The 72,089-nt window shown below is 38.9% G+C and overlaps 2 protein-coding genes across 2 annotated transcripts; both read right to left on the bottom strand.

The window, feature by feature from the left end:
- Nucleotides 1–4,572: 4,572 nt before the first annotated feature.
- Nucleotides 4,573–13,107, bottom strand: cbx2.L (chromobox 2 L homeolog). Its single transcript, NM_001088431.2, is given in 5 exon segments — nt 4,573–7,922; nt 9,941–10,010; nt 11,402–11,467; nt 12,783–12,826; nt 12,916–13,107. Coding segments are annotated over 5 exon segments (1,416 nt in total). The 5' UTR covers nt 12,988–13,107; the 3' UTR covers nt 4,573–6,758.
- A 7,056-nt stretch (nt 13,108–20,163) lies between these two features.
- enpp7.L (ectonucleotide pyrophosphatase/phosphodiesterase 7 L homeolog) lies at nt 20,164–33,897 on the bottom strand. Its single transcript, XM_018235130.2, has 6 exons — nt 33,621–33,897; nt 29,685–29,830; nt 26,634–27,260; nt 23,867–24,086; nt 22,278–22,413; nt 20,164–20,496 (listed from the first exon to the last, which is right to left on the bottom strand). The coding sequence occupies exons 1-6, from the start codon at nt 33,862–33,864 to the stop codon at nt 20,451–20,453; spliced, it is 1,419 nt and encodes a 472-aa protein (XP_018090619.1). The 5' UTR covers nt 33,865–33,897; the 3' UTR covers nt 20,164–20,450.
- Nucleotides 33,898–72,089: the final 38,192 nt, after the last annotated feature.

A 72,089-nucleotide genomic window follows, 5' to 3' on the forward strand; every position in this document is an offset into this window, starting at 1 on the left:
ACAAGGAACGCTGGAACAAGGAACTCTTGAACAAGGAACGCTGGAACAAGGAACGCCGGAATAAGGTCAGCAGGTCACTCAGGGAGGAGAAAACTATAGACAGGGAGAACACCTGAAGATATAGCATAGGGAACAGGACCAGCCCTAAGAGCCTCCAGTGGCTCATGGTGTAAGTGCAGCACACAGGTAGCACACTTCAAGTCCCAGGCTGGTCCTGACAAAATTGCATCTCAAATTGAATCCTGTCCAAGGGTTTTCACGTGATAAAACTTTTTCTCACCTCCTAGTGAGTTTACCTTTCTTTCTCCTTGAAAGAACCAGTGAACAATGAACAACAATGAATTTATTTTTCTGGATCTCTGTTTAATTACATACACAAGATTTTTTTTTTTTACGGTAAACGGTCCCCCTTTAAACCAACAGGCCAAAAATATGCTCATCAAAGCACTATTAATTGAATGAGAAGGTGTGCTTCCTCAGCTTGCAAGAACCAATAGAAATACGTTTATTTCTTCTGTGTCCCTTCCATGTCAGATGGGCAGTATTGCCCCTCCCAGACAAGGAGGTAGGACCTATAACATAGCCAATCAAAATGAACCATGACCTATAAGAGCACCTGACTTCCTCTTCTCCTCTGGCTGAGACACAGTAGGTATTTGTGCTCTTTGTTACACAAGGTGCTTCCAGGACTGGCTGGGGGATTTACTTTTGAAGCAATATGGCGCATTCTTCCTTTTTTACAATGAAGCTGAACAAACATCCTTTCCAGAGGGATCTGACTGGAGTTTTCATCCTGCTGACAATCTGGTAAGGTGCATGTGTTCCTCTTGGATTGTTTGTATTGCTGTTTGATATATGAATTAACTTTTAGTTAGAGTTGCGCAGACACAGGAGGGCGGAATTTATAAAGGGTTGAAGTGAAATTTCGAGTTTTTCTATGGCCAAGCTGTCAAATTTGACTAGGGAATAATTAAAATTCGATTTTGAGTTTTTTTAATCATGATTTTATCGAGATTTATCATACACTGGCCCTTTTAGAACTCAAAATCGACTATTTGCCACCTAAAACCTGCCAAATTGCTGTTTTAGTCAATAGAAGATGTCCTGGGATCAATTTGTAGTTGTTTTCGGAGAAAAAACTCGAATCAAGTTTTTAAAACGAGTCTTCGAGGCGATCCTGTTCACCCGAGTTTTGAAAATTCTATTTTTTTAAGAAATTTCATTGGTGGAATTTCGAGTTTATGGGAGTTTTTGAAAACTTACATGAACTTGAAATTCAACCTTTGCTAAATGTGCCTCCCCATGTATGTGTTCTCTTAATTACACCAGGTGCTTTCAGGACTGGCTGGGGGTTTGCACTGCTGAAGCAGAATGGTACCTCCTTCCTTTCTTATAATGTTTCTACACGTTCTTATTTCTGTGGTGCAATTCTATGAGATATAGGTTTTGTTAGAGATTTCTTTCTTATCAAGTTGCTGGATGTCAGTGAGTCAATATTCTGGCTTCTGATGGGCTTATGATAGCAGCCCAGAAGGTTGTAGTTCAGCTACACCTCCTTAGTTTTGTTGGCTACATTGTCCTTGTCCTCTTGATTGGTCTGATGACAGGCATGGAGTCTAGTGTCTGATAGCACATTAACAGGATTTGAGCCAACATTGTTTGGCAGCAAGTTTTCCACTACAGTTTGGCAAATGATGCTGCCTTTGCCTGTGGCTCCTTGGGGGTTGTGGCTGCCGGCCTTTGACTGTGGCCTTTGGAAGGCGAGGCTGTTTGCTTTTGCTATGACCCTTGACAGGGATGACTGTTGTGGGCTTGTGGCAATCCTTGGCTTCTGGCTTTGGCTACGGCCCTTGCATGCATGGTGACTGGCATTGCATTAACATTTTGCTTGCTTGGTAGCTGGGTTGCTACACTGTAGGTTCATATGCCATCTGGCAGTTGCCTTGGGTTGCGAGGCAGCAGTTAATGTGCTGAATGTTATGCAGCAGCTTTTAATTGGGCCAGTGTTTGTTTTATATTTGATGTTTGCTTAAGTCTTTGGTGCATTGATTTTGGACTTGTATGCCACTACTACTGCAATTTGATTGTCTTGTGGTCCAGTGTGTTGCAGTAGTAAGTGGCTTGTGCATTTGTAGTTTTATGTGCATCAGGGGTTAGGTAGATGGCTTGTGTGCCAGAGGGTGGCATTCATGGAAGCGGACTTGTGTGCTATTGTTTATATTTGTGTGGTAACTGCCTTCCACTCCAATGGTTTGTGCAGCAGCTGACTTGGGCACCAGTGACGGCAGGCATGGCAGCTGGCTTGTGCCCCTATGGTGGTATCTATCAATTGATTGAATGCACGGTAACTGACTTGTGAGTTGTGTGTGAGGTTGCTACAAGTAGTTGCAGGCTAGTTACCTGCTATGAACATATTGCTTGTATAGTACCTGATCTGGGCACTGGCAATTTGCTCGTTTTAGCCCTTTGCCAGTAGTTCCATGTATGGAAACAGGATTTGAGTCAGCCTTGTAGATGCTAAAGCAGGCTTGGGTCCTTAGGTGTGTTGCACTTTAGTGAGTGGGCTTTGGTTGCTGCCATGTCTTTGAACTGCTTGGGTGCCATATGCTTTCATGTGCAGTACAGTGGCAGCATTGCATTTACCCAGTACGTGGCTACTATAGTAGCTGAGCCTTGTGCCATTTACTCATTTCTGGTCTTATGGGTTGGTTCCAGAGTTGGGGGTGCATTTGGTTTAACCTCTTCACTATGTGTTGCATCAGCACTTCTTCTGTTGATCTCTGGTTGCTGTTTGACTTCTGTCAACATTGGTGTGAGCTGTGGGGCTAGATGCTGATGAGTGTCAGACCTTTTTTTTTTAGGGCCACCGGCTAGTGTTGGGTAGTGGTACATAGCTCCGGTACTAATGGTATCAAAGTTGTTGCGAGATTCCAGTGAACAAGAATCTGGCGTGCTGGTGGTTGCACTAATAAGCTGGCTGGTACCAGGGTCTATTTGTGGCATCTATGCTTGTTTTTGGTATTTTCCAGTTGGAGTTTTATGTATTGGCAACAATATAACCAACAATAGGTAAATATAGCGACAGGCAGGCACCAATCTGGAACCTTAAATGTAGAATCCAGGAGGCTGTAGTTTTTTTACATTATAATTTAAAACAGCCTAATGTTGAAGGTCTGTGGCATGAGCACCCGGACCCACCGTTTAAAGCAGTAAGCCTATATTGTCCAGTGTCTTGCCCTTTTCATGTTTTTCACATAATCAAAACCATATAACCATAGACTGGAAGAAATAGAAATTTCGACTCAAAAGGTATGTGAAATTCTAATTTTTTTTTTTTCTGTTTTGTAACTGGACAATGGAGGCAAGGCATAGGTGTTTACATGGTATTTTAACTAGGGATGCCCCAAATCCTTAGTCACAGGATTTAAATTTGATTATGTAGTTAACTACATCAAAAAGTATCCCACAAATCAGATGATTGGCAACTTTCCTTCTGCTTTAGGACATTTTATTACATTTAAGGGAAGGGTTTGGACACTTACTAGAACACAGCAAGTGAAATTCTGAACTGAAACCTGTATTTGTTGCCTCCTAAATTATATAAAGGCTTTGCTTTTAAACTAACTTAGTATAATGTAGCGAGTGCGGTTCTGAACAGTTTGCAAATGGTCTTCATTCATTTGTGGGTTTTGAATTATTTTGCTTTTCCTTCAGCGGCTCAACAGTTTGGAATTTCTGCAGCTATTTGGTTGCTAGAATCCAACTTATCCTAGTAACCAGGCAGTGGTTTGAAAGAGACCGGAATATGAATAGAGGAGGGCTAAAATAGAAAAATAAGAAAATTAACAATTGCAGCCTCACAGAGCAATTGTTTGTGACTGCTGGGGTCAGGGACCCTCATTTGAAAGCCAGAAAGAGTCAGAAGAAGGTGGCAAATAATTAAAAAAATTAAAAAAATGAAGACCAATTAAAAAGTTGCTAAGAACAGGCCTGAAGACGAACCAACTCTTTATTCTAACATGAGCCTGAATATACCATGGTTGATCTCGCACATGATGTAGCACAAGATTTGACATTAAATAATGAGCACAGTTTGAAAGGGTTACAAAAATATTTATTGGTATGCTACACAATACAAAAAGAAACCATGTACAAAATTCTGTTTTATTTAGCAGTTTTCTAGTGTTTTATGCAAGTAATAAATTAAAAGCTGCCTAGACATCTATAAGCATATTATTCAAACCACAATAGGTGAGAAGTTATTCAAAATATTAAAATATAGATCAAATAACAAAGGTAAAAAAAAAAAAAAAGCAAAATGCACGGTCGGCACCATCAGAGGTGTTTAAAAGCACTGTAAAAAAATATATTTTCTTCTATTTATTGATATAAAGTTCCATCTATTACTAACACGACTGAAACTAGAGTTTTTTTCCCCCTATGTCATATTACATATAAATGGGTAGACATGGACAGCCTACTTCCCTGCTGGTAGAAAAAAAAAAGCAAAGTTCAGTGCTGAAAACAGCAGATTTTGCTTATAGAATCAAAATTTTGCACTGTAAAATCAAAGTGGTATTGATAAAGCTGTTGTTCTTCTTACTGATGATTTAGGGCCGTCCATTACGATGTTTACATTACTTTACACCACCTCAGACGTGTCTGCTAGTCAATGGGACAAAGGCAAAGAAGACATTCTTGTGGAAAAGGTCATTTAAGTAGGTTACATTTTTTTCCCCTAACTAATAATATGGATTTTACACAGCTGTACAAGTACATTTTGATTATAATGGGGTCTTATTCTATTCTAACCAGTTAAAATGCCTCCTTCTGTGACAATGTTAGATTGTGGAGTGCATCCGAGGGTTTCCTTCTATTTACTCTGTCGTTTGTATGCAATGAGAGAGAAACAAATGTAGTATAGGTTAATAGGCTGTTGCCTCTCCTACTGTTAGAAAACACCTAATTCTCTTGCTGAAACAACATTTAAAGGAGAACTAAACCCTAAAAATGAATGGCTAAAAATGCCATTTTATATACGGAACTTATTGCACCAGCCTAAAGTTTCAGCTTCTCAATAGCAGCAATGATCCAGGACTTCAAACTTGTCACACACTAGCAACACTCACCTACTCGGTGGACTCCGAACAGCTAAGCTTAGGGGTCATTGCAAATTATCAAGTAGAAAATGAGGTTATGCTGTAATATAAGATGATGCTACATGGCTGATTATTAAATTCTGATGCTAATTGCACTGGTTTCTGTGCTGCCATGTATTAATAACTAATCGGCCTTTTATTGTGACACTTCTATTCTATGTGTACTGTATTTTGTGAGTCATTCCCTAAGCTCAGTAAGGGACAGCAGCACAGAGCATGTGCAGTGAATCACCAGAAAATACTGGGGCATATGAGACACAGATCTTTACTGCTAAAGGACTGTGGTTGCCTTGGGCTGGTACAGAAGCACAAAACATAATGTACAACATTTCTAGCTACTTCTTTAGTTAAGCTTTAGTTCTCCTTTAAGTCATTTGGTCTGGCTTTGGACATGAGATTTGCAGCAGATTCTGGAACAGAACCTAGTATTTGGTACAATATATATACACAAAGGCTGAAAACACACACTTTCAAGACACTGTACAGAACCAGACACCTCATAGACTGCTGACAAATGGGGAAAGCTGCAGCAAAAGCATGAATATACTGAAAGCAAACTACTCAACTAGTAGTACACAAAATATTTCGTTTCGGCAGTTCTCAATAAGGAAAGGGGGGCTGGGGTGGGTTTCAGGTCTGTATTTAAATACTAAAAAGGTCACTTGTTTTTTGTGCAGGGGAAAGCAGTTTACCATACACAGTAAAATGGCGATCAGTATAGTCCCTGTCAGCCCAAAAACCATAACATTAAAGATTAAGTGTGCATAATTAGATTGCTTATCTGTTGGTATAAGGCACTGGACTAAAATTGAGGGAATCAAAAGTATTATTGCTTTTTAAAACAAAGGCTTGGGATGTTCCTTCCAACAGGCACCAGGGTCTGTCTGAAAACAACTGGTGTGTTGAAGTGCAAGGAATGCCTCATTTATGTTTCTGTTCCCACCCTCATCGCTGATTGTTTAGAGGACTGTAGCCTGTAACAGGTAGTTTGAAAGGCACATAACTATTTGGACTAACGCTGGCTTATCACACACCCTGAATATCATTGGCTTTAGTTGCCCAACATATCAACATGACTTTCTTTAATGCTAACGTGGAATTTTTTAAGGCATTGTCACTTAAACTTGTATCGATTGCCTAAAGATATTTTTTTTGTACTTTCCTAATATTTATGTCAACTAAAAGGAATGGAGAGAAATTCTTCCTTATCATATTTTCCCTATTCATTCAGTCAGTGCTAGGTGCTCAAGCAACCTATTCAGCATAGAACAAAACTCAAAGATCCACATGACGTGTGACCTGAACAGAATTTTAAAAAAAAATCCATACTCTCAATATTTTAAGAACAATACTTAAAATATAAACCAAAGGTAAATGCATACATGTAATTATATGATGCATAAAGAACCGTCCTATTCTTGTGAGACTTTGTTGTAAGGCCTCATGCTCTTTTAGGCACTGAAAATTATGCCGAGGTGATGACACACATACTGGAGATGATTGTTAATACAAATATAGATGTAGCTGAAGACAGGACAAATGGTTCAAGGCAGGTTTAGCATGAGTTGAGATGTACTTTGGGAATGCCACAAAATGACATCAGAAGTGTCGCATATTGAAAAAGCCAACACTAGTCGGAGACTCCTTGACTGTGACTGTGATGAGATTGGCAGTGACATCTGTCACAAAAACATGCTCCAGGAGGCTGCGGGCAGGCTTCCAGTCTTGGCTTGCTTGAACAGCCATGTCCTGACTAGAGAGGGAGGAGTCGTGGTCAGAGTCCAGGCTGCTATCATCACCTGTGCTCAGATCTGCCACATCCCTTTGCCCCTCTGTGGGTTGTGCTCTCTCTGTTGCAGGATGAGCCGTGGGCTCTGTAACTACTCCAGTCTTCTTGCCAATTTTATCTCCCTTGCAGCTAGTTGCTACTCCAACTGCATGAGAACCATTACTTTTCTGGGTGTTTTGACTAGTGGGGCTAGTCACAACAACAGCACGCATGCCCTGTGTTTTAGTTTGCACAGGAGCATTCTGGCTTGGATTCTCATTGCTGCCTGCTGCCACAGTAGGAGCCGGCTGTACTGTGTGGGAATGAGTTTGCTCCTCATTTTCATGAAGTTTAGATGTTTTTGGCATGGCTGGGCTTATCTCCGCTTCACTTCTTGGTTTGAAGAGGCTCTTTGCATCCAGACAACTCCTCTTTGCATTGAATGTGGAGCTTGCTGGTTTTCTTCCAGGCTGTGAACTGTTCTGATTTATACGGTTCATGTAATGCACAATAGAACTTTGCCAGCTAAGGCTTCGTGGTGAGCTTCCATTTGGCTGAGTGGGTGAATTCTTTGCAATACTGGAGAGTAACTCTGCAGATAGTCCTCCAGGCCTATTGTTACTGGACGCGTGCATGTCTTTGGAGTGGGTTTTAAGGGCTTGAAATCCTTGTATGTTGTGTCCTGGTTGTAGTTTGTTCATGGAACCCTTCGGCCCAGGCTTTGCCCCTTTTGCACGGCGGGGCAGCTTTTGTTCAGGAGGCAGAGGTTTCCGACCCCTTTTCTTCCGAACTGGTTCCTTCAGTTCTGTTCTTGCCAATACTGCTGGTGCTTTCTTCTGAGGGACAGGGTGAGAATCCCGAGGACGAGGGTTGCGCTGTTGTGTCTCGGCATCACTGTCATCAGACGAGGAGGAAGAGGAAGATGATGAGGATGATGAACTGGAGGAAGAAGAAGAGGAGCTGCTGGATTTTGCCTTTAAAGGAATATCCGTTTCCTTGAGAAAAGAAGAATACAGCAAATTACTTTCTTTGCTTACATTTCATTTCTGTCAGGTTATCGGGTCACATTCTTTATCACTGCGGATAGGCCTGTAGTGTTTTCAATCTATACTAGCCCTTGTGAAGACAAGGTATTAAGATGCAGCGGTATGACCAGTCAATAAATCCATTTCCCCACGCTTAAAGTAGAATCAGAGCTCTAGCACACTGCTGGGCCACTAGTTATGGATTACAAGACAGATGGCCGATGAAGGGAATAATTTAGTAAAGCTGTAATTAAACAACAGATCAGGTTGCAGCTGTGTGCCCTGATGTATTTTGGTTACCCTGTAATAAGTAAGCCTGCAGAACTCCTCTGTATTACTTCAAGTTATATATGAAGACACAAAGTGATCTTATAACACTGCTTCGTTGATTATATCCTTTGTTACAGATATTATACTTCTGTTTTAAAATATGAAGCTATTGGAAAGCACCTTGGAGTTCTGTTCCCCTTACAGAAGCACGCTGCCTGTAGCTTTGTGCCTTTATATGGATGTACAGCTCCTTCATGCCCTCCAATACTTCCTGTATAAATGTCTCTTGTATGTTACATATACATAAATAAAACTAAACATATTGCTATGATAATTTTATCTAGAATGTTAGGATGCTGGATTTTGTCTAGAATGTTAGGATGCTGGTTCTTTTTTTTATAGGATCTGTAATCCAGTTTACTTGGGAGCTGGGGTTTTTCTGTAAATTGGATCTCCATAACTTAAGTCTGCTAAATTTCATTGAAACATTAAACCCAATAGGATTGTATTGCTACCAATATTGATTGACGCAGCTTAGTTGGGATTAAGTATAAGTACTATTTTATTCTTAAACCGGAAAAAAGTTTTTTTTTCTTTTGTTTAACGGTGCCCACTACTTATTTGGTGCTTTCTGGAGAACTGGTTTCCAGATAGGGGATCCCATACCTGCACCCACCTGGTCAGTGTCCATCACCCTCATTCCCAGACAGTGGGGTATCTGTTAAAGCAATGTACATTATGGCTGAACGGAATTATATAGATGTGACAATTTATGATCACATGTTTTTTTTAATGTACTCGGGAAGCAGGCTTACTGTTTAAAAGTACACGTCAAATATTTTTAAATGTAATAAACTTAGCTGTAGGCATTTGTCTAGAATGTTGTGGCCAGGATCAAACAATACACTAACACCAGACATATAGTACAACAAAAAATCAAAACTACTGTTCTTCATCAATGCATCCAGCACCATGCTGGGTCTTTTCATAAGAAAGCTCACACTCAAATTGGGGGAAACAATAGGGTTAGTAATTCGGAAGGAGCTCCTAATGTGGGTAGCCATGTTGGGGCACATAATGAGCAAGTGCCACAACTCACAAAAAAACAATTGTCAGGTGACAGGTGCCCTTTAACAATAATAATGATAATGTTGGTTCAATTCACCTAGTATTGCTTTGCTTATCTTGTCTTTTAATTTCTCTATCATTTAACATCTCTTTCCTTGAAACCATCAAAACATCTCTTAACCTTACTATGATTTATATGGTTGCAAAAGGATTTGGATTAATGCAAACATCTTTAGTAGAATTTATAGGGCACTAAACTACACCTACCTCACATGCAAAGCTGGTGTCAATTTGTACTTTCAGGCACAAGTTTTTCTCACTAATGCATAAAATATGCTTAAATGTCTTAGTTAAGAGTAAGGACAATTTGAAACTAAACATTTGTAATTAACAACCCCGACTTCTCATCTAAAGCTCATAAAGTTCCACTCTGAATAATGACTCTATAATTAAACATATTACATAAGATGCTAGAGAGACTCAAACTCTGCAGCCAGACACAATAGGTGCTATTAATCTGTTGCTCCTCCCTGCTAAGCCATAATTATTTTGTTTGCCTGTAAAAAGAAAAACATTCAGACTAGCAATAAATAATACATGAAAATATGAGCTGCTGCATTGCACAGCAGCAGCTGTAACTGGAAACTCACCACATTTTTCCGTGGCCTTCCCCTTGGTCTTTTACCTCTCTTTCTGTTCCGTAGCTCTTTCTCCTGCTCCCTATAAAAAAAGGGATATAAGAGAATAAAGTCATCACAGATGTCACTGGCATCATTTCTTGGCCAAAAACAGAAAAATCCCGGTGTGTGTGTGCAAAGGATAATGGCACACACAGGAATGTTGTGGGTGCATTGCATTATTAACTAATCAAAAAATGTGGCATTAAAGGAGAAGGAAAGTCATTTTTACTTGCAGGTGCCAAAAGTTAGTCACCCCCAAGTGATCGCATTTACTTACCCGACACTCCAGGCCGGTGCTCCGATCAGCAGAAAACTGCACTGGCTCAGGGTTAATCCAGCGAGCACCACGGAGCGATTATCTTCCTGCTTCATCTTTCTTCAAATTTCCCAGGGCAGATGCATGGGAAGTATAATGAAATATCCGACTTTTTGATTCAAGTTTGGATTTTTGCTCTACTGGGCATGCACACCCTCGAGAAGAAATTAGAAGCAGGAAGACGATCGCTCCTTGGTGCTCGCTGGAATAACCCAGGGCCATTGTTTTCTCATGATAGCTGCGGGTAAGTAAATGCGACCACTTGGGGGTGCCTTAACTTTTGGCACCCCAAGTGTAAAAGGGCTTTTCTTCTCCATTAAGAAAATATAATATTCTGAACTATCATACAGATGAGTGCCATGTAAGCCTATGGGGGGACTGTTCCCAATGCTTCCAGCATTACTAAGAAGACTAAAATACTCTACATTAAAGTTCCTAAAACAGCCTACCATAGACTAAACATTGCACTCATCTGTATGCTGGCACAGACAATTCCATTTCTGACAAGTACTCATACCAGAGCTAATCAGGCAATAGTTACCCGAACAACCATCCACTATCACCTGACCAGTGCTGGTACAATAGGCAAGATATGAGATAAGCACTATTAATATAGTGTATGTTCACAGATGTATGCATAGTTCTTCTTTAAAGGAGACATATAGGATAAATGAAAACCCTAATTGTGTAGGCAGTTATGAGTAATATATGGTGTTGCTATTACATGGTGTGAAAATTTTATATTGTCTTTAAAAATGACACCAGATATATGTTCACTGGTCCCTGTTTCAACTGAGAGGTGGGCATGTCCTAACTGTCCCTATCAGAAGCACAGTAGGAGGGAGACAGCCAATCACAACCCTGCAAAGACAGGCTTCAGTTCCCTATCAAGTCCTGCTAGCTGCTGATTGGTTCCTGTCCTACAATGCAGCCTGAAATACTACTTTTTAAATACAATTCTTCTATATCTAAATAAGTATAATTGGTACGTTCTTATTTTTTACACAAAATGTCTCCTTTAAGTGCTACAGGAGAGAATTCAGGAAAAGAAATAACATTTTCAAGAAATACAAGTTTTGTTATGAATTGTCTGCAGAAAACAAGTACAATTTTACCTTTTTTGGAATGCCACGAGAAGCCGTGGGTCTAAGATATTCTCCTCTGGTTCCCAACTGTTATGTCTAGGGGAATAAAAAAAAAAAATCCAAAATATTTTGCATGAAAATTACACACAGGGCAAAAAAACTTCATGGGTGAGAAGAGCTTGAAACAGCAAAAACTGCAGTACTGTACATGTGTGTTTACAGAAATGCAACTGGAGTTTACATCCGACTGTCTGCTAGTTTAAAGGCAGGCAATTGCGCAGTTTGGGGGGGGGGTGTTGTTGCAGCTTTTCAGCTAAACACAAATGCAAAGCATGGTCAAATATCAAATCCGTCTTCAACATAAGTTTCTTAATGCAATTCCTGTTAAGTGTCGGGGTCACTCAATAATCCCATTCAAAAGCCGATGGAGAATTTGTCTTCATTTGGTGATCATCAAAACTGCCCTCAGCTGCATATTAAAATGCGACAGGGACGGAAAATCTCCCACACGACCAACGGATTCCTGGTTCAGCACATGCGCAGTACCGAGTCCTTCAGCAAAAACCCTGATTCAGAGCCAAGAGAACATGCCTAGGTCCAGTATTTAGGCAGGCACAGGACCAAAATGCAGTCCTGATGGTGGAAACGCTTCAGATCAGAGTTGTATAAACCAGAGATCTGGCCTTCTAAAACCAATTTTTGACCTGCTTCTTTTTGATACCCGAGTTATTAAGTGGTTCGGAATTACACAGCTGGGTTCAAGCATTAAGACAGGGGGCACCACCCAAATAAATGTGTGAAATTTAGATTGTATGCCATGGCAAGGAATCAGCAAGGTGGTTAGCACCGCAGCCTAAGGCCCTTGGTTCAATTCCAGCCAGGACACTATCCGCCAGGAGTTTGCATGTTCTTTCCATTTGTGTGGCTTTCCTCCCACAATTTAAAAATATACATAAAGGTTCATTCATAATCATACTGGTCATAGTGAATGTGCTAGGGGACTTAGATTGTCAGCTCCACAGACGCAGGGACGTAGTATAATTCTACTGAATACGTCAGTGCTATAAAAAGACAATTATAATAATAACAAAAGCCAGTGGGTGCTCTTAAGCCAGGGGATGTCTGGGAAGTGGGTTTATTATGGAAATATGCAAATTAGCCATCAGTAGTAGGAAGAGACCAACAAGTGAGGGGTATAGGGGGAGCAGTCAAGTGACACACAGGCAGCTGACATTACTACACACAAAGGCAGAGGTATATGTTGGTGACATATAGAAGGGGCCTATAAAGTGGGAGGTGTCAGAGGTCAGAAAGTGGTGGGAGGAGAAAGAAACACAAGTGACAGCTACAAAAAATGACACGTGAATGTGACAAAGGACGCACAAGAGTTGTGTCTGGATGGGAGACTTACTTGGAGGACCAGCCTCTCCATTTGACCAGGTACTCAGCCGTGCCCTGCAGGGAGAGGGATAAATAAATGCGTTACAGTCACCGTGGAAGGAGGAGTCACTATAAAGAGCCACCGGGACCCCCCGCCAAATTACCTTCCGTAGCCTCTTGCTCAGGATACATTCCGCGGCAAACACCTGCTCCCCAACCGCGCTCAGCTCCTCCATGTCTGCCGCGGGCGGGCGTCTCCTTGTTTTCCGGGTCGCGGCCACAACACGAGTCTTCAACACACAAAGCCAAAGCGAGTGCGAGCGGGAGGCGCGCCCCCGAAATGCACCGCCCCCACTCCTAGTTCCAGGGAACCAATGAGAGAAAACCTAATGGTCGCGTTTCCGGAGCGGACGGCGCAGAGATGGGCGGGCAGAATGTCTGGCGTCAACCAACGCAATACGACCAGGTGGGCGTGGTTTGATTGTTGCTCTGTGGCGCGATAGCGAGCAGGGTGTTTGTTTGTCTATGGTTATCGAAAGTGAATTTTCAATGTTCTGTTACTGTAGTTACCAGCGATATGAAGCGATTGGCACCAGCTGGTTTGTTTTGGAGTAGCCGCTCTCACATATTTGCAAGCCAAAGTCCCTTTGGTAGAGTTTTAAAGCTGGAAAATCAGGCGTCTTAAAATGATTATCTTGCCTACTGGGAAATATCGTAATATAATATGTCTGTCTCTTCTGTGAGGCTTGTCGGAAGAGCTGTAACAAGACTACCCCACTACTTTATAGTGTACTGGGTGCTGGATGAAATATCTGTTGCTCAGTGACAAAAACACCAAACTAATGACACAACCCGAATGCAGAACTAAAAAAACACCCCAAAACTAGCCAAGAGGCACTTCAAAAGTAGAATAGGTGCAGTGAAAAAGTCTTGAAAAAAAATAAATGAATATATGGGAAAATAAGCCTTTTTCAAATTTTGACTGTTTTGCATATTTTTCCATGAAGCAAAATGGAACAGGTTCGCCCTTCACCAGGGGGTGGAACTACAGAGGAGAGCTCAGGAGGTATAGGGGCCCCATAAGGCCCTAATACATAAACCATTTCAATAAATATTGGTAAAACAGCTCAAGCTCTAGACATTTTGGTGGGCTAGCAGCAGATTTTTGCCTGAAATTGAAGAAAGTCACTGGAAAATACGAGAATGCTTAAGAGGGACGGGAGACTGGCGTACAGAGCCCAAAAATCTGGTAACTCCCGACTTCTACACCGGTCAGTCCCATTGCATGCTGGGTATTGTAGTCTTACATTAAACTTGGCAAATTGTTAAAAACTGTATTACCCAACATGCAGTGGTAGATACAGGCCTGGCACATTAGGGCAAGAAAAAAAACTTTGTTTGGTTACCAAAGTACAAACCAGCCAAAGGCCCAAAAACTAGCCCGAATCTGTACCTTGGATAGTTTGTACTTTCAAAACCCACCTGGGCTTTAAATTAGTAGCCCAATTTGGCTGGAAAACTGCCAACCCTGCCCCAATGAAGACTGTGTTTCCTACTACTCCATACCTTGCACCTCTGAGTGACACACAAGGTATGAGGCGAGGCAGGTACAACTAAGGGTGAGGTCACAAATGGCGTTTCAAAAACATGCAGACAGACTTAAATACACACAAAATGAAGCCCTATTGAAAATAATGGAATATGCACTGCAGCAATGCCCATGGGCCACTTGCGAGCCAACATCCGACACGCAACGCCAGTATTTGCGATTTTCAGCAGAAACGCCATATTATTGAACTCTATGGGATTCGCAGGTTTGGAAATCCACTTCACTGAAATACGCAGTGTAATTTCAATATGGCAGCAAAACTCGCAAGATGAATTGCGCATATACGTATTTGGCATTGTATGCTGGTGACATACTTACGTTGCATATTGACGATTGGTACAGCTACAATTTACATGTAAATTGCTTTTCCGCTTGGCTTTTTTCACAAAGGTTTACTAAGTTTCTTCAGAGTACAATTGTGGGGAAAAGAAAACTACAGGCTGCACATTAAATGCACTTTATCATGCGTGTGTGGTTTCATTGGCGTAAAAACGCTACATATAAGCATCGCTTAAAGGGGTTGTTCACATTTGAGTTAACTTTTGGTATGATATAAAGGGTGATATTCCGAGACAATTTGCAGTTAGCTTTCATTTTTAATTTTTTTGTGGTTTTTGAGTGATTTGGCTTTGTATTTAACTGCTCATCCGTTTGCAATTTCAGCAATCTGGCCGCTAGGGTACAAATTGTCCTACCAACCATGCACTGATTTAAATCAGAGACTGGAATATGGAATAGGAGATGACGTGAATAGAAAGATGAGTAATAAAAGTACCAATAACAATAAATGTGTAGCTATACAGAGCATTTGTTTTTAAATGGGGTCAGTGACTCCCATTAAAAAGCTGGAAAATGGCAAGTAATTAAAAAAACAATAAAAAATGAAGACCAATTAAAAAGTTGGTTAGAATCGGTCATTCTAAAACAAACTAAAAGTTAACTTAAAGCTGAACCACCCCTTTAAAGATAGGGACCCTGATGTGTCCTAGGATAGTTTTTCATGTCTGCTAGCCAGGCATTATATTCAAACCATGCAACCCCATTGCAAGATATTGATAATTCGATAGATTGTCTGTTCCACTCTAATACAGTGCAACTCTCCATTTAACTTTTATATCAATTATTAAAACCCGTCTGTCTGATAAAGAATTTGTGAAGGGAACGGAGAAATGTGTGGGACTGACAAAAGAAAAACTATTTCAGTCACATGTTAAATCTTTTTAACTTCTTCGGTCAATCCGGTTTCACTAAATGTTTTTAAAAATACTGAATGGAGGTTATTTTTCTCCGGAACTGAGGAAAAAAGTGGGCGGGTCAGGTTTAGACTGCTGAAATGGTTAGACCCAAAGGAGGTTATTTATCACTGTTAATGAGCCTGTCCACTCAAAAAAGGTTATTTTATACTATATTGATATTCTAGCCACTTCCATTTAGCTGCTATATATCCATTTGGGGGTCTCTGTGTGCGACATAGTTTGGTAAATCTATGCATATTAGGCATAAACCTGTTTTGTATACCCCTGGCGTTCATATTTAGGATGACTTTTGCTGGTACGTTACGAAATGTAGGCTATATAATGGAAAATACAAGCTTTGTGGCAATTTCCAGAAATTTCACAAAAAAAAAAAAACGTTATGTTTAGCATAGCTTTGTGGTTTGTTAGTTTGCAGTAGAAAGACTTATTTACCCGTTTTAGATTCGTCAGAATTTGTACTTTCAGAAAATATATGGTTTTCTAGGGGCTCCATACTGTTAGGGCACATAATACACATACCTGGTGCTTAATATAGGAATCAAAATAGGAATGTTTTTTTTTTGGTATTTAGCGCAATAAATCTTTTTGTAGAGGTGGAAATACATGAAATCTCAGCCAGATTTAGAAAGCTCAGTTACTCCCCAAAAGAATCAATGTATAGTTTTCCTAGCTAAACTATAGGTTTCTCGTTAGAAAATGTCCCTAAAGTAAGAGAGCACAAAATGTTTCAAAAACGGCTGGCATTTCACGTAACAAAAAAAGAAAAAAAAGATTTCCTTTGTTATATTTAATTTTATGAATGAAGGCGTGCCATCTTGTCGTTTAATGGTTCTTGCAAATAGTTTGCCTCTCAGATTTTTCAGTGTGAAAATAAAAACTGTGTAAATAGATAGACTGGCCAAAATAAAAAATGTTTCTAATATAGTTAGTTAGCCAAAAATGTAATATATAAAGGTTGGAGTGAACAGATGTCTAATAAAACAGCCAGAATCCAACTTCCTGCTTTTCAGTTCTATAACTCTGAGTTAGTCAGCGACTTGAAGGGGGGCCACATGGTACATTTCTGTTCAGTGAGTTTGTAATTGATCCCCAGCATTCAGCTCAGATTCAAAAGCAACAGATATGACCCATGTGGCCCCCCCTCAAGTCTCTGATTGGTTACTGCTTGGTAACCAGGGTAACCAGTCAGTGTAAACCAAGAGAGCTGAAAAGTAGGAAGTAGTGTTCAGAATGACATGTTATACATCAAATCACTCCAGCCTTTATACATTACATTTTTGGCTAACTAACTATATTAGAAACATTTTTTATTTTGCACAGCCTATCTATTTACCCAGTTTATTTTTACACTGAACAATTCCTTTAAGGCTAAGGCCACACTAGGCGATAGCACCGCGATTTGACTCGCGGCGACTTTTCGCCGCGACTTTTAAGCCGCAATCGCTGGGGAAACTTTTGCGCTGGCGTCTATGGGGAATCGCGAAAAATCGCCAGCATAAAAACACACGCGGCGATCTTTTTTCTATTGTCGCTCGAAATCGCCTAGCGAGGCAATTTCGAGCGACAGTAGAGAAAAGATCGCCGCGTGTGTTTTTACGCTGGCGATTTTTCGCGATTCCCCATAGACGCCAGCGCAAAAGTTTCCCCAGCGATTGCGGCTTAAAAGTCGCGGCGAAAAGTCGCCGCGAGTCAAATCGCGGCGCTATCGCCTAGTGTGGCCTTAGCCTAAAGGGTTTGTTCACCTTTGAGTTAACTTTTAATATGATGCAGACAGTGGTATAGTAAGCACTTTATGGAGTGGCTTTTTATTTTCTTTATGGTCCTTTTTTTTTGTACCTGATGACCTAGCGCATAAAGGGTTTCCACTGGTAAACTTTGATTATTAGTGTTTGATATCTTCTACTTGCCCATGTTACTACACACCCAATGTCAGAAACCTATTTAAGTGCCTTTTATATGTGTACAAAATCATGCACCTTCCTGCACTGTTGCATTTTTTGGGAAAAGTGTCTCCCGACCAAAGCACTGGCTTTATCCTATCCTGCCATTAGTTAATTTACCTTATCACCACTATAACAGTCCTCAGGTCCTCTCCTGTGCAGGAAACGAAGTAAGTCAACATCATCAGCTTACTCCTTTGAATCTGTATTGATAAATCACACACAAGTTGTGGCACATTCTGTTTTGTGGGAGCACATATTTGTGCTGGAATTCTGGTGAAAAATGCAGCATTGTGGGCAAAAAAATGATCTGCACATGTTTTTTTTTTTTTTACTTTGCACTAATAAATGAGCCATACTATGGACAATAAATCTGTAGTTAGAAAAGTCACAGGCACACCGAACCTCTGTGATTAATTGCACTCTGGTGCTCAGTGCTGTGTGGAATCAACACCCACCTAGAATAGAGTCTTGCGCAGAACCAATTTCTAAGACCCGAACCCGCAGCCCGTGACACGAACCGCAACCCACATATTTACCCACTTTGATCAACTACCCAACCCGGACCCACAACTGCCTTATCCACAACCCGCTGACCACCATCAAACAGGAAGTGATGGTGCTGCAAACCAGAAGTGACATCATCAAAAGTGGGCGGGTACAGAAACAAGTTTTGTACAACTTTAAAAGGAGTAAAATATAGACAATATTACATAAGATAAGAAATTTAGATGAGACCCGCAACCCGACCATGATTATACCCACATCTGAAAATCCTCCCCTCATTCTGCAGTGTGGCACTTTTTTGCTGGTTACCCGCAGGTACCCAGCACATGGATTTGCTCTTCCACGGGATGAACCACTGTGCACAACATTTTCAGGGGGCGTGACCCATCGTCAGGTGTCACATATGACCAATGATATCCAGACACCCCTTCTAATATCACATCCTCGGCTTTAACTTTTAGTTACAAACTGTGTCTGAAATCTTCGTAAGTAAAATAACTAGTCTAAGGGAGCATAGTATGTTTACAGGCAAGCAGCTGCACACATGCCCTGGTCAATGCCAGGAGTTGGCTGAAGTGGTTGCAGAGTTACTGTCATTGGACTCTGGAGCACTGGAAATGTGCTTTACTTGTCACCAGTCTGAAGGATGAGCCTAGATTTACATCTGTCAGGAAATAGTTACCTGCCTAAATGCAAAATGCTGACTATAACGTTTGGTTACTTTGGTTAAGGTAGTTGGATTAAAGCAAACATTAGCACTGCACTCATTAAAGGAGAACTAAACCCTACAAATTAATGTGGCTAAAAATTCCATATTTTATATAATGACCTTATTGCACCGGCCTAAAGTTTCAGCTTGTCAATAGCAGCAATGATCCAGCACTTCATACTTGTCACAGGAGGTCACAATCTTGGAAAGTGTCTGCAATACTCACATGCTCAGTGGCCTCTGAGCAGCTGTTGAGAAGCTAAGTTTAGGGGTTGTCACAAATTATCAAGCAGAAAACGAGGTTGATCTGTGATATAATCTGATGCTACAAGGCTGATTATTATTAAATCAGCCTTGTATTATTACATTTATTTTCTATGTGTACTGTATATTGTGAGTTGGTCCCTAAGCTCAGTAAGTGACAGCAGCACAGAGCATGTGCAGTGAATCAGCAGAAAAGAAGATGGGGAGCTACTGGGGCATCTTTGGAGACTTCACTGCTAAAGGGCTGCGGTTGCCTTGGGCTGGTACAGAAGCCAAAACAATGTACAACATTTCTAGCCTACTTCTTTAGTTAAGCTTTAGTTCTCCTTTAAAGTGATACTGACAAGTTCCTATAAAAATAGGAATGTGTCCGTATCAGTGAAAAGAAGCTGCACAAGAAATATAAGCAGCTAAAAGCAAGATGATTTAAAGGTGTCGGAGGGTCGCTGCCGTTACTAAGGTTCACCGGGCATCTTTGGGGAACTTTTAGCTGCTTATATTTCGTGTGCAGCTTCTTTTCACTAATAACGATACGTTCCTATTTTTAAAGGAATGTGTCAGTATCACTTTAAGGCTTCTTTGCAGCAACAATTGTGTCCTTTTCAGCACAATAATGCTTTTGTGCATAAAGCAATGTACATTCAGAACTGTAATGGAGAGTGGATGAACAGGCCTCCACAGAGCCCTTACTTGACTATCTGTGGGATCAATTCAAATGCTGACTGCAACCCAGGCTTGATTGCTCAATATCAGGGCGCAACCTCATTAATGATCTTTTTAATAAAACCAACAATGTTCCAACATCTACTTGAAAGCTTTCCCAGAAGGATTGATGCTGTTATAGTAGCAAAGGAAAGGCCAAATTCATATTAACACACTTGTTATTGATGTTAGGCAGGCAGGTGCCCTGCTTTTCTTAATAGAGAATATATTTGTGTCCTGCTTACAAAAGGTATCTTATGTAATTGACCATTATAATGTTCCTTAGACTCCAATAACAAAGTAAATATTAGAAGTAAAAATGTGCCATAAAAAAATCAAGAGGAAAGGATTATCCTTTGAAAACAATAATAACCAATAAGAAGAAATATTTATCGACTAAACCAGTTGGACAAAATGCAAAGACATTGATTGAAATGGTGTTTATTGTTGTTCATTATACAATATCTTACAAATCTTACACTTGGTCTAAGATATTCACATCCGTTTTATTCCAAGTTCACTGGCCATCTACGAGCTAAATCTGGTCTGATGGACCAATGGATGCAATTTCAGTTTACTCTTCTGTGCTTGCTGAAACATGATGCTTATGATAAGCCATAGTATAGTAAAGCCATCTGGAGAGGTAAGACCAACTTAGGGTGAAATTAAGTGCTCACAGCCTCCAAGAGTTAGGATAAGTCTGTTCAGGATCTCAAAATTTTTCTATAATGGTCTCTGTACTTAAAGATTTCTCAGCTCTGTAAGGAAATAAGAGATGTACATGTAGAAGAATGCTTCAGCAAATATACTGCAACTGTTAAACATTAGACCTAATATTTTCTCAAACAACCCTGCCATTTACAAATTAAAACCATCACCTTACCCAAAAGAGCGCTCATTTATACAAGTAGTCCCTGTTCCTTGAACAGGCAGATGGATCTGGGAGAACTAGTAGAAAAGCACAATGTTCGGAGGGAGAGGGTATAAAGATTGGGAGAAGAAGCAAAGAGGATTGGCATGATGGAACAGAGGGCAAAAGTGGAGAAAGCATAGAGAGGGAAAGGAGGCTGAAATGGCATATTCTATGAAGTTGTGTTAAGTTTTCAGCTATTGGCTCAGCCCTGGTTGTGTAACACACCAATAGTATTACATTCTATTCTGAAATATTCAGAACACAATCCTATTGTTGTGTGACCTGAGTACAGCCAAGGCTCTTCTTAAAATATACTGATGATTCGTTATTACTTTATATTTTAGTATTATATACACAATGTACATACATATGTACTCTAATACAGTTTGAAATGTATCTTTATTTTTATTGCTTTAAGAATGATTCTATGTTTTTTTTTTTTAAAAGCTGAGGAAATTCTAACTGCTCTCGGGTTGCTAGGATCTCTGATTCTTTAAGCCAGTCAGTGGCTTCAAGGACAGACTGCAAGATAAATAGCAGGGGGCCAAAAGATAAAGGTTAGTTATCAAACATAATAACATTACAAATTCCCCCTCTGAGGCAAATTGAAGAGGGTTCAGATGGTTTTTTTTGCCTTCCTCTGGATCAACTAGCAGTTAGGCAGGTTATATATAGATTAAAAGGTTGAACTTGATAGACGTGTGTCTTTTTTTTCAACCTAACTTACTATATTACTAAATCTACTAGCTGTCCGATAAGGAATTTAAGCTGACTTCTGGTTGCCAGAGGGGTCACTGACCTTCCAATCCATATAACAATGAATTCAACCTCCACCAAAAAAATGAAAAGTTATTTACATCTGTCTGTTAGGTACTAAAAGTTACATTATAGGAGAATGTCTGCGTAAAGAGGGCCTTACAAATCAGATTATTTTTTATTTATTTTTTTGACTTTTCAATTGAAGCTTTACAGTGTAAATCTTAAAATGAAAGGGGCATTTACGTTTTTTAAAATCACCCTCATCATGTAGGCAAAGATAATAAGCAGTATAGTACCAGACTGAAATCATGATCATAACCTTCACACTTGGACTGGAGCGCCCCACAGATCTCTCTGCTTTGTAGCAAATAAGCCACTGCTGAATCATTAATTGAGTCATAGGTCTAGTAATATCTAGGGCACCAAATAAGGGATTTACCCCAGTTCTTACCCTAACTGAGCCTCTGACTGGGCTTTCATGTGTATCTAACTGGCATTGGTGCTGGGCACCCACACAGACACTGCTGCGAGCCAATCCTCCTCCTCCCTTTGGGAACCATTTTCTTATAATGATACAGTATTTAAAAGTACATTTGTGCCGGTGAATTTCTTCATATCTCAAATGTAAATAGGCAAATTATGGTTCATATTTAATTGGGGATTCAGTCATTTATTTTGTGGAGAATACAATATTTGACAGACCTCAAAAATTATGCATTTGGTGCATCCCTATTAAGAACCACCAAAATTAAAAACAAAGACTGATTGTCTATTGTATTAAATATCATTACAGTATTAGTTTTAGTAGTGATTTTTGAAAATCGATCACTTAATATACCTTTCCTTTAGGCTGGCAGAGTCTCTTACCTTTTTCTCTTTTTGTGTCTTTTGACAGAAATAGTAATTGTGGCTACAATAAAGCTGAGAAGAAGCACCCCCAGAACAGCTGACAGTCCAATAGTTGCATGTAGAATAGAAGCCGGGAAACCATCTGAGATGGAGTCTGCATAAAAAGAAACCGACAAGTAAAAGCACCAACTTTATTTTGCCTTTTCTAATGCCTAATTTTGACAGCTTCTACATAACAACACACTTTTATATAGATAAAACATATTCATACTTACTCTGTCATTTAATTAGATATAGAAGAGGTAAGCTTCTTGCATGAAGCCCTTGTAAGAACCCCTTAAGGACCAGACTAGAAAAGGCAACAAACATATGCCTTTTCAACAAATTTTTTAACTATAACATGATTTGGGTCTTTTAGCAGTGACAATTCTTAGGGTTATTTATCAAAGGTCGTTGGTTTGTGAGGTTTTTTATATCTCGAATAAACTCACAACTAAAAATTTTTCTCATTTAAAGTGGACCTTTATAGTTTTAAACACATTTAAAAATCTCAACTGTCCTATTTTGCCTGCCCCTCCTCTATGCCTTAGGCACTTTTCATTCAGCACTTCACTGCTCTCTCCACATTCCCCCCCATTCTCTTAACCATTTACAGTAATTGTGTAGCCAGTGCATGGAGATATACATCAGGTACCCCATTCTGGTGCACAAACCGATTCTGAGGTGATGCAAGGCTTGCCCGAATAACAGGGTCCAAAAAATGGCTCCTACCTACTTGCTATAATTAGGACATCCCAGACTGAAGGAAACAAAATTCAAATAATTTATACAGTGTAATTAAAGTTAATTTTGTTTGACTAATGGGATAAAATAGGATTTGGAATATTTTTTTGGGTGATGGGTACCGTTAAGAAAAAACTCAAATGGAAAAAACTTAAATCAGTGAATTTTGGGGCGGGGGAACTTGAAAACTCGAATTAATTGAGTTTTCGGTAAAAAAAAATTGCTCAAATTAATTGAGTTTTTGAGCAAAACCCACGGGAAAAAACCCAAACATCATGAAGGCTACACACATCTTCAAATGGTTCAAGAGACCTCTTCTACATGACCTCAACGGGTTTTAGCTGGAGTATTTTCAGATTTGAGCTATTCCCAGCTTTGGGGTATAATATATCTTAAAAAATGTAATGTTTTTAATAAAAAAAACATGAAACACAAGTTTTTTTTTTCACCTGAAATTCAAGTTTTGACTGAAAAATACCAACGAGAACTCACATTTTTTCAGGTAAAAATCAACTCAACCTTTAATAAATAACCCCATTAGTGTTGTCTTTTGGCAGGGTATTTTCTGTTATTTTGTAGCCACGACAAATAGCACAGTGTGTCCTTGCCCTTAAACTGACATGCTAACCTGCATTAATGAAATATATTTATTTAGCTCCAATACTGCAACTAAAAAAATGGGATTTGATATTTTGTGAAAAATAAAAGTGAAGTTTTGTGCTATAGTTCTAGCACTCTAGCATGACATAGTTGCTTTCAAAAATATTGTTTTAAGTGATCACCATGCTTTCATACTGATGTGCTTTTCCACTTTTCGGTCATACCTTCCACCAGCATGTTCCTTGTCACATCTAGGGATCCATCATTGGGTTCAGGTTTGATACCCAGCAGCTCACACATTAGGGCATACACATGAACACTCTCAAAAGGCTCCACAACCAAATCTTGTTTAAAGGATGGGCCCACGGCACGGAATATGGTCTTCATTTCTATATCATCATTGTCAAAACCATGCTCACCTTTATTAAACTGAAACTTTGCAAACTGCAAAACATAAGGGAATCAATGGCAAACAAATATTTTAAACACTTTAAATGCAAAAAACTTTCATTTTATTTAATTTTCTGTTTAGTTTCTTTACTTTAAAGCACTATGTTGAACTTTAAATTATATTTAGTAGTTTATAGGTGGATCTTTTTAAAGCAGCTTTTCCATGGGTCTTAATTCAAAAACTATAAAAAATGATTAGGCTGTATATTCTGCCTGCAGCATAATTGACATCTGGTGTGAAACCAGAGTTTGAGGCTTCAACTTTATTGTTATTTTTATGTTTTATTGTTTATCATTCTTTTCAGACTTTCTCCTATTTATCTTCTATTCTGACTTTCTAACGGCCACCTTGGTAGCTATGGTAATTAAACCCTAGCCACCACCATGCACTTTAAAGGCTAAGCCTGAGAGCTACTAAAAGAAGTTAAAATTTTAAAAAATATTACTGTCCACACCATTCTAAACAGTAAGTTTTAGGTGAATTATCCCTTTATTGGAAACAAGTAATTATATATATATATATATATATATATATATATATATATATATATATATATATATATATATACACAATGGATGTGTATTTGAAATCAGTTTTAGTGATATTAAAATATATATTTGTACAATCTTATGGACCAACCTGGTTTGATTGAAATGTACTATTTGGGGTGTCATTTGGGATTACAAACCCAAATTAGACCATTAGACTTTCCAGCATTAATACCTATGATGGAAGATAGATTTATGGTATTACTTATTACTCACTATGTGTAAAACTTATTTAGTTTAGTGCTGATGGTAAATTCATGAGAAGCTGCCAGATGGGAAAACCAAACAAGAAATTATATGGTTCCCCTCCTGCTAAGCTTCTCCTATAGAACAGAGGTGCAAAGATAATTTCTATGTGGTCCTTAGATATTATTTTACACTACTCCCAAACCCTTGGGTGGTAGAGGCCACCTTACCCTTTACTGCATTGCTGGAGTAGGAGATTCACGTCTGGCTGGAGTAGAAGCATTGTTGTTTAAAATAAAATAAATGCTATAATAACTTGTTCCACCATCTAACAATAAACACTCTTTATGCAATGAGAGGCTGCCAGATCGGAAACCAACTTTCTACAATTTCTACAATTCTCTTTTAGTTAAATCAGTGATCCCCAACCATTGACCCCCAACCATTGACTCGTGAGCAACATGTTACTCACCACTCCCTTGGATTTTACTCCCAATGGCCTCAAACCAGGTGCTTATTTTTAAATTCCTGGCTTAGAGGCAAGTTTTTGTTGCATAAAAACCATGTGTACTGCCAAATAGAGCCTCCTATATGCTGCCAGGGCACATAAAGTATACCAAATGGCCAGTCACAGCACTTATTTTGCACCATCCAGGAACATTTGCCATTCTTGTGTTGCTCCACAAATCTTTTTACATATAAATGTGTCTCGCAGCCCCTGGGCTAAACTGTTTCATGTGGAGTAGTGGCCCAAATAACAATTCTAAAAGGTTGCTAGTTACTCTTTCTTCACCACCCTAAACCCCATTTGAAGAGGCCCATTTACCCATACTGCATTGCTGGAGCAGAAGCCTTACAGGTTAAAATATTGGTTTCAGTTCACAAGTTAGGTCCTCAATTCACATTTTCACATCTTACTTATGACTCCACTGTCTAACTAGTAGACATTGATTACAATGTTTTGTTTTTTAGAAATATATAGTAAAATGCATAGGAATAGTTTATTCTAATCTCATACATGTGGAAGCAACCATGTCATCTTTACCTCCTCTATCAGTGAGTTTTTGTATTTTTTTGTATTTAATTGTTTGCCTTATACACAACTATTGTTTGATGAACATGTTGGCACTTAATACTAATAATTATATTGGTTATTTTGTTATTTCAGTAGCCTAAACATGTGGGGCTGAAATCACCCTCCTTTGGTCACTACAAGAATCACCTAAATACTGTTAGGCAATTTGATTATTTAGTGAAATATTTGGCATGCCATGTTATGATGGCTGTTTGTAATTTGTGGTCTAAATGTGTCCCCTCTCAGCCATCTTTAGGACTGGGACTATAGGTAGGTGTAATCTGCTCACACTAGTTTAGGATCATGCTGTTCATTGACCCATAAGGCTTGAATGGCTATTAATCGCTCAGGTGACAAAATGCCCCAAATCGCTATGTGCATCATTGCACTTACTATATAGTTTACTGCCCCCCCCACTTTTTTTGTTTGAATGGTAGAACATTTGAAAAACGAGGTACCTTTTTTATTCAATGACATATTTTTTCTTCCAGATGTCATACACAAATGACTTTTGCCCAAAACCTTTCGGATTGAGGCCTACTATCTGACCTTTACTTTACTGCCACCCAAAGGCATGTAGATGATATTAGTACTAGATACTAGGTACTGAGTACTTTGAGGACCTGCACTTGGTAGTGGTTGTAGTCTGTAATATGACCTCCAGTTACAGTTTCCTATGTCTGTACATTTACAAAGTTAACATATAGGCCAAAGTATGAAGTGGAACTTACCCCATGAATAACATACCCTGGATCTCCATACAGAAATAACGGTGTAATCCGAGCATTGTTGGAGTAGTGCAACCTGGCTGGTACTTCTTCCTTTTTAAATACGTGGAGTTTAGGATGAGCATTCTTTAGGGCATTATATACCTTTTCTAAATTACCTTCTTTAGGCACCAAAAGCCCACTGGGTCCATAGTCTACCAAATGAAACTGAAGGTCATTAAAAAGTGAGAAGTTTGGTATGTTATTGAGAACAATCTCATCAGGGCCCTTCTGTACTGTTCGCATTCCATGATCTGCAGTGATGATGATGTTTAATTTATCCTCTAGACCATGATCTTTCACACATTTTCGTATATATCCAACAGTTCGATCTACTTGGCTGACCATCTGCTTGCGCTCTTCGGAGTCTGGCCCAAACTTGTGCCCAGTGCTATCTGGTTCACCAAAATACAAAGCTACAAAATCCAAATCCTGCTCTGTTAACCAACGCATCACAGTGTCAACATTTGCTCTCCACTCTGTTTCATTGCCCCATTTGTGGGTGCTCGTTTCTACTTTTTTTACATTCACATTCTCACCACGATATGTTGCATTGCCACCCGGAAAAAAAAGAGAACCAGTGTTCAGGCCCTACACGAAAGAAACCAAATTAATCATTTAACATTTTTGATTTCATAACTTCAGATTTGATAAGGGAGTACTCAATTTAGAATTAATATTGTGCTTACAAAAGGGGACGACTCATACAATCACAGAAAGATCAAATAAGAATAACTTCTTCAGGTTGCTATAACAGCGCATGAATTAACCTACTTCTCAAAAAGACAGCTTCACACATGCACAGTTATTCCCTCCAAGGAATCATGCCTTTCCAAAATCAAAACAAAAGCCTTTGATGGAAGTATAAAGAACACAAAGAAAACAGTATTTAAAGTGAAAACTGGGATTATCATAATTATTGCCTAAACATTGATGTTGCCTATACATTTTCTTTAAAATGTAGTTAGTTTTTTCCCAGCATTTATGGTTTATTACAATATTACTGTAATTGTAGAGATGTTTCCTAATTTCCCTTAAAGTCGAATTTCCTTGATATGTTCCTGCTACCCTATATATGATACAAGAACATCCTTTGAGATTATAAAAAAAAAAAGTGTTCATTTTAGGGTATTTACAGTGTGAGCTTTAAAAGTGGTATCATTATCTCTTATAATTTTTTATTTTTTTTACTGGCAGATACATAAAATGCAAAGTTTTGAATTGCATTACAGATAGAGAGACAATGCATGGTGAAATCAAATACAGGTATGGGATCCATTAACATGGAAACCTGTAATCCAAAAAGTTATGAATTACGGGAATGTCACCTCCCACAGACATTTTAATCAAATAATTCAAGTTTTTTTCTCTGAAATAATAAAGCAAAATCTTGTACTTGATCCCAGCTACAATACAATTAATTCTTTTGGAAGCAAAACAATCCTATAGGGGTTTATTTAATGTTTAAATGATTGTCTAGTAGATTTAAGGTATGGAGGTCCAAATTACAGAAGGAACCCTTATCCAGAAAGTACCAGGTCCCAAGCTCTGGATAACAGGTCCCATACCTGTATTATAACAATTTTAATTTAATCTGGGACTGGTCCAATTACCATTTGACATTAGTGGATCTGAGATGGATGGATGGATGATTTCAGATGGTTCCCTGTCCTCTGGATCAACTATAAATCTAGTAAGATTCACTTAGACAAAAGATTGAGCTAAATAAATATGTACTTTTTTCCCTGTGTCACCTTCTATTGCTAATCATCTTGCTAATAATACAAATGTGTGTAAATCAATGAAGTCCACAAAGATGCCTCAAGATCATCTGGACAGATATATGCAATATAAAGTTCAGTACCCCTGATAAGCTCCCCAAGCTCTATGAATAAACTAAGCCATTTATGCACTCAAGGTGGATCTGACTACAGCTTAAAAGCAGCACTCAACCATAGACTGACACACTCCACCTGCAGTTCAATCCATTTGCATTTGTACCAACAAAATAAACCTAGGCTCCAAGGCTTCTGCAAAACAAACTAGAACATTAAATAACCATTAAGACCAGGCAGGTACTATAGACCCACGAGCATTTGATTTTATAAATTATTTCAAAATGTTTTATTAGTTTGGATTTGTTTTAGTTAATGGAATGTTGAGTTAGTTTGGTGGTAGCACTTGAGCTTTCATGCAATTAATTTGTGGCACCAACAACCATTACACAGTGGTGAGTACACAACTACCATTGACCTTTCTTTTTTGTTCCCAGTTTCATTTCTGACCATCTCAACATTAGATTGCATACCCCTTATTATTTAAAATGGCTGCAGTAATCCTATTCTTTTGTACTTTAGTGGGAAGGCCTTAATTACAGTATTTAGGGGGGGTTTATGATTGTCTTGAAATAGTTGCTGCAAAAAAGTCCCGGACTGAAGCAACTGTATTCACTCCTTCCAAAAAATAAGTAATCCTAAGCAGCAATTTAACTAGAGGGGGGCGGGCCCTGGCACAGGACGTGCAGCCGTACGCCCGGAATCTGCGGTGCGTGAGCTGCCGGGGGGGGCCTGAGTGGGGTGCGGGCCCTGCTCCCCCAGTAGTTACGCCACTGATCCTAAGACAAGTCATACAAAAACCATGAGGTCAGAATCAAAGTGGACTTGTCTTAAACCATTTGTAGAAACCTTTAGTTTGCAGAAAGTTCAATTGCTCTCTAATTCCTGTCCAGCACAGAAGGTAGCTGTGCACTATATGTTTTCACAGATAAATCTGTTGCTGTTTTTAGTGAGTGTTGTGCTAAAGGCATTAGTCTTCAAACCAACTTCCACTAAATTGTGTGTCTGTCTGAATTTGGCACATGGTATAACTCAGCCCGTGAAGGCAACCCAACCTAAACATGAACGGCTTCTAATATAAGCACCAGGTGTTGTTGTGCTGAGTAGTATAAACTTCCAATTAGAGGGACTTTTTGTTATTCACTTCTATATTTACCAGACCTTTTGAGTTTTTAAATACCTGTCTCTGAGCTGTGATCCAGATAGGAAGACTACCATTATCCCACCACATGGATACTCCCTGTGTGCCATGGTAGGATAACTTCTGCCCAGTGGTGGTGTTGAAATACATGTTGTGGATAACTCCATGGTTTTCTATGTATTTTCCTGTAAGAAAAATAATGGTTTTTTTTTTTTACATTTTTTAATATTCTTTATTTTTAATTTTCAAAAGAAAGAAAAGAAAAAGGGGGGTACAGAAGAAAAGAAGGGAAACGGAATAGGGAATAGTCTGTTTGCAATAAATAACAAGTAACCCACAGTCATGTCTTAAATAGCCTCTATCACTGGCTTAACATGTAGTGAACAATAATTACCCATACAGTATACCTTAGTTAAAGTACTTGAAAAGTTAATGGTTCCATTAAATTTATCCGAGGGGACCATAATTCCCAAAATTGAACGCTCTTATAATGTAAAACATAGATGTTTTGAATTGTCCTTCTCTGGAAGACTGGCCATGTTGATTTTACAGCATAATTTGTTCTCCTGTGGATACGTAGCGCGTTTACCTAGTAGTAAAGACCCATCTAACTGACTATAATTAGCTGGAACATGTAAAGGATGTAAGGACTAACATATACTGGTATACTTTGTTACTACATAACCCGTGTTTAAAGGTAAGGCTCCATTTCATCCATGTAGATTAAAGGTTTTATTAATTTTTGGCTTTGAACCCCCTTTTGAGGTTCACCATTTGATTGATTGTCCCTCTTTAGACTGTCCCCTTTAAAAAAAAAAAGGAGAAAATCTCACATTCGTTATATACAGTAGAGCTAATTCCATGCATTGTGGGTCGTGTAAGGGTGGCACAACACAGTTGCGAGCATACCTGAGGGATCATTTGCATGTTAGTGTCTGATGATGTCTTACCCTTACAAGGCTGCCATTCATTTATGTAAGTGCAATTATAAAATATGGTCCATTTTAAAAACGTTTGTATCGTAGCTGGCTGTGTAGTGCTGGTGCCCTGCGTTTCACAATTATTATTTAGTAGCAATCGCTGGGGGCTTTCTATAGCTAACATAAATAATGCACACATTTTATTAAATAAGCTCTATCATCTTTTAGGGGCCTTTCTCTGTGAGATTTTCACTGTTGTACACACGTAACCTTTCTAGATGTTTTTTATTTTGTTATCTGTTTCCCTTTCATATTATTGCACTTGATTGCTCTGTTACAGACTGTACTACTGTACTTCCTTTGTTCCTATTAAATGCTGACTTTGCCCATTTGCTTTATAATCAGAATGATGTTTTTCTCTGACATCTTATCTTAACAATATGCTATTAACTATGTAATATTTGCTAAGTAATTGCACTTCTTTGGTACAGAAAATGGTAGTTTATTCTGTATGTCAGTATATCCTCTCAGCTTTCTGGTCTTTTGATACGTTCTAGATTGTTGTTATTCATGTTAGGCCATTTTCTCATTTCAGTCATCTACAATGTAGTAGGAATATTATCATTATTATACTTTATACATACTGTATGTTACCTACACAATACTCTGCAATTACAGAGAATGGTTACTCATTCACGTGAGTCCCTGATCCAGTTGAGTTTTAGATTTTGTATCACAGCTACCTTCCTACACAGGAACCAGTATGTTTTCCAGTATGTTCTTATGGTTCAGAAGGAAAATTAGTGGTCAATATCAAATCCAAACCCCCCAAAAAAAAGCTTTATCTAAAATTTGATTTAATATGGTCTATATCGATTATATAAATGTTGACTGTTTTAACATAAGTTTGCATAAGCATTCACATAATTATCCATATTCTTAGCAGAAACTTATTGGACATTGTACATTAGTACTTCTTGAGCGCCTAGTCTACAACCGACTAACCTTATTCCTCTCTGACAATAACCTGCTGGACCCCCTATAATCTGGTTTTAAGCCACAACACTCCACGGAAACTGCACTGACTCGACTAACTAATGACCTTTTAACCGCTAAAGCGAACAATCATTTCTCAGTACTAATACTGCTTGATCTCTCAGCCGCATTTGACACTGTAGATCACCCTCTCCTCCTCCAGTCGCTTGGCCTTCGTGACACAGCCCTGTCCTGGTTCTCTTCTTACATCACCAATCGTTCCTTCAGTGTCTCCTACAATGGAGTATCATCTTCTCCCCTATCTCTTTCTGTTGGAGTTCCTCAAGGCTCTGTCCTGGGACCATTACTATTCTCCCTCTATACTTCCTCCCTCCGCAAATTAATAAACTCGTATGGTTTCCACTACCACCTCTATGCTGACGATACTCAGATCTATCTCTCATCTCCTGATCTCAACCCAGAACTCCTAACTCGTGTCTCCTCCTGCCTGTTCGCTATCTCTACCTGGATGTCGCAACGCTACCTTAAATTAAACCTCTCTAAAACAGAAATGGTTCTCTTTCCTCCAACTAACACCAGTAACATCCCGGAAGTATCCATCATAGTTAACAATTCCACTATCATCCCCTCTCCCCAGGCCCGGTGCCTTGGGGTTATCCTAGATTCTGCTCTGTCATTCACTCCTCATATCCAGTCACTTATTAAATCATGTCACTTCCACCTAAGGAACGTATCCAAAATACGATCATTTATCACCCAAGATGCTGCCAAAATTCTTATTCACTCTCTCATCATATCACGTCTAGACTACTGTAACTCTCTTTTAATTGGTCTCCCCCTCCAGAGACTGTCACCTCTCCAGTCCATAATGAACACTGCTGCGAGGCTCATATACCTCAGCAACCGCTCCTTCTCTGCCTCGCCATTCTGTCAATCCCGGCACTGGCTTCAGTTACCTTTCAGAATCAAATTCAAATTAATGACACTGACTTTCAAAGCACTTCATAACTCTGCCCCACCCTACATCTCTGAACTCATCTCTATATACTCACCCAATCGCTTACTACGCTCCTCTACTGACCTGCTACTCAACTCTTCTCTCAATACCTCCTCACATGCTCGCATTCAAGACTTTGCAAGGGCTGCACCCCTCCTCTGGAACTCTCTCCCACGGTCTGTCCGACTTTCTCCCAACCTTTCTGCTTTCAAGAAATCGCACTTCTCTCGAGAAGCCTACCCTCACTCTGCCTAACTACCAAACGCAACACCACATACAGTACCACATTTCTCACCCACTTAATTCGATCTTGCCCACTCCCACACCTTGTGTATTACTCCCTTCCCTTTAGAGTGTATGCCTATGCATAGGGCCTTCCTCGCCTAATTAGTATAATCGATATAAGTAATGGATAGCCTATCATTACTTAATAGGTGGCTAAACACTGACAAATCAAGTTTTTGTAATTTTAAAGGGGTTGTTTACTTTTGAATAAACTTTTAGTATGATATAGAGACTGATATTCCGTGACAAATTGCCATTGGTTTGAATTTTTTATTATTTGTGGTTTTTACGTTATTTAGGTTTTTATTCAGAAGCTCTGCAGTTTCAGCAATCTGATTGCTAGGATCCAATTTACCCTAGCAACCATGCATTGATTTGAATAAGAGACTGTTATATGAATATGGGAGAGTCTGGGTAATAAAAAGTAGCAATACAGAGCATTTTGTTTTTAGATAGGGTCAGTGACCCGCATTTCAAAGCAGGAAAGATTCAGAAGAAGAAGAAGGCAAATAATAAAAAAACGTAAAAAAAAAAAAAATAATGAAGACCAATAAAAAAATTGCTTAGAATTAGCCATTCTATAACATACCAACAGTTAATGTAGGTAAAGCACACTTTTAAACACATTTTCAATTAAACTCTTATTCTGTGCTGTAACCTAATCGGAGAGGCTGCCCCAGAATATATCTGTAACATTTTCCTTTTCAAATCCCTATATATTGCCATTTCTTTCTTGAGAGCTCTCTGTTTTAATGTGTAGGGGTGCAGTATACTTACCTGTAAGTAGTGTAAAGTGACAAGGGCTGGTAATAGTGATAAAAGCAGGGGTCATATACTTGGCTTTGACACCATCTCTTGCCATGATGTTCATATTAGGGGTATCAACATCTTGATCATAATCCCAACGAAAACCATCAAAGGAGATAAGCAAGAGTTTGTGAGGATCCTTGCTGCGCCCCTCTAGTGGAATGGGGGATCCGAGAATGAAGAGGGCTGCGAGGATCACACATCTAACCAACATCCTTGTGGCTGTGAAGTCAGTGTAAGAAAGAAAGAGTTTCAATGTAATTCATTAAGGTTCATAAATAGAGATTAGCCAAGAACAAAGTTTACCCTGATATCATATCATTCAAAATCTTTACAACAACTGATGAGTCCCTTTTGTCATAACAATATCAGGTAGGCACACTGTGTTCACAAAGGCATGTGGTATTACAATGTGCACATTGTGTCACTACATGTTTGGATTTATGAATCCTGCAACATAGTGCCAAATAGGCCCACAAATGTTGCTTATGTCAGCCCCTAAATATTCTAAATTATGGTAAGGAATATTATTGTAGACAACTAACCAGCACTAGCAATTTCTGTGTCTTGTGGCAAGTTGACACCAAGCTACTCAACCAAGCAATATACTATATTAGATTGAAAAAAGACACATGTTCATCAAGTTTAACCTTTGTGAAGCCTGCCTAACTGAACCCATCTGAAGCCTCTCCAATTTGCCTTAGAGGGGAAAAAATCCTTCCTGACTTTTTAGAGGGTAATTGGACCAGTTCCTGAATCAACTTTGTATTAAAAGTTAATTTCAATAACTTGGTATTTTCCCACTTTCTAAAAAGGCATCTAACTTTTTCTTGAAGCTATCTAATGTATCTGCCAGTATTCTGATCTGTAGTAGCCCAATTTTTCGACCTGTATGTGCTACATACTATAGCATTAAGGGGCGAGATTTTGCACCCCTTAGTCAGGGTCAGACTGGGCTGGTGACCCTTCCGTTAGTGCTCTAGCCAGTGGTGTAACTACATAGGAAGCAGACCCTGTGGCTGCAGGGAGCCCAGAAGGTATAGGGGGCCCATGAGGCCCAAATAAAGAGCAATTTCACCATATTTTGGTAAAACAGCACAACTTCTGGATATGTTGGGGGCCCTAAAATTAATTTGCTGTGGGGCCCAATGACATCTAGTTAAACCACTGGCTCTAGCACTTGCATTCAGGGTCTTCATAAATAAAGAAAAAATTACATTTGAGCTAAATTAGTATGCTGCAGACAGCTGCAGTCTCGACAATTCTTCTTCATTTTTATTGTTTTCTTAAATTATTTATCTTTTTGTTCTGCCTTCCAAGGACCCAGGCACACAGAAAGCAGACTGATTGTGAAACTAGATTTTTACTTAAACTGTTGAATTCTATTCTTTATCTTATCCATAATCTATCATTTCTTCATCCTGGCTGTGGAACAAATGGCTGGGTCTAAAGTCATTGAGTTATTCAAAATCAGCAAAAGTTAAAATATGCTTCCTCATCTCCCCATACTTTTTTTCAAGCCATAACCATTCTTTCCTCTGTTTGAGCTTCTTTTCACTCTTATCCTGTTTTAAATTAACTATAAAAGGCTCTTTCTGGACTATGTTTAGCCAATGTACAAATACTGTTATAACTTCTGTGAACCGGTAACTGGAACACAGTGTGAAGGAAGATATATTTCCCCTAGGTTCATGTCTTACTCCCATATGTACAGCAGTTCTGAGTGGGTTAATTCCCCTCGAAAGTCTCACCTGGGGAATAATTAGGAGGCTAGATCAGCTAGCTCCTAGAGAGGGTTGGGGCTCAGAGTGAGAGATTGAGACACACACTGAGGAGAGCTGGGAGCTGAGTGTGGCCACTGGAAGCGGCTGTTTATGTTTCCCCAAAGGGAAAGGACTTTGCAAAGGTATTGTGACTCTGGGGAGTTGTACTGTTTGTGTTTGACCGGAAATCCCAGTAGGGGACCGGTAGTAGAGAGGGAAACTACTCTGTGTATTAGTTAGAGCTCAAGTAGGGCAAGGATTTTGTTTTGTTTTATTTAGTTTTATGCTGCTTTGCTCACAGAATCTTTATATGTGAACAATAAATGGACTTTACCCTGTTAAAGACCCGTCTGTTCATATGATCCTGCTCACACTTCATATATACATTGTTGTTTCAAAAGGTTAATAAAAGATTTTTTTAAATGGCTTTAAGGGAATGCAATCCCAATATAAAGTTAAACCTAATGATAGAAACTGTAATTATGAGAATGCTTTGATTTTAAAAAAATTGTTTAGAAGTTTTTGACTCGCCCACTGCTTGATACTCCTTCACTTTGATAAATGGCCTTACCTTCACTATGTTTATATGCTATCGATCATCTGCCCTTCCTTTCCAAGCTATTGCTGGTTGTCCTTACACTTTACCCTCTTGTCAATATTTCACCCAGCCCATAGCAGACAATTTCGATGTGAATGAGCTGCACTTAACAGAGGCCATTTGAATTTCTTTTTCAGGGCTCTAAGCCTGTGCCCCCTTGTTCTTCAAAGGGTGAAAGTTCCACTTATAGAGCTAGGATAGGAAAGCCACTATTTATATTCCATACTCTGTGACATTTTGTTTTGCTTGTAGAAAGATTCATATTCACAGATTCACAGATTAGAAGCCAAAAATCTGATCTCTAAAGATTTCTTAATAAGGCCTTACCACTAATTTTTAAACCATTAAGGGGGGTGCAATGAGGCTGTGACTACAAAATTCATATAGACAAATATAAGAGGTCCTCTGCACTCAACCCATTATCAACATTGAGACATTTTGTGCATACAGCTACTGAAAAAATGCCTTTTTTAGTAGCTGTATGCACAAAATGTCTCAATGTTTTAAATATATTGATAATGGGTTGAGTGCAGAGGACTCTTGTATTTGTCTATATGAATTTTGTGGTCACAGTCTCATTGCACCCCTATTTAATGGTTTAAAAATTAGTGGTGAGCACAACTTTCCCTTGTTTGTTATACTTTATACAGGAGCAGTGACCAGCTCCATGTTGTAGCTCCCACCCTTCCCAGCTATAGTCAGGTGATCCCACTGGTGTCTAATAAAAGGGCAGCCAAGTTTGGGAGTTTGAATTTGAAAGCAGCAAGTAAGTTGCAGGTAAAGCTTAGTTCCTGGGTAAAATGTATAATGAAGCAATAGAATTCTTAATGAATCAGATGAAAATTGAGCGTAGGACTGGCCAGATATGGGATGAATTTAACGTAGTTGGCCATCTTAAATATATAGTGGATAATGTACCCCCTACTGTAATTTATAAAGATATTATAAGTCACCGAGGAGTTATGTGACCATATAAAAGCACGAGGCCGCAGGCCAAGTGCTTTTATACAGGTCACATAACTCCGAGGTGACTTCTGATATCTTTATAAATTTCTAGTAGGGGGTACATTTTGCATTATAATCAACATTTTGTGGAGGGGTCCGCGCAGCAATTTTCGTCACCGGCGTCAAATTTGGGCACACCAGCGTTCGTTTTGGGGGCGCCGGCGTCCAATTCCGACGCGCTGCGTCAAATTCGGTGGCTTGGGGCCACTATTATAAACGGCGTTCATAAGGATAGAATTTACAGTCTGGTCACATAGGGAAATGACCAGACTGTAGATTATATTGCAATATATGGACAAATAATCCCTGTTTTGTTTAAAGGGTAAGGCATTTTTCAGTAGCAGTACGCACAAAATGTCTCAATGTCTTAAATATATTGATAATGGGTTGAGTGCAGAGGACTCTTGTATTTGTGTGTGTGTATATATATATATATATATATATATATACACAAGTCTCATGGGTGTCCGCACTCTTTTCTCCTGTTTTGCTGAGGTGCACGATCAAGTGTTGTATTATATATGATAAAGGATCAGCACACTCATTTGTAGATCAATCAAACGTGCTTTTATTTAACACAGCATTGTGTCCAACGTTTTATCCTTTATCCTTGATAAAGGTCCCCAAGTGGGACCGAAACGTTGGACACAATGCTGTGTTAAATAAAAGCACGTTTGATTGATCTACAAATGAGTGTGCTGATCCTTTATCATATATATATATATATATATATATATATATATATATATATATATATATAATATTTTTTTTTTTTTTTCAAACTACTGTAGATATATATCTTAAAGAACCTGGCCCCTGCTTCCCCTATGTGGCCCTGTATTAATGATGTACATTTCTTGAGAAATAAAGTTGAAGGTGCTAGTTTTATTTTTCATTTTTGTTCTGTGAGTTCTGATGTTACTGGAATTCATTATAAACAGTCAGAATCTTGACACCAAATAGAACACATTTAGTAATAGCTTAATGTCCCACTGTCCTGACAGGGTATAATCAATCTTCATTGAGTCTGTTAATGCATATTGATTTTGTAAAAGCTGTAAAATTATACAGTCAATTTGGCATTAAAATAAATGTTGTAGTTTTAATAATTGGACATTTTTGCCTCCCCTATGTCTAGATGTAAAATTGGTGTTGGCCTAGTCCTAGATAAGAAATGCCTTATATGTAAGCATTCCCCTTCCATGCTGATGCATAATAATCCTCCAATGCTTTGTTGTGTATTTAATTTACAGTCCTGTAATGGCTGCAGCTGGAGAATATGAAATCTGGGGATCTTCATATAAAGGTGGAACCTATCAAGCCAAGCTGGAAGAGGTAAAGTCTGTGTTCCTTTTCTCTGAGTGTTTGGGGTAAGGTTGGAATCCTTTGTGTTTTTGTGCATCTGGTTTCCAGGTGCAAAAGCAAAGTTAGCCAGGTAAGAATCAGATGTGATGTCTCTCAAGGCTTTCTGTCCCTGATGGCTGTATCATTTTGGCTGGGACATATTTACTATATGGTATAAACAATTTTTGCAGGAAAAAAAAAATCTCTCACCACCACCAGATACTTGTCCACTAAATCCAGTGGCATAGGAGGGGGAAGTGGGCCTGTGCCCCCTGCACATAACATCACTTCCATGCACATGCATTTTGTCAATTCTTTAATGTGCATACGCCAATATGGAGCACAGGTCTGGTGACTAGAGCAGCACTGGACCAAAAAAACAGCCCTAGGTTGGGTAATGTATTTTTGTCTCTTACTAAGAACATAATAGGTGAGATCTCTTTATTTATTTTAATCCCTCATTCTCCAGTTCCATTCCCTGTACTGCACAGTTATTCATATAGATTTTCTCATCTATGACAAGTGAAGAAGCAAATTGAACCCATTAGCCACAGCGAAGATCTTTGCTATAGATCCTGTAAAAAATAAGTATGAAAATTGTGAATATCAATGGGTTTGCTTCATTGCACTAAGCTGTTGGGGCTTATAGGGCAATATCACCATATATTAAGTGCAGCAGCCAATAATATTATCATAATTCTTTATATATATTCTGCAGCACTTAACAAAGATTTATTGACTGAGTATATGTTTCTCTGCTTCGTTCCTGTGGACAACTAACCCAGTATCTTTATTGGTACCAAACTGAACACACCATGCCCCTGTCTGGTCCCATGACTACTGAGGATATAACCACAGAGAACTGGCTTCCTTTGGAGTCAATTAATGTGAACCCCCAGAGGGTAAGTGACTTGTAGGGGGGGGAATGTAATTATAATTGCAAGTGATGTTTAAAGATTTTTTTTTTGTTCATTTTGTGAATATTACATAGTTCATTATTGCTAAGCAAAGGTAAGCGTTAACACTTGCTCTGGAGTTTTGTTAAATATTTTGGTGCAAAAAACTCTTTGCAGTTGCAACATTTTACTTCATACTCTACGCATGTTCTCAAAAAACATTTTTCTCAAACTTTGTGAGGGAGTCGTTGAGGTCTGAAATCTTTCATAGGATGCAAACAATGAAAATCTTGGTTGTTAATAGTTACAATGGCCCTTACAAATTGTTTTTGGGCAATAACATATTGCATATCTCCATAAGTGTGTTCTTATAATTTGTACTATTATTTTAAAGTTCTTAAGGTTCCACCTTTAGATGGAAACTATCAGAAAAATAGCTGGTCTTTCATAGATTCTGGCTTGGATCTGTGATGCTGCAAAAAATGATACACAGTACTTTTTAAAACTGGTTACAGAGTTGCATGGGATTATGCCAAAGAGGCCATGATGAGATGTTCCAATATGGTTATTATAAGATATAATAGCACATGATAAAGTAGGGACTATTTGCATTTTGACTCTGCAACTAGGTGATAAAAATTTTTTTTACTTCCATAGATTTTGGCCCCTTGCAGTTTTCATTTGAAGACAGAGCACCAAAAAAAGTTCTGGAACATCAGAACTGTCCCAGAGCATCATTGTCTCATGGGAAGACCAGACTATCATTGTTCTGGTCCAAATCTTGGTGCACCTTTACCTAACTGAGAACTTTCTGCTGTGAAGAGTTAGAGACCAACCTTCATTCATTCTTTCTGCTTTGGGCAGTTCTTTAATAAAATAGTTGCAAAATGTGCTTGACTTCTCATAATCCATAGCAACCAGTCTGCCAATGGCATTTATTTGTATGCTCTTATAGAGTAAGCCCCTAGATACCAGGTGCTCATTTTATAAGAGCACACCAATAAATGCCATTGGCACACTGGTTACTAGGAACAACTAAACGTGGCACAAACTTTGCACTTGTGATATTACAGTAATGATTAGTAGTAATGATTTGAAAGCCCTCCAAGACCACAAAGTCAATTTAAAGATCAGACTAATGGAGTTATAGAAATAGTTATGTCTCAAGGTGTGGCCCTTGTACAGTCTCCATCTATTCAGCCCATGGGCTGTATAGATGGAGACTGATAAGATCATTGGTCAGAGAGTGCATGTGACTGTTTGCCCCCAGCTCTTAAAATTGAACCCACAACTCTCCAGCTGGTCACAGGAAGGAAAACTTGTGAGGAGATAGACGAGGCATTAAATATGCACCAAATCCTGGATGCCACATTTATTGGGACATTGAAAGTTGTAATCCACATTCTAGATTAGAGAAAACCTTATTGAAATAATACCACAATAATGTATCTTCACCAATGCAGTAAATTTTTAAGGGGTAGCTGTAATTTAACCTGGAAATCTTTTAAAGGGGGTTTTAAACTTAAAAATACAATTGTTTATTTATAAACAACTAAATATAAGCAACTTCCCAATATATAGCAAAAGCATTGAAATTTGAAATTGAAGGAGAGCAAAGCCTAAAGCACCAGGTGGGTGGTAAAAATCAGTTACCTTTTTGCCTTAGAATGGATTACCTCTTCTTTAAAAATAATGTCCCTGCCAGGGTGTTTTTCTTCAGAGCTCCAAGTTGAAAGTGCAGAGATAAATTGGCACAGAATACAAAATAACTAGATTATTCTGCTTCTCTTATTCTTAGTTGCTCAATACTCAAGGCATGCTGGTTCTGTGCCAGTAGCTGTAGGAACCTGGGAAAGGGGGAACTGACCAGAACCTCCACTTGACGTGGAGCAGCTGACTGTGTCTGCCCAAACTGGACCTCCACTTGGCATTTAAGCAAGTCATTGATTTCACAGTATTCTTGTAACTAGTAACTTCCAGCATGGTCACTACATGCATGCAGTCTTACATGCTTGTGAGTATTGTGACAAGCTGGCTGCCAGTACACATAATTTTCGGGGAATTAGCAATGGTAGGAAGGTTTAGCAGAGGATCAGGAGCAAAAAGACATTGACACCACATCTTCAGACAAACACAGATTCATTTTCACAAGGCTTTTCCAAACATAAACTCATAGGAATACAGTTCATCAGCATTTCATCATCACACATTCACCTTTTTGCCTTTCTGGGGGTTTCACCATACAGAGCAGCTCTTGCACTCTGAAACATTCTGTTTAACTCTCCCCTCCAGGGATACTCATTCACCATTTTCTAGCCTGGTTCACCTTCTGGTAGCACGACGCCTCTCTCCAGCACAAGGAGGTGTCCACTGGGCCTCACACCCTCCTTTAGCACAAAAAAGTCTCTAGGGCAGGAGTGCCCATACTTTACTAATGTGAGGTCTACTTTTAGTGATGTTGTCCCATTGTGATCTACATCCATAAAATCATTGTTAGCATTCTGGTTCATGGAAAATATTACTTAAATATTTATTTATGAGAAAATGTATATTGTTATATTACATCCATGTCTTATGCAACCTTAACATAATAAATATATGAATGAAAAGTATGAAACAGGAGGGTGATTTAGACAAGCTGTTTGCTGACAATGTCTTGATCTACTGATCACCAGCTAAAGGTCTATTGGTAGATCCCGATCTACTTGTTTGACACCCCTGCTCTACGGGCACTGAGATGATGTCACACACCTCTTTTATTTGCTGCTTACCTGCAGCCTAAGCAGGCAGCTACCTATAGCTGGGCAGCTGAAAACACTCAATGGAGCATGGAATATGGAATGGAGGGCCCACCCTACTCTCCTCCATTCACTCCAGGGACCCATTTATCTGACTTTTGCTGAGCAGACAAGCAAACACAGCCTTAATTGCTGCAACACTATACATTTTCCCTGGAATTCACGGTTTACCTGTTTTAATATTGGTGAAAAATACCAATAATCACGGTCATTTCAAGCACTTCTCTTAACAGTATATTTACAGCCAACCATCATCCCACTGAGGCAATAGTTTCCAAGATTTTCCATACCATGGTCCAGTCATCTGATTTTTTCACATTTAGGGTCCAAATTATTATCTCGCAAAGAGTTCTATGGTGATCCTGTGCAAGAACCACAAGAAAAAACCTCCTGGAGGACCGCATCAAGCCCATGGGCCTCCAAATGGACAGCCCTGCTCTGAGCTTTTATTACTACCAATGAACTACAAGAACTGCTTGATAAAGATTCAACCATCTGCTTGTTTGAACATAATGAGCCAGATTCAATGAGTAAGAGTGGTTTTATCACGTGAAAAGTCACGGACGAGATTCAATTTGAGTTGCAATGCAATTCAGAAAAACTTATCTCACTGTTTAGCATGTGAAAACTCAAATGAAGTCTATGGGAAAAAATATCACTGAATTGAATCTGGCCCAATGTTTTTCATGCATGTTTTCATTGTGTTTTCATTTATTTTCAATTTTTTTATGCATACACTCCTGTGCATATGAGGACTTTCAGCAAATGGTTTATGACCTAATATATGGTTCTAAGTGCATCAAATATTTTCCTAATTGTTTAGTCTGCCTTTCACGAGGAAGCAAAAGCACTGGCATCATTGTCAATAAATATATAGTTTTGTGTGCTTATGGAACTTGCTGAATTACTTTGTTCATATCTTTGCAGGTGAAACCCCATGATGACTTGTGGGGATATTTCAAGAGCAATAGAATCAGATGGAAGGATGATCTAGAGTCTGTAAAGGAAACTAACAAAGCTGATAGACAAAGCCCACGTTTTAGCATACTCCAAATGAGACTTCTCATGAACAGGTAAATAATCCAAATTCCTTTTAACAAGCCCAAATGTACAGAAGCCCAAAGCACATTGACCTGCAGAGTTGTCAGTCAACAGAAAAGCTGATCTACACAGATGGCAATTAGCTCACAATTAACATTCACACAGCTTGCAGTAAAAACAAATAGCCAGAAAGTTTATTCAACAATAGCTGTACTGAAATAGAAATGTTAAAGCATTAAAGCTGACCACCACACCATCAGAAGGAAAACAACTGAGCTTAAAAGCTTTGAAATTTGAACATAAGAAAAACTTAAAGGGCTACTATACACTCCCATAAATTCGAAATTCGACTAATCGAAATGTATTAATAAAATCAATTTTTTTCCACCTTGAACAAATTGAAGCGACCCGAAAATTTGAATCTAATTAGAATCAAATTCTCCGGAAAAAAAAAACATCGAATCGAGTTTGGATGACTCCCAAATTTGAATTTGACGGTTTTGAAAATAAGAAAATTGGAAAATTCTAATTTTCAATTAAACCCTTAAAGGGGTCACCCAAAAAATTATTTCAAATCCTTTTTTATCACGTTAGTCAAGCAAAATTAACTTTAATTACACTGTAAAAATTATTTGACTTTTGTCTGGGAATTAATTAGGCAGGGGCCATTTTGTGGACACTGTTATTAAGACAAGCCTTGTATCAGCTCAAAATCTTGTTTGTGCACTAGAATGGGGGACCTGATGTCCATCCCCATGCACTGGTTACACAATTAAATGGTGAAGGGAACAACGGGAATGTGGGGAGTGCAGTTACATCTAGTAAGTGCTGAATGAAAAATTAAAGTAATTGCTTGCCCTGCCTCTATGCCTATGGCATAGAGGAGGGGCAGGCAATATTTGATTGACAGCTGAGATGTTTAAATTAGTTTACAACAGCTATGAATGCTTTAATAAAAAAAATAATTTGGGTTTCATGTTTAATTTGAAAATGACATTTATTATACAGCTTTTTATGTCTGGGTGACAGGTCCACTTTAATAAATCTGCCCCACAGATAGTAACTAGGCCACTCCACTTGTATATTATAGATCAGGATGAAATGAAATCTAGTAAGACAGACAACAGGAAGAAGGATGTGTTCACATTGCAAAAATTTATATGGTTCTGTGTATATGGTTCTTTGTGATCCAAGCTGATAGGCTATCAGACTGTACTTATCAGTATAAAGGTTTAATATCTAGCCTGTCCTTGGCCTTGTTTGGCACTGAGCAATGTGATGCATATTTGCTGTTCTCTGATTTTTATCTCACCTAATCACCTTTTGCCATTTGTTTAATATTTGATCTGGTCACATTAGTCTGTGTGCGATTAATGTGGAAACAGGGAAGCCATTTAACATATGTGCAAAACTTTGGGTAATGAAAAAATATAAAATTTACCTGATTTATAAAAAGGGTTCATTTAAAGTTTGATTACTTGAAGGGTAATGTCACATAGAAGTTTAAGTGGCAACTTACGGCAAGAATCAATTCAGTTCCAGTTTTTTCCCATAGAGTTTTCCTTATTGAATTGCATATGTCTCCGTTCGAGAATCTAGAATTGCATTAGGAGATAAGTATTTCACATCAGATTGAATCTGGCCCAAAGTGCATAAAATTGTCACAGAATGCTTCCATTATCATCAGAGGTACATGTATGGAAACTTTTATCCAGAATGCTCTGGACCTGAGGTTTTTTAGAAAGTGATCTTCCGTTATCTGGATTACCTTGTCTTTGGTCTACTGAAAATCATTTAAGCATTAAATAACCCCGGTATTTTGCCTCCAATAGGAATTAACTATATCTTAGTTGGGATCAAGTACAAGATACTCTTTTAATATTTCAGAGAAAAAGGAAATATTTTTAAAATTTAGAATTTTGATTAAAATGGAGTCTATGGAAGACAGCCTTCCTATATTCTGATCCCATAAATCAGGGTTACAATTGTAACCCAAAATATACAACACAACATTTGCCAGTAGCAACCCTCATTACAGAGGGAGAAAGAGAGAGGTTTTTTTTTTTCTGTTGTGAAGTCCCTTCACCCTGTTTCAGCCAGCAGACAGCTGAAGATTATGGGATCAATAGATAAGCAATGTAGACATCTGCAGTATGGGAATTTCTACTAAACACTAATTGTACTTGGAGACAGTGTCGGACTGGCCCACCGGGACACCGGGAAAAATCCCGGTGGGCCCCAGTCCTTGTGGGCCCCTACGACCACATTCCCTGCCAGAGCTCCGGTTTTTCAATGGGCCCCGCAGCGCTGACACTATCACCTGGGCTGGCTGTCAAAGCTGCTGCCGGCAGCCTGAATGTGCTTTGATCTGTGCAGGGTGGTTGTGCCATGCGCTGCTGCGCATGTTTCAGTGTGCGAGTGTGATGCGCCTGATGATGACGTCACTGACCTGGCTGGCGTCCAATGCGTCCTTCTCGTGGGGGAAGAGAAGAGAGAGTTGCACGCGTGACGCGTCAGAGAGGGAGAGCCTGAGGTACTGCTGGACTGGTGCGGTGGGGTGGATCTTCCTGGCTGGCTGCATTCACTTTCGCTACCTGCTTGTGCCTGGGCTGGGCAAGTTCAAGTTGTGCTGACAAACTTAATCACCCTGGGGGTTGGGGGGCATGGACTTTGTAATTGGCAGCATGCTGCTGCTGCTGCTCTGACAGTCATCGCTTGGCTGTTCTGTTCCCCTGCTCCCTGCATTGATTGCAGGATAGGCGCCATGATAGGTGAGTTTACACTCTGTGGGTCAACTATATATATATATATATATATATATATATATAATTAGGTAAAGAGAGACCCACACACACCAGCAATTTCTCATAAACTGTCTATAAAAGGAAAGAATTGGCTGCTTTTAAAGGGGCTGTTCACCTTTTAGTATGACGTAGAGAGGGATATTCTGAGACAATTTGTAATTGGTTTTCATATTTTATTATTTGTGGATTTTGACTTATTTAGCTTTTTGTTTCAGCATCTCTTTAATTTGCATTTTAACCAATCTGGTAACTAGGGTCCAAATTCCCCTAGCAACCATGCACTGATTTGAATAAGAGGCTGGAATATGAATAGGAGAGGCCTGAATAGAAGGATCAGTAATAAAAAGTAACAATAAATGTGTAGCCTTACAGAGCATTTTTTTTTAGTAGGGAGTCAGTGGCCCCCATTTAAAAGCTGCAAAGAGTCAGAAAAAAAAGGCAAATGACTATAAAACTATAAAAAAATAAATAATGAAAACCAATTGAAAAGATGCTTAGAATTAGCCATTCTATATCAAAATAAAAGTTACCTTACAGGTGAACCACCCCTTTAATTGAAAAGATTGAAATACAAGGCCAGAATTCTAGTAGTAACATCATACGTTCGGTTACAAATTAAGACTAAGTAAAATCCATGACAGTTAAGAGTATCGCATATTGAGTAGGCTTTAAATTTTAAGCCAAATGAATAAAGTGTGCAAGCAGAGCTTGGTGGTGGCAACTCCCTCTCCTGTCTCCCAGGTGGCACATCATCATATAACTAACTTGAGGACATTACTGGCTATACTGAAGCCTCAAATTGTGACCCCCTACTGCAGCAAAGGTACTTACTTTGGTCAAAATATATAAAAACAAGTTTTATTTTTTGTCACACTGTTACTAGAGTGGGGATCAGCAGACAAAAAGTTGCAGGTTTTTTTTAGGGGATAGTACACCATTTACTATGTTATACAATGGACAATTCTTAGCAAGGTTTCAATTGGTCTATTTTTTATAGTTTTCAAATTGCATTCCTTCTTCTTCTGACTCAAACCAATGGCTGAAATGCCAAAAATGCTAAGTAATTACAAAAACCACAAATAAAAAATGAAGACCAATTGCAAATTGTCATAGAATATCACTCTCTGGGTCATACTATTCTTCTGTCATGCTTTTTATGGTATAGTTTTTATTTCTAAATTACATTATTTACACTGCAGGTAATTTACTTTCATTCCTGAAGCAGCAAGTGTATGTAGTTGTAATATTGGTGTGTAGGTGCATCTCAGCTCACTTTGCCTGGTCATGTGATTTCAGAAAGAGCCAGCACTTTAGGATGGAACTGCTTTCTGGCAGGCTATTGTTTCTCCTACTCAATGTAACTGAATGTGTCTCAGTGGGACCTGGATTTTACTATTGAGTGCTGTTCTTAGATCTACCAGGCAGCTGTTATCTTGTGTTAGGGAGCTGCTATCTGGTTACCTTCCCATTGTTCTTTTGTTTGGCTGCTGGGGAAAGGGGAGGGTTAAATCACTCCAACTTGCAGTACAGCAGTAAAGTGTGATAAGGGTTACCTTGTTTATATTGCATGTGCACTTAATTAAAAGGATTCTGTTATGCTTTTGTATTTATGACTAATATTTTAATTCAATATTGTCACAGCCATTCCAGTTTTTTTTTTTAAATAAAAATGTTTTTTTATATTTGTGGGCGATTTTGTACAGGAGGGTGGGCCCTTGAGATGAGGTTTCCTGGTGGGCCCCAGGCACCCCAGTCCGACACTGCTTGGAGACAAAAAGGAACACCAAGAGCCCCAATAGTGTAATATGTTTTAACAAGGAGTAATGGTAGAGTAAACAAGTTAATACTCACAAACCAGGGTTACCGCTAGGCAACCACTGTATAGGCAGGTGGGGAAATTATCCTAACCCCACTCAGGAATAAGAAGTCGCTCTCTGTAAAAGAAGAAAGTGGGGATGATACCCCTCCACTCGGGGTGGACTCGATATGGTAGTAAAACAAAACAGAGGCGCCAAAAGGATAAAAATAGCTAAAAGCACTTAAAAACCCAATGGGTAATTCAGAGGAGGTAGTAATAAACTTACCTCCTCCAAGCAGACACCAACAAAAGTGGTAATTTTCAATAGTAGTTTATTCACAAAACTGTTTTGTGAATAAACTACTATTGAAAATTACCACTTTTGTTGGTGTCTGCTTGGAGGAGGTAAGTTTATTACTACCTCCTCTGAATTACCCATTGGGTTTTTAAGTGCTTTTAGCTATTTTTATCCTTTTGGCGCCTCTGTTTTGTTTTACTACTAATTGTACTTGATGTGTTAAAACATTCACAATTACATTTGATACAAATCAGGTGCAAGGTGCACGTAACATTTTCTGAGCAGAGGTTGCGAGCAGAGGTAGTCCATATTCAAAACACAGTTGGCACACAATTCAGTGACGAGAGCAGGTCTAGTGCTCAGTTGTGCACCATTCTGCTGGATGGATGCATTGGCAACCATGTAAAAGCAGAGGAGAAGTGCTTGTTTGAATGCAAGCCCCTTAATATGCATTTAAGAACAAGACTTGAAGAATCCAAGGTTAAGGGAAGAACTATAATGGAGGGAATCATATTAAAAAAAACTCAGGGGAGTGGGCACCTATGCAGATCCTACCTCACTTAGGACCAGGTCCGATGCCGAAGGCAACCAGGCCAGCCACTTCGCCCCCTCCCTAGCACACATGATGTGACGATGCGCCCACAAAGGAGTGGGGGCGCACACAGAGGAGCGCACTGAAGAGAGTGTTGGTGGGGAAACAAGGGTCTGGCACCCCCACTTCATTTTACCGTAGGCACGTGCCTCTTCTGCCTACCCCTAGTTCCGCCACTGCTTAATACACTAGATGTGTATAAGAACAAATATGGCAGACAAGAAGCATAGTTAAAGGGATGCTGTCACGGGAAAAAAAAATTAAAAACACATCAATAATAGTTAATAGTGCTGCTCCAGCAGAATTCTGTACTAAAATCCGTTTCTCAAAAGAGCAAACTAATTTTTTTATGTTTAATTTTGAAATCTGACATGGGGCTAGACATATTGTTAGTTTCCCAGCTGCCCCCAGTCATGTGACTCATGATCTGATAAACTTCAGTCACTCTTTACTGCAAGCTGGAGTGAGATCACCTGCCCCCCCCCCCAGCAGCCTAACAACAGAACGATGGGATGGTAACCAGATAGCAGATCCCTGGTAGATATAAGAACAGCACTCAATAGTAAAATCCAGGTCCCACTGCGACACAATCAGCTACATTGAGTAGTAGAAACAACGGCCTGCCAGAAAGCAGTTCCATCCTTAAGTGCTGGCTCTTCTCTAAAAGCACATGACCAGACAAAATGACCTGAGATGGCTGCCTAGACACCAATATTAAAACAAAAAAAAAATACACTTGCTGGTTCAGGAATGTTAATTTTATATTTTAGAGTGAATTATTTTCAGTGTAATTTATAAAAACGACATCATAAAAATCATGAATCCCTTTAAAATCAGGGTAAATCGTAAACATTCAAGTTCAAGATCCAGGCAATGGTCAGGACAGGTGAATCAATTGGAAGGGGGAAGAAAATATTATATACTAATATATACTAAAATATAAAATTTTTTGATTCATAGGAATTCCAAACCTAATCCAAGCAGGCTTTGTTGCACTTGGATGTGTCTCCAGGTTTTCTGCTATGCCACTCACCTGCTCTAACCAGGAAGGAGGTGGGTACCTACTGGTAGAACGGACCACATATATGGTTATATATACACACTTTAAACGTGGTCCTGACTGAGAAGACATTTAGGGGCCGATTCACTAAGGGTCGAATTTCGAAGTTAAAAATACTTCGAAATTCGACCCTCGGATTGAAATCCTTCGACTTCGAATATCGAAGTCGAAGGATTTAGCGCTAATCCTGCGATCGATCGATCGAAGGATTTTCCGTTCGATCGAACGATTAAATCCTTCGAATCGAACGATTCGAAGGATTTTAATCCAACGATCGAAGGAAAATCCTTCGATCAAAAAATCACAGGCAAGCCTATGGGGACCTTCCCCATAGGCTAACATTGACTTCGGTAGCTTTTAGCTGCCGAAGTAGGGGGTCGAAGTTTTTTTTAAAGGGGAAGTACTTCGACTATCGAATGGTCGAATAGTCGAACGATTTTTCGTTAGATTCGTTCGATTTCGTTCGAATTCGAACGAATTTAACCAATTCGATGGTCGAAGTACCCAAAAAATACTTCGAAATTCGAAGTATTTTTCATTCGAATCCTTCACTCGAGCTTAGTGAATCAGCCCCTTACTGTAGGGCATAGCAGGTTCTAGTTACACTGCCAGGCACAAGTCAAGTCTATAGTAGAAAGTGCCTCCTCCCCATATCCTGAAAAATACATAGGGCATGATTATTTTGATTGTTTATCCCCATTACAGCATGTCCAGTGTGCGACTTTGAACCTCCTTGTGTACATTGTTCTTATACACAGGACAGAAGCTTCCAGAAATAACTGTATCCCACTACACATTTCTATAAATATTTAACTAATATATTAAATATTTTGGTCTGATTGCAGTATCAATTTTGTTGAAATGCATTCATAACTGTGACCAGCAGATGCTGCACTTGAGCTGATCTGTCCAGTTTTTACAGTAGAACAAAGCACTATAAAGTGAATATTCAGGACGCATCACTATATCATAATAACTGTAGCAAGTGACATCTGCTTCATCTTGTGTCCCCTAATCATTTCATTTTCATTGGCTATTTTTTTGTGGCCAATCTGGAAGCAGTAAACTCTCTCTTCATAAAAGGACTCTTAGGAATAAATTAACTCTTGATCACAAGAGCTTACAATCTATTTTTTTTTTATAAAGGAAATAGAAGAAAGCTATTGCCGGGCACCAATTATATCTAGCATTACTAGCATGCGCCTCATTAAAATGCTGTAACATTCACAGGTATGTGCTGTACATTGGTATTTCAATATTCAAAGGGATAAATAAACGTTGTATATATGTATTTCAGATGTATAATAAAATCAATATATAACAATGTTGTATGTACAATTTTTGCATCTTAAGGGACCTTAGTAATCTTTAGTTCTTGATCAGCAGATGGAGACTGAATATGGTTCTACAGAACAAGATAAAGAAGCAATACAAAGGTGCAGTCCCTTCTGTTACCAATATGAGCGGTGAATTTTGATGACATCTTGGGGTCTGCAGATAGAGCAGTAAGTACATAGTTTGTACCTTTTATTCTACCAGGCTGTTCTTCCAACACACATTTTAAAATGAGCTCTGAAATGGTGGCCTTTCTGCAAAACCTGTTGGGCAGAAGAGGTACAAAATTGCATTCACCTATAGGGCTTGGGAATAAAGGCATCTGCATCCCTCCTATTTGAGAAACATCACATTTTCCCATAAAGAGCAGAACCACTGCCCTAGATTAGACTCAAAACAATGAGCATTCTTTGCAAGCCTTCTTTTGCACATATATTGTCATTGCACCGCTTCTGCTTACTGTTCTAATAAGTATACTCCCTGCTTCTGCTGCCAACACAAAGCTTAAATGGTCCAATATGAGTTCATATGAGCATACTGTATAAGCCACTTAAATTTATTTTAATGTACTACGTTAATATATTGAAGGGCAAAGTACGTACTTTGGTGCAACTCACACAACTGCTCTAGCGGTTGTAAATGACACCCGGTTTGGATAGGGCTCGGATGTGCCTCCTGATGCTACTCTCTGCGCTGAGTGCCGGATTTTTGATCTGGTTCAGAGAGCAGCATTCCATAGGGTGCAAATGCTTTGAAAGTGAGCACTAAGTCTAGCGCCCAAGGCATTAATAAATTACCCCTATAGTCTCTGCAAAGGGCAAGCATAAGAGGTCCCTTAAAGGGGTTGTTCACCTTTGATGTAGTGATATTCTGAGACAATTTGCAATCGGTTTTCGTTTTTTATTAATTGTGGTTTTTGAGTTATTTAGCATTTTATTCAGCAGCTTTCCAGTTTGCAATTTCAACAATCTGGTTGCTATGGTCCAAATTACCCTAGCAACCATGCATTGATATAAAGAAGAGACTGTATTATGGCTAGGAGAGGCCCTGAATAGAAAGAGTAGTAGTAAAAAGTAGCAATAACTGAATTTACAGAGCATTTGTTGGGTCAATGACCCTATATGAAATCTGGAAAGAGTCAGAAGAAGGTGGAAAATAATCCAAAAACTAAAAAAAAAAAAAAAAAAGAGAAAATGAAGGTCGATTAAGAAGTTGCTTAGATTTAGCCATTCTATAACATACTAAAAGTTAACTTAAAGGTGAACCACCTCACTGGCAATGTATTTTCTACATACTAGTTACACACTTGCACCTGATAGTAGAATTGGTGTGCACGCAATTTACACATTCATTAATCTGTGTTTTAATTTGTAAAACCCTACAGTCATCCACAGCAAAGTTGGGTTCAAATGTGTATTATTTTGTACTATTAACTAGTCTTTAATGACCTGCACACTTTTATACTTGTGGTGTAATATAAATTCCTTATTAAACTTTATCCAACTCTACCTAATCCTGACACTAGAGCATTAAGATATAAGGGTATTTATTTGGATGTTCATTTTCTTCTTTACACTTTATTAACTTGTGTAGTGTATGTACAGCATTTTTCTTTCTAAAATGTGTTTGGTTGTTGAAGTATTCTATGAGATATTCTATGGGAAAATCTGGAACTGAATTAAGCTAAGATAAGCTTTTCTCTTCACATTGAATCTGGCCCAACGGTTACCATTTGATTCTATGAGAAAAACATGTCTCCTTTCAATTCTAAAAGTAATAAATTGATGTTGGGATGTTTTTCCTCAATGTATTGCAACTGGCTCAACGTCTGCTGAGATTAAGCAGGCTCTGAACTTTTTAGCTTTTCCGTAGCAGGACAAAGTCAGCAAATAGATCACTTTTTCTAAGTCAGTCAGAAAATACATTCCATTATAAACAGGAAAAGTTACTTGGAAACATTGATGTTGGACTTATGTGGAGGTAAGTTTGTTGGCATGAGATGGCAAAGAGGAATAAAAATTAACTAAAGGACATATTGGGCTATAAGCAGAATTATTCTTGAAACACTGACAGTTAGGAATGTGCTTCGACATTTCATTCCCTTCATAAAATGAATGATGAAACTTAGCTCCTTTGCCCTGTCTACGGGGCATATTTATGGAAGGGCCAATAGACAATCCACAACAAAATCTGCCAAAGGAAAGATCTATCTTCCCTTGTACATGATACTTTATCATTGGATTGGTGTGGCGACATCTTGACTGCTTTGCTCTGAAGTTTGTTAAAATTGTTCTTGATATAGCTATTATTCTACATGTTTTTATTATCCTTTTTTTTGGATGTTGCATACGGCAAACAAACAGCCACAGGTTTCAACAAACCAGACACCGAGGGAGTTGTCCAGATGTGAGGCAATGTTGATCAAAAAAAAAAAAAAGAGTTAAAACTACAGCTTTACAATGGGAATTATGAATTCACGGCTACAGAGTCATAATCTAATCATTGTTGAAAGTATAAAAGGTTAAAGTCTCATATAAGTAGGCATAAAATCATGAAAACATCCTCATAAATGTAAACATTTAGAACCATAAAGCGATTTCATTAGGCCATGTAAAATGACATTTACCCAAATGTGCTTCAGCACATGAATACCAAAAATGAAGGAAGAACAGGAAGGTGTTTCATGGATAACTTTGCTAAACCCGTCCTTACTGAATACTTAATAGTCCTCTCTGGAAGTTCTCATTGGAAAACTTCACCTTAATCAACAATCCCTCATATCTCAAGATGTAAAGCTGGCCATAGATATCATCATGTACATCATATGGTGGTAAGACTGATCATTTAGTTTACAGATCAATGAATCCTGAAGACTGCTATTTTGTAAGATTTTTTTTGTCAGATGAGCCACGCGCAGAAAGACAGCAATCAGATTTTGGTTTAGAACATCATCAACTGGACAGAGTACTTTTATAGTGAGTGTGGCCGTACATTGTCATACAACAAACTTGTTCCAAACTGTATCAAAATACAGTACAGGTATGGGATCTATTATCCAGAATGCTTAGGACTTGGGGTTTTCCGGATAATGTATCTTTCCTTAATTTGGATCTTCATACGTTAAGTCTACTAATGTAAACGTTAAATAAACCCAATATTCTGGTTTTGATTCCAATAAGGATCAATTACATCTTAGTTTGGATAAAGTACAAGGCACTGTTTTATTATTACAGAGAAAAGGGAAATCAGTTTTTTTTGATTATTTGGATAAAATGGAGTCTATGCGAGACAGCGTTTCTGTGATTTGGAATTTTCTGGATAACGGGTTTACAGATTACAGATCCCATACCTGTACAATGTTTCTAGATCATTTGCTCAACACATACAAACAACTTATTGTACAAAAGCCAATATCTCATTATGGGGCTGACCCCTACCAACTACCTCCCTTTTACTTCTCCCCGTTTTCATGGATCACCGGTAACGAACTGAGCAGCCCTGTCCCCTCACAAAGGGGACTCATAATAAAGGACGTAGCATTATATTAATGATAACCCACTAAATATGTAACTGCACCTGTCAACTGCAACTGTTAATTGCTTGTATTTCAGTCCTACAACATGATTACTTTTTACAAGTACATTAGAGGACATTGAAGCTAGATAGTGTGTAGGACTTGGAAAAGAATAGAGGTCCTAATAAGAGAACCACAATGGTTTTTCAAAGTTCTTGCCCTTAGAGATGTATATTTGTCCCATTCTTGCAAGTTAAACCCTGGATATGCAGCTTCAGGCCAGCGCTCCAATTAGAGTGGGCTCTCATGATAATAAATTTCATGACGGGGATAAACATAGCCATAGGTATTGGTGGAATTTTCCATGTTACCACAGGTTCTCACATGTGAGCTCTCAGTATTTTTTTTTTTTTTTTTTTTTGTGGTTTCCATCTCATGGGTTTGCAGGATAAAAAAATCTGTTTCTTAGAGTCCTTATTTTTAGCTGACAAAAGAAATATGCAATCAATATCTGTACCAAATGCCAATACACCCCTGTGATGTACTGATATACCAGTAGGCTCATTGCAAATCTCTTCATTTTAAACTGTGGACTGTTGGCCTCTAAGGAGATCCAGACAGATAAAATCATTATTGAGTACTGTATAATTTATGTTCATTTCTAATATTCTAATTTTCAACACAGACAGTCCAGTTTCCCCCTTGTATTCACCTTGGAAGTCGATGCATCTATGAAATCTTTCATAAGCTGTCAGGTTTCCAAACAAACCCCGACCACAAACAGACCTCAGGTACTTTTCATTTTCATAAAGTGGTTTTTAAACAGGATAAGAGGTTGAAATAGCCCAGAATGCCTGTTTGTTCTCCTAGATACTCCAAAAAGCCAAATTTAAAGTGATTGTTCACCTTTATAGGTGTGGTTCACCTTTAATTTATTTGTAATATGTTATAGAATTTTTAAATGTTTTTGAGTTATTTAAGTCTTTAAGTCTTTTGACTGTTTCCAGCTTTCAAATGGTGGTCACTGACCCCATCTAAAACCAAATGCTCTGTAAGGCTACACATGTATTGGTAATGCTACTTTTAATTGTTTATCTTTATATTCAGGCCTCTCCTATTCATATTCCAGTCTCCTTTTCAAAGCAATGCATGGTTGCTAGGGTAATTTGGAACCTAGCAACCAGATGGCTGAAACTGCAAACTGGAGAGCTGCTGAATAAAAAGAGAAATAACTCAAAAACCACAAATAAAAAATGAAAACCAATTGCAAATAGAATATCACTCTCTACAACATCATACTAACAGTTGATTGAAAGGTTAACAACCCTTTTAAATTAACTTTTAGTATGATTTAGAGAGTGATATTCTGACACTCTTTTTTTGACACTTTTTTATTATTTGTGTTTGCAATTCAGTTTGCAATGACAGCAACCTGGTTTCTAGGGTCCAAATTAGCAACCGAGCATTGTTTTGAATAAGAGACTGGAATATGAATAGGAGAAAGGGTGAATAGAAAGATGAATAAAAAACAAAGTAGCAATAGTAGAAATAAATGTAAAGCCTTCCATGCAAGACAGTTTTGCTTTGAATCAAAATTCTGCATTCATGGATTATGCAGTGCGCAAAACAAACCAGCAGGTGAAGGCGCCTAGACTATCAATTGGTTCAGGTTAATATTATTTCAGTACTTCTGTATGTACATGAAAATGCATTGGGAATGGGCCCTTTAAGATCTTTCTAACACCCATACTCCACCTGCATGCTCAATGTTACTGGGCTCTGATTAAAACCAACTGCTATTCGCTGACAGAGCTGTAGCCATAAAACAGCATTTCCATTTATTCTGTGACTGTTGAATGATTTCCTATTTATTTTATTGCATGTGTGTATTCGTGATTTGTGTTATAGTTGCTGAATTATTTCTACATTCCAGTTCCAAAATAATGTACCAAATCATGTTTGCACGGATAAAATATAACCCTTATGTATCACATATGGTGCACATTTATAAGCGTACATCTTTGCATATACTTCTCGGCACATATGTTTGTGTCACCAGCAGCTCACACAAACAGCTTTGTTTGAAGAATAATTATTTCAGACCCATCTGCCATGGAAGGAGTTAAACAGTCATATATATGATTATGCAACACTGGGAAGAGACCATCACCAGTTATGAGGGGCCGCTGTCAGTTGCCAATTCACTGTGTTATATAAATATGAGGGCATTATACAATACAGGTAAAATGTATGTAGAAAGAGACGGTGGGCTTATACACAAATATTATTTGAATATTCGCTGTGTCTGTGATTGACAGAAATATTATGAACTTAATTTAAAGATGTAACTTCACTTTCTGTTTATGTTTCAATGTTATATGTCAATGGCTTTGCTTAGTCATTGCACCCTAGAGAACAATGAGCATATGTAGTCCTAGGGAGCAGGCTGTAGTAGGGAAAAAAAGTGATTAATGCTTGTAATTAATGGTTATTACACATATGTTTAGATGTGCCACTAGGGGGAGCTAGAGGATAACTGTTGCAATGGAAAGTCCCCCAGTGGGTGGAGAGTAGGAGGTCATAAAAGAGAAGGTTGCCTGCATGAATTTTGGAGATGCTTTATGGGAAGCGAGAGGAACAGTAGACTCTACAACAGAGTCATCTCTCGGAGGAGCTACTGGTTCTAGTCAGTGAGAGGACTAGTGTAAAACAGTACGCTCTAGATAGTGTAAGGAAGCTAGGTTAGACTAGCAATGGGCAGCTGTGGCCCCCACGAGGAGGTAGTGGGCATAGTGCATCCAGCGGGAAACCCGCCATTCAGGGCTTAAGTGGAGAGGCTTAGCCGTGCAGTCGGCTGGGACCCAATTGGGCTGCCTGTGAAAGTGAGTCCCGCCTGGCAGTGTGCACCACAGGAAGAGTCACAGGAAAAAAGCCAATGGTTAGAGCCCTGTGAATGGTATCATTTTGTGTTGAAGGCCATAAACAAAAAAGAAAGGAGTTTTTTGCTATAACTTGCTGCAGTGTGTCATTACTGGAAGATTCCCCCACCCTACAGGTCGGTGATACATTGAGGTTAATATGGCGTGGCAGGAAAGTATATCCAAGTATACACAGGCTGTACAAGCTGCTGACTAGATTTATCTAGACCAAGTTGACAGCTTACTGGCATGTTTATGGGGCCTTGCCTGAACCAATATCTGGCCAAAAATCCTTCATATATCTATCTGGCAGGTTAGAAAAACCTGGTAGGTATTGGCCCATTGATGCAGTCTCTGCCAATGGGTGTACAGAGCACTACATTGTGAACCCATCATGGCCTAAGGGTCAAACAATTGGGTTGCTCTGTTTAATGTGGCTAGATATCTGAATATTGGAAATGTGTAAATCCCAACAGATGTCCATTCTACAAATAAATATAAAGCATTTGCTATCAAAGTAGACAAAACACAAACAAAGGAATACTGTAGAACTAGGACAGCATGCAGATTTCTACCTAAAGGTGTTTGGAACATGTGGTAAAAGACAATTTTAGTTAGTTGCTGATCCAGAGAGTGTTGCTCTGCTCTGGAGAAGGGAAAGACCTTCTGGGGCTTCTGGTCTCTTTCCTGAGATGAGCAACATAAAAACATTTCTCTATATTCCTTCTGAACATATATCTGTCTGACTGTTCAGAGGAGCTGACCAGCAGGTGGCAACGTTGTTACACGATTCAGTTAATATAGCTTTGAAAAAATGAATAATTAATATACATGGCAAGAATGCTTAGAAAGCACCCTGGGCAATTTTACATTATATATATTTTTAAAATGTTTAGTTTTCCTTGAGGAAATCCAGCTCTGTTGTACTTTAGATATATTTTTCTTTGTATAGCTCAGAGATAACTTTTTCAAAGAAGTACTGATTAATGATCCTTCTATTGTTGCAGTGTTTCATTTTGTTTTATTTCAGACTGTTGTCATTTCTGATACAATTAAAGGGAATGTATAGCATGTATACAAACAGCTGCATCGGAGGATGCTGGCCCATATGCCCCAAGATACACATCTGAGAATATTTTGCACAATGGATTAAGTGCATTTAATTCCCGACGGTGTCATTTGGATAAAATGAACTGGCAGCAAACTGTGAAAAAGTTATTTTTCCTCTTTCATGTTGACTGGTACACACGGACCTATGCTTTGTTCAAGTCACGTGATCTTAGCTCAGTCATACCCCTCCCCCTAAAATAGCCAGATTATTTCTTTACAAAAAGTCTGAGAAACAATGAAAACAAATTATTTATAATGCTGTGTAAAACGAAATGGTGAGTTTATCAAGGTGAGTGTTATTTTACGCCAGATTTGCCGCCGTTATTTTGCACTGCTTCAGACCTTTTTACATAAATTATGGCAGAAGTTACTTAAAGAAAAATCATGTAAAAAAAAGACTTGGTTTTTACACCATGAGCCAATACTATATAAACCTGAATGGGCATTTCAAAGTACGGTGCTAGGGGTGGTCCACCCAGTCAGCCATATGGTGAGATCTAAGCTTATTTTTCACCACAGTGGTAGTGCTGGAAATATAGGTGCAGCCCTAGGGCTGGAGGATCCCATCTTATAAAGTCATGGGCAGTAAGTACTGGCTTGACACATAGTCTATGTTCTTCTATGACTGACGATGTTACACCCCATGGTTATGGTTTTACATTGTACTGTTTTATCACAATGTGGCGGTGTAATTTTCATGCTTGTGGGGTTTAGGTATGTGACTACTAGGGATGCACTGAATCCAGGATTCGGTTTGGGATTCTGACTTTTTCAGCAGGATTCGGTTCGGTATTCGGCCAAATTTTTCATGAAGGATTCGGGGTTTGGCCGAATCCGAAAATAGTGGATTTGGTGCATCGCTAGTAACTACCCACTAGATCCCAATTGGGCATATCTATAATATCCATCTGAGTGAACTTATATACTGTATATACTTATATACTGTATGGGGTATTTTTTTCCTTTTTCTATAGAGGCATAGCACAGCATTTCTGGGGCCTCAATGCTGCCCCCCTCACCAACTTACCTCTTTGGCATTGGAGCAGGTCAAAAGTGCAGAGAACGATGTTGCACTCTCTGCACTAGAAGAGACAAATTTAGTTTTTAAAAGAATTGAGTTATCAGAGTAGACTTTTTTTCTACCCCTGGTAATTATCCGTTTCTGCCGTCTGAGGCAATGGCAGGAGCTGCCGTGTTCCAAAGTGATCACCATCTGACAGCGCCAATGGTTGCAATTCTTCCTGAGATCACCGCATGGTCAAAACATTATTGAGGTAATGAAACAACGGTGCAAAATGTTCTACTTGTCTAGTAACCCATAGCAACCAGTCATCAGGTAGAATTTAATGGTCAGCGGGTACTTTTTATTATATTACCCCTTACATGCTATAGGCCTAAAATAAGATTATCACAGGTTATTAATGTGCAAAACTGTTGCATTTCGCTAGGCTGAAAAATTCACAAAATGGCACAAAAACATGCTAAGTCTTTTTCCGTTATGCAAAAGCAGATACATTGCCCTTGTTAGAAAAGCTCCTTTTTACTATGCTACAACTGTTCTTCATTGAAAAAGGTAGGTCTCATAGATTGTCAGGGAGGGCTTCAATACCCACCAATTGATGTGGAAGGCAAAAGCCTATAATATCTGCATTTTTTTCTCAGCTCAACAGACTGTTTGGCAATATGTACAAGTATGAGACCTGTTATCCAGAATGCTCTGGACATAGGGTTTTCCTGATAACGGATCATTCTGTAATTTGAAACTCCATACCTTAAGTCTACTCGAAAATCACGTAAAGATTAAATAAACCTCCAATAAGGATTAATTATATCTTAGGTGGGATCAAGTACCAGGTACAGTTTTATAATTACAGAGAAAAAGGAAATAATTTTTAAAAATTCTGATTATTTGGATAAAATGGAGTCAACGGGATTTCCAAAAATTCTGAGCTTTCTGGATAATGGTTTCCGGATAACGGATCCTATACCTGTACCAGTTAAAAGGGTTTGCTCATCTCTACCACTGATCCTAAATTCAAAAGCAGCACCAAAAAAAATATATATTTAAACTAGTTGATCGTTTATTTATAGCAGCCAAACAGACAATAGCTAAAGCTTGGAAAGCAAAATCACTTGACATCCAGGAAGTTAAAAACCAGGTTAGATAATTACTTAGCCAAACCTCACAACTGTCCCGTTTTTAGAGGGACAGTCCCTCTTTTGACAGCTCAACCCACAGTCCCTCATTGGTACTGGAAAGTCCCGGTTTTCTCGGCACTGAACAGGCAGAAAAAGAAACAATGTTTCTAAATTAATTGGCTTTTGGCAGAGAGCCCAGAACAGCCACAGCAGAAGATAGATACCTTTGTAACAATTTTGAGATAAGCAAATGAAATAAGTAATTGTAACAATATAAGATAACAAGTCCCTTTGAAAAAGTTAGACTCACAGCTTAAGGGCAATTCACCTTCATTAGCAAAACTGTAATAACTGGAAAAAAAACCCAGAAATATGTTCAAACTTTCATAACCTGCGAAATTTTGTAAAATGATCATGGTAATTAGGGGGTGTGACCACAAAAATGGGCATGTTCAAAATAAATTTGGCGGCAACTTTTTTGTCCCTCTTTTTATTTACAAAATGTTGGGAGGTATGCTTATGCTTAGCCATGGGCAGTACCCAAGGGCAATTTGTATTCCTGCAATAAAATCTGGAAGCCCTGGATTCAATATAGAGGGTTAGCAGCAATAAGCTAAATTAGGAATAACACGAAAGCAGCCAAAAATCAAAGACTGTCCTATCCCCCAAAGACCCCTATAGTAACATATCCTGACCTGAGTGTACACCCCTTACAGATAATATTTTTGTAAACTTCCAATAGGTTTACAGTTTTGCCTTTTGCTTTTGTTCTTCCCTTTTCTTTCCTATACTTTTACTATTGGAGTTTCTTTTCCCCTATATCAAGCAATATATGTAAACTGCATTACAGCCTTATTGAAATATCTCTATATCATTGTGTACAGATCAAGTACATATGGAAAATAGGAACAGCAACTGTAACTCGATTTCTTTTATTGTTTTATTGTAAAACAAAATGAAAAAAACATTAAAAAAATATATATATATACATTTTCCCTGTTCCAGCACATGAACTGCAGAACATGCGTTCGCACGGCATGAGGTCTGCATCTGATCTGGGAATCCAGTATGGAAAGGGTTAAGGCAATTAATCTGTAATGTAGAGGATCATTTATCACGTGGCTGTAAGGAGGTACAATATTAAACAGATATCTATGCAGCTATAAAAAGTGACTATATATTTTTTTTAAAATATTTTTTATATATATTTTAGTAGCTTTTAACATGGTCTGTCATTAGCGTCACTAGGCTCAGACTGCAGGGGTGGACCCTGGGAGAAAATGGTCTGATTGGGGTTGGCACATGTCATGGGTCATTCCCAAAGCGGGTATGAGGTGACAGGGCCTGAAGCAGTATATATTAAATGCTGTTCTTCAAGGTCTTGGAATTGGCAACCGGTTAGCCTGAACTATAATCAAACACCCACATGACCTTGGCAATTTACTAACTTCTCCCCATATAATACTTTTTTGCATTTGTAAATGCAGTGCCATGTATGTAATGTATGTATGTGTATGTATATGTGTATGTATGTGTATGTGTGTATATATATATATATATATATATATATATATATATATATATATATATATATATATATATATATATATATATGTTTGTAATATATATTGTGTGGGATGGGATGTTATTATCTTTTCATGTATATACAGCAGTTACATAAATATCTTTCTTTCCCTGGACTGTTCCCAACAGATTCATTTAAATGTTCCCTGCCTTTTATAAAGAAAAAATGATTTACACTCCCTTCTAGCAACAAATCAATTAATGGTTTGTTGAGGCCAGGGACGTTATATTTAGTAGGAAGAATGTTAACCCTGTGTGCAATTGCTAAGCTCCTAGCAGCAGAGAAGCTGATATTATAGCATAGTGAAGGGAAATTAGCACAGCTTATTGTATAGTTCAGTGGTTCCTGGCTCAAGCCAATGATCCCTCTGCAGGCAATAGCCCAATTAAACCTGCTTCTTCCCACAACCTGGGCTGGACCAGTAGCTCTTCTGCTTGTACAAGCTATGTGAGTACCCTGTTCCTGAGACACTGAGTTTCTGTTCCTGAGTATCCTATCCTTTAAGTCCTATTCCTGCCTTGTCCTTACTCCCTCTGATACACTGTTTTGACCTCTACCCGTTATTTGGATCCCTGTTTGGGATCCAAATAAGGTTGGCCTGTCATACAAGCTGATGCTACAGGGCTGATTATTAAATTTCTATTCTATGTGTATTGTATATTTTGAGTCAGTCCCTAAGCTCAGTAAGTGACAGCAGCACAGAGCATGTGCAGTGAATCAGCAGAAAAGAAGACGGGGAGCTACTGGGGCATCTTTGGAGACACAGATCTTTACTGCTAAAGGACTGTGGTTGCCTGGGGTTGGTACAGAAGCCCAAAACATAATGTACAACATTTCTAGCTTACTTCTTTAGTTTAACTTTCCTTGTCCTTTAAGTCCTTACGGAATCTCAGTTGCGGAGGGCTCCTCCTGAAGCCAAAGGCGGCTGCTATAGTCAGAAGTGTGAGCCTTGGGGTTTATTCTGGGTTTTGGAATACCAGACGTTACACCACCCATGACCTGTGGCCTGTCTCAAGGATTCTGTTCGATTGCTGCTTGCCCAGACCTGTACTTGGATTTGGACTTTGTTTCTGCCAGTTCTTTCCACCTTCTGCTGAAGTCTGCTTTTTCAGTTTTTCATTATTATTTATTAACCAAGCAGTTCATGTCTTGCCTCAGTCTGTATGCGAAAACTTACACAGAGCATTGGCTCCTCACAACCATTGCAACCAGGAACAGACAGTGGGGGGACAAGGGCCGAAAAAGGGGTAGGCAACAGACAAGGTCTAGTGCCAACCCACCATTGCACTCTAGACATGTGCCTATTCCTATTTCTGGCCTTAATACCTGTTGCCTCACACTGTATAAGGCATTGAAAATGACATTATCTACTGCCTCACACTGTATAACGTGATGGAGAGGCTATCATCTACTGCCTCACACTGAATAAAGTGATGGAGATGCCCTTATTCACTGCTATCACTGTATAATGTGGTGGAGATGCCATTATTCACTGCCTCACATTGTATAATATGGTGGAAATCCCATTTTCTATTGCATCACACTGTAATGTGATGGAGATGCCATTATTCGCTGCTATCACTGTATAATGTGCTTTGGGTGCCTGCATCCACTGCTCTCGATGTGTAATATCCAGTGGTGCAATTATCCACGACTACCACTATTGTGCTTGGGGTTCCAATGCATCTTTTCCTTTCACATGTTGCGTAATACATATCCGGTTTATTTTTTCTGAGATTTGTTTCAGGGTGGGCACATGCAAATTGGGCTTAATGCGCGCACTGGCAATATGCCCCCAGGCTTTTTTCTTTATTTAGGGCAATTTGTCTGTTGTTTCATTGTACTAATGTAACGTCTTGCACATTATTCTTTTCTTTTTCCCTCTTCTTGTTGACAAACAAGTTTATTAATATTTCATTATGGATTTATTGATAGCTGTTCTTTTTTCAGTCAAAAGAAGTTTGTGCTAGGAAATAACATATTCATTCAGGCTCCAAATGGACACAGTTTTGCTATATCTGGAATTGTAAATTGCAGGTAATAAAACTGTATTCAATTTTAGTTTGTCCTCGTAGGATCCACACTGGAAATGTCTGATAATATTGGGTTGTAAAGGTTTGAATATAATGTGTTTTGTGTATGGTAACATTGGTGAGTGGGGAGATTCTTCCACCAACTGTGAAAATATATTATACACCCTGACTATGGGCCATTCTATAGGCACAAAATTAATTTATTGTTTTTCCAGGAACTTTGCTTTAATGCACCAATAATAAATGAATATCTTAAGCATCTCACACCACCACACCGTCCTTCTATTCCTCTAGAGGTGCAAAAGAAGAGCAAGGCTTAATTACAAGGCATTGTGTATAGAAAGTTGTGAAGGATTTACCAAGTTTCAGGCTATTTTTTGTGTGCATTTGATGGCCACCACAGCGTCCTTCTTTTCCTCTATAGCAGTGGTCCCCAACCAGTAGCTCCTGAGCAACATGTTGCTCTCCAACCCCTTGAATGTTGCTCTCAGTGTCCTCAAAGTAGTTGCTTATTTTTTGAATTCCAGGCTTGGAGGCAAGTTTTAATTGCATAAAAACTAAGTATAGTGCCAAGTAGAGCCTCCTGTAGGCTGCCAGTCCACATAGGGGCTACCAATCACAGCCCTTATTTGGCACCCCAAGGGGCTTTTTTCATGCTTGTGTTGCTCCCCAACTCTTTTTACATTTGACTGTGGCTCACGGGTAAAAAAAAGTTTGGGATCCCTGCTCTAGAGGTGCAAGAGAAGAGCATGGCGTAATTAGAAAGCATGTGTATAGAAAGTTGTGATGGATTTCCCAAGTTTCAGGCTATTTCTTGTGCATTTGATAACTTTTCCTGTATTGTTTTTACCGAAAGGAAAAAAAAGATGCTCTACCGCTGTTGACATGTTTTGCAACTATAAGGGTAATTTACCTTAGAGAATGAAGTGTGCAAAAATGCTGTTAATCACCCATGATTTTGCATTTTGCAAACTGCCTTTTGTGTACATAATATACCTACCTAGTCCTGTCTGTTTTGTTCCTTTATCATTTACTGTACAGCACTGTGTGCATCATATGTATAATAATATATATCCGTACAAACCTAGATAGACTTAGCCCATAGAACACTATCCGGTGAACAAAGTACATTGATTTTGAGTTGATATAAAGTGCTAGGCATATTTTTCCCCAGTCTAGTAGTACATTACCAAAAATAAAACAATATCTACTGTATTGTAGTCCATTTTACAGAATAACTGCTGAAATCTGGTTACTAAATACAGTACAACACAGTGTTTTATTAATATGAGGCATAATCTATTAAGTGGCTTTTTGCCATACACTCCCAGAATTAATTGCTAGATCGTGCAGTTGGTTGTATACCCATAGGAACTTTTTTGGTCAGTGGATACAGAGGCGTGGGTGGAATTACCTCTGTATCCAAACCCTGATTTGTGGAGAGACCACAAAGGCCTGGCCTAGGGTTGCAAGACTGTAGTGGTGGCATGCCTCCCAGTCGCATTCTAAGAAGTGCTAATCACCAACGCTCCGGAGCATGCACACGATGGTAGGGCCTGAATGCATCACCTTGTCCAATGTCATACTGCAGACCCTTGGGCCCATTGGTGGACCTGATCAGGCACAACTGACCACCCCTCTCTGCCACTGAGCACTCTTTCCTCCTGCTGCTGCTGACCAACCCACACCCCAACATAGCTGTCTGCAGAATGGGGAAAGAGGGGGCAGTAGCCCCAACCGGTTTTCTCCAGCTAGTTCCAAGAAATTATTTGTAAATTTAATTCCCAACAACACAAAACATTTTTTAAACTTCCCACCCCAAGGCAAGTCTTAATTAGGTTAGTTATCTTCTGCATTGTCATGAGTAGGTTAATCTTCAGTGGGATGCTACCCTATGTGATATTAACTTACTGCCCCCCCCCCAGAAAATGATCTGTGTATACCCATGCCCCCAACACCTTCTGGTGTTTCTGAATTGCTGCAAGTCTCTGCTCTCCCTTTTTGAATGATACCTGGGGCTACCCCCACAAATACAATGCTAAATGTATTGCTGAGGTGTGGGAGGGATTGTAAGTAAGCGTTCCCTCTCCTGCCCCCTGCCTGTCTGCAACTTTGTGTGTCATTCAGACACAAAAATTAGAGAGTGGCAGGAGCAGGGTTGTCAGGTTGGCGGATTTCCAGCCAAATTGGGCTAATTATTTAAAGCCAAGGCGGGTTTTGAAAGTACAAACTAGCCAAGGTACGGACTTTGGCTACTCTTTAGGCCTTTGGCTAGTTTGAACTTTGGAAACCAGCCAAAGTTTTTCGTTGCCCTAATGTTCCAAGCCTGTGTCTCCCAATGCATGTTTGGTAATATAGTATTTGTTTATCAATTTGCTGACTGCCAGGTTAAGGGTAAGGTCACACTGGGCGTTTCGGGGAGATTTAGTTGCCTGGCGACTAATCACCTCGTCTTTGCGGCGACCAATCTCCCCGAACGCCTTCCCTCACTCTTGCGCTGGCAAAAATGAAAGATCGCCAGCACTAAGCACACACGGCGATTTGTTTTCCCATGCCGTCCGAAGTTTCCTCCTGAGGAAGGCATTACCCTTAATGTAAGTTTAATGTAAGACTACAATATCCAGCATGCATTGGGACTGACTTGTGTATAGGGTTGCCACCTGGGAATCGGGAGATCGGGAAAAACTATAAATATATAGGAAGGTCTGTATTTTTTTTCTAGAAAAGGTGGCAACCCTACTTGTGTAGAAGTCGGGAGTTACCAGATTTTGGGCTCTGTACCCCAGTCTCCCATCCCTCTTAAGCATTCTTGCGTTTTCTGGTGACTTTTCTCAATTTCAGACAATTTTGGGGCAAAAATCTGCTGGCCACCAAAATGTCTACAGGTTGACCTGTTTTACCAATACTTATTGAAATTGTATATGAATTAGGGCCTCATGGGGTCCCTATACCTCCTGGGCCCCCCTCTGTAATTCCTCACCTACTCTCTGGCGAATCTGTCTCATTTTACTGAAACATTTGCAAATCAGTGAAAATTTTAAAAAGGTGTATTTTCACATATTTTTTTTTTTTCCACTGCAAATATTGTGCTTTTTTTGGCTAATTTTGAGGTGACTCTTGGCTAGTTTTGGGCTGGTATATCTGATTTTGGCTGGTTTTGAAAATTAGACCTGTCAACCCTGGGTAGGAGACACCCCTTCCATAAACCAGGTTGTACAAGCTTTCCTAATTTGAAAATCTTGACAGGAATCTGAAGTAAATGATGCCCCACCCCCTGACAGCACCACCACAAACCCAAAACATCATTGCCCGGCCCTGACGTCATCCGCCCCATCCCCTGCCTGGACTTTGCTGCACCACAATGTGGCAACTCTACAGGAGACACAGGCTGCAACAAGGCCCTGCCCTTAATTTCTGTAATTCTATCTGACTGCATGCTTTAATGTGATTATCAAAAAGTTTGTGCATAGGCCTGTGATTTTTGTGTTGAAAAGCATGCTCACACAAACGTGTGTGTATATATGTATATATATATATATATATATATATATATATATATATATATATATATATATATATATATATATATTCTTCAGAATTGTTGCAGTCTCCTTGCCATAATTTGTACTGCTTTTCCCACAGAGACTTTCCCAACCAGTCTTTATTACACGCAAACCACAGAGAGAAGGTTTCAGTTCCCAGAGGGACAAACCGACGCTGCTTTAATTAAGAATTCCATTTAAAATAATTTAAAAAGTGTAACTAATATATTAAATAATATAATTAAACAATTAAATATACTTAAATAATTATATTGTGCCTTTAAGTATATAGATGAGGTGGACCCTTACTTGCAAGATTTTACTCAGTTTCCCTCCTAATTGGTAATGGCTAACTTGGAATTCTTTATCCAATTATTTGTTGATACACTTGTGTGCTCTTTTTTTCCCTTGTGTGCTCTTTTTTTTTGTTAAGATTTATTAACTAATAGTATTGTAAATGTTGCTTAGAACTAGAAAAGTATAGAAAAAATATTAAGAAACAAAGTTAAACCCACTTTAAAAGGAAAATATGCCCCCCATTATGACATAAGCTAATTCATTTGCTCACCTGTAAAAAAAAAAAAAAAAAGGTGCATAAACACTATGGGGCAAATTTACTAACCTCACAGCGCAACACTTTGCCAGGCGTAGATTTGCATGGACAACGCTAATTCACTAAAATCCGAAGTTGAGTCCAGGGCGCCGAACGTTGGCAAAGTTGTGCTAGCATTACTGCGCCAAGCGAAGTTGCGCTAGCGTTGGCTAATTTGCATACGGCGGGAAGTTAAAGTTCAAAGAACGTATATGTTGCAGCAAGTACATTACACAAGCCCAGGGAACCTTAATTAAATAAAATAAAGTTGTTATATTGCCCTACACATGAGCCCAGTGTATAGTTTATGTGCCATATATAATGTAGGGGGGAAGCCTGTTACCCCCAAAAAAATCTTTTTCAGCCTATTACCCTGAAAAAGGAAAAGACGCTTGCGTTTTTTGGGGCTTACAAAAAATGTCATCTATTTTTTGAGGAACTCCTATCTACACTTTATTGCACTTCGCCTGGTCTGAGGTGGCGAAGGCAAGTCTGGCGCAAAAGGTATTGTTTAGTAAAATCTGCATCTTGGTGAATTTGCGTAGTTACGTCCATTCGACAGAGCGCAAATTCGCCAGGCGTTAGGGAGCGAAGTACCGCTAGAGTCTTATCTCCTTCGCTAGCAAAGTTACGTCGGCGACCGTTAGTAAATCGGCGAAGTACCGAAATGACGTCACGCTTGCGAATTTGCGCCTGCGTTAGTCACTTTGCCCTTTACTAAATTTGCCCCATCTGAGGTTCCAAAGATAAATATACACACGCAATAAATGTTTACGCAGACATATCTGAATCACCAATTCCCCGTTTAGGCTGACAGTGTAATTCAACCCTTTCCTCACCTTGTTGCATTATGAAGGGATGAATTCTGGAACTTGAAGTCCTTTTTGCTTTCCATAGTGCACTGTGCACAGATTCTCCTGAAAGCAAAGGGACTTCAACTCCCAGAATCCATATTATGTATGATGTGTTTTTGTGATAGGGACTTTAGATAGACAGCTCCACTGGAATCAGGAATTATTCTTATTCCCTGTAAAATGCTGCGGAATATGTTGGCATTATATAAATAAAGATTTCTCAACCGAATATTTAGGCATCAAACAACACAGTCATGCTGTGAATCACGCCATACGCCATACTAGCAAAGTTTTGTACTGTTACCCATAGATCAAAATTAGAAAATATAGGGTAGGTGATAGATTTTATTGGGTAACTTAGTAAATATAAAACACTAGCTTTCTGCACTATTCAGGTCCATGCTTCAGGCATATATTACATGACGTCAAATCAATTTGTTTTATTCAAAGGATGCTGTTCTAAGACCAGTGCATGGGTGACTGAAACCACCCACATGTTCGAAGCCTCACATATATATATATATATATATATATATACCGGTATATATATACCGGTATATATAGTGAATAAAGTACCTCCTTTTGTATATTATAAGGATATTATAAGTTACCAAGGAGTTTCGGCCTCGTGTTTTTAAACAGGTCATGGAACTCCGAGGTAACTACTAATATCCTCAAAGGGTGTACTTTATTATCTTATAATAAGATTCAGTGAGTCATGTGACAGAAATGACATCACTACTCACCATTAATAACTGATGACATCAGTACTCACCGTTTATAAGGATATAATTTAAGGGATATTCATGGCTTTTGTGTATTTTATATATATAGATATATATACTGTATATATATATATATATTTACTGATACTGTAATTTATTATAGCTGTGCAAATGTATCCTCTGATCGTGTTTGTTGGTTACTTTGTGGATATTTATTATACCTATAAATATATACCAGCTCAGCTGAGGAGTCACAGTCCTGTACTGTCGTTTAACCCCCTTGTGTGGTAGGCCCCAACTTTAGTTTGTAAGCTCTGCAATGAAGCTAATAAATACCTCTTCACCTGAAGTTTTTTATTTTGGAATGTTAAAATGCACGCGTGACCTGTTTACATTGGATTCAGTACACAGTGAGACGGAGAAGTGCAGCAAATGTAGGTTGGCTGCCGTCTGGAGTTTGGCCTGTGTTACACAAAGTCATATGATGTCACAGGGATATCCTTTGGAATGCGTTAGGTTTTAAACATCTGAGGATATAAAAAAAAAAACAAGGAGCCAGGGGCTGCTCAGCATGATGCAAATTCATTCTCAATGAGCACATTCTTTCCCTGCTGCTGAGAGATATCGCAGCCCCGTGAAATCTCTTTTATGTCTCTAATGAAGAAATCTTCACTGCAACCCCCCTCTTGTGTGTAGGATCAAATCAGAAATGCTGCACTAACAAAGCGCTGAGCTGAACGCCTCTGCTCTAAATCTCAAGGTGTCCTACATTTGAATGTGACTCTGAATAGCACAGCTGCCGGGGCTTCAGCGCTACCTTATGGAACCCACCACCATGGCCTGAATACACTCATGACAGTCAATGCCTAAACACGACCACTTCGTGACACATGGCTCATGATTCTTTTGGTATTCATCCAATAAACCTGTTAAAGGGGTGGTTCACCTTTAAGTTAACATTTGGGGGCAGATTCACTAAGGGTCGAATTTCGAAGTAAAAAATACCTCGAAATTCGACCCTCGAATTGAAATCCTTCGACTTCGAATATCGAAGTCGAAGGATTTAGCGCTAAACGTTCGTTCGATCGATCGAAGGATTTTTCGTTCGATCGAACGATTAAATCCTTCGAATCGAACGATTCGAAGGATTTTAATCCAACGATCGAAGGAAAATCCTTCGATCAAAAAAAGTTTAGCAAGCCTATGGGGACCTTTCCCATAGGCTAACATTGACTTCGGTAGGTTTTATCTGCCGAAGTAGGGGGTCGAAGTTTTTTTTAAAGGGAAAGTACTTCGACTATCGAATGGTCGAATAGTCGAACGATTTTTCGTTCGAATCGTTCTAATCGAAGTCGAAGGTCGTAGTCGAAGGTCGAAGTAGCCCATTCGATGGTCGTACCCAAAAAATACTTCGAAATTCGAAGTATTTTTCATTCGAATCCTTCACTCGAGCTTAGTGAATCGGCCCCTAAGTATGTTAAAGAATGGCTAATTCTAAGCAACTTTTCAATTGGTTTTTATTAGTTATTTTCTATAGTTTTTTAATTAATTGCCTTCTTCTTCTGACTCTTTCCAGCTTTCAAATGGGGGTCACTGACCCCATCTAAAACAAATGCTCTGTAAGGCTACAGTATTGTTGTTCCTACTTTTTATTACTCATCTTTCTATTCAGACCCTCCCACATTCATATTCCAGTCTCTTATTCAAATCAATTCATGGTTGGTAGGGTCATCCAAATTGCTGAAACTGCAAACTGGAGAGCTATTGAATAAAAATCTAAATGTCAAAAACCACAAATAATATAAAATGAAAACCTATTGCAAATTGTCTCAGGATATCACTCTCTGTCTACATCATAAGAAGAGTTAACTCAAAGGTGAACAACTCCTTTAATGTATGTGGTAAAGAAGAGATTATCACAGCTACTGCTTTCCCCTTTTACATTTTAGGGCACCTTCTTTTATGATGGCTCTGTAGAGATCCTGCTCACCAGGGCAGCCATCAGGGGGGAGATTTGTAGGGGGCCCCGAGGGTAAGGGGGTCCAGCCACGCCACACTTACTTGATTAGCCGGGCCCCCCATCTTTCTGAGAGCT

This window comes from Xenopus laevis, chromosome 9_10L (genome assembly GCF_017654675.1).
Source record: "Xenopus laevis strain J_2021 chromosome 9_10L, Xenopus_laevis_v10.1, whole genome shotgun sequence".
Lineage (NCBI taxonomy): Eukaryota > Metazoa > Chordata > Amphibia > Anura > Pipidae > Xenopus > Xenopus laevis.

What these genes read in the sequence shown, in the direction of transcription:
- enpp7.L (XM_018235130.2), bottom strand. Translation starts at nt 33,864, where the DNA reads ATGTTGGTTAGATGTGTGATCCTCGCAGCCCTCTTCATTCTCGGATCC. An exon ending in TCACTTTACACTACTTACAG is followed by an intron (nt 29,831 to 33,620) that starts GTAAGTATACTG and finishes TTTTTCTTACAG; the next exon opens with GAAAATACATAGAAAACCAT. An exon ending in AAGGAACATGCTGGTGGAAG is followed by an intron (nt 22,414 to 23,866) that starts GTATGACCGAAA and finishes CTTTTTATGCAG; the next exon opens with ACTCCATCTCAGATGGTTTC.